At 36.7% G+C, this 72089-nt stretch overlaps 1 protein-coding gene across 2 annotated transcripts; it reads left to right on the top strand.

Annotated features, from left to right (window-relative positions):
* Nucleotides 1-31421: 31421 nt before the first annotated feature.
* Nucleotides 31422-56017, top strand: LOC308632609 (leucine-rich repeat protein SHOC-2-like; the record flags this gene model as incomplete). Of its 2 annotated transcripts, XM_081264855.1 has the most annotated exons (8): nt 31422-32124; nt 35447-35584; nt 43071-43201; nt 49320-49508; nt 52498-52620; nt 53998-54135; nt 54444-54561; nt 55809-56017. In XM_081264855.1, the coding sequence occupies 8 exons, from the start codon at nt 31422-31424 to the stop codon at nt 56015-56017; spliced, it is 1749 nt and encodes a 582-aa protein (XP_081120981.1). The 2 variants fall into 2 exon arrangements, with proteins under 2 accessions (XP_081120981.1, XP_081120982.1); XM_081264856.1 differs by lacking the exon at nt 35447-35584.
* Between the last annotated feature and the right edge of the window lie 16072 nt (nt 56018-72089).

Below are 72089 nucleotides of genomic sequence, written 5' to 3'. Positions count from 1 at the left end.
TATGGGTCATTTAAATAAAATGGTCTTACATATGAAAAAAAAAAAAACCTGAATTTTGGACTGATTACAGTTAGTCTCCAGTGTCTGCCAAAATAAATCCTCCTATGGAGCAGTTAATTTCTAAGTTTCCTCTGGGAAATAAAGTGGGAAATATATCAGCTGAAATTTTGGAAATTCTGTTCTCTCCATTCATGATATCTTCAATCATGGCCCGAAGCCCATGTGCATAGCTTTGTTCTGGCAACCTGGCATTTCCCAAGATTGTATGCTAATGATTGCTGTGATTATCAGGAGAGAATCCCAAATCCAAGTGTGATTTTGTTTCTTTGCATAAGGTTTGCTGGTATATAGGTGATTGAATTGCTTTTTCTTCCTGAAATTTCTGAGAAGCAGAAACTCAAATTCAGAATGCTGGAACTGACCTTTAGCTTTATATTCATATCTCAGAATATATCCTATATTTTCATCTTCTTGTTCACATTCCTGATGCTAACTTTATTACTCCACAGTATAATAAACAGTTTCTCCTATTATATTTCAGACACAATATTGTGTAACTATTTTTCTCCAACACTAGATGGCACTGTTTATGGGATTTTTTTCTCTGTTGTATTTTATATGAGAGGGAAAAAAAAAGAGAAGATCACTTGGCTCTTTTTGTAAAACAATGCTCATTTCTGCCCCTATTTGTCTTCCATAGATACAGATACCTTATTGGAAAGTCTTTGAGTGGGGATTCCCCATTGTAGACTTGACAGGATGATGTGTCCTCATGTCACTTTCATACCTTCTCTTGTCTCAGGGGTTTCTGAGGTATCCACAGCTCTCATGTCTATATATTTTGGAGTGTCTAGCTAATTTGAGTCTCAGTGTCCTCTGTTGACAAGAGAAAATGGTCTGAAATATGGTGTGAGGGTTAACAGGAGAGTAGTTAGATGCCCTGCAGTTAAAGTAATCTCCTGGTACAACTTTCATTTGAAGAAATTTTTATTTCTTCTTCTTTTTTTTACTACTGACAATTCTGCTACATAAAAATTGGTATACATTTGTTTCTTTAACTTCCTCATTCTAATACCTTGAAATTACACCCAGAATCAATTTAACTATGTTAATTGTGTTTTAAATGGTTCAGAGTTTTCACTATTTTCAAAAATGACTTTTTTAAACTTACATTCTCACCAACAGTGTACAAGGGCTTTCTTTTTCCCATATCTGTAGTTTCTTGAGTCTTGGTTATTATTAAATTATTGACAAAATCTGTTCTCTCTCTTTTTGGGGGAAGGCTATTGGGAAATAAACTCATGGACACTCAAACACTGAGCCACATCCCAAGGTCTATTTTGTATTTTCTTTAGAGACATGGTCTCACTTAGTTGCTTAGTTCCTCACTGTTGCAGAGGCTGGGTTGGAATTCTCAATTCTCCTGCCTTAGCCTTCTGAACTGCTGGGATTATAGGCATGCACCACCATGCCTGGTGATAAAAGCTATTCTAACAGTGGTGCTTTGTATACAATTGTCCACTGTTTGACTTGTGCATCAAATCCCTGATGAAAGATTGTAGAGTTCAGTCTGTCATGTAGCCAAAGAGAGTGTGGTGTTGCAAACCTTTGGGGGGATTAATAGGCAAGTGTTGTTTTTAACACCTTCTCTGCACTATTGCTTGGGATTTTAGCAGCCCATTGAGAAACTTGTACAGCTATGAGAAATGATTGGATTGTGATCTAGGGGAGATTTGCACACGTTCAGTAAGCTTTACTCCCAGCCCTAGAGGATTTAAAATGGCTTTATATTTGGGGTCCTTCAGCCTAAGCCTCTCACCTTTCTTTTGCCAGTGTTTTGTTTTATGTGAGACAATTAGTTTCTTTCATTGAACGGAAGCTATTATTATTCAGTGATGAAAATTTTTCCTTCTGGAAATAATTGTCAGTCTTGTGATTTTTACAGGGGAAAACCCAAGATTGGAGCTCTTTGTTTGCTGAACACTCATAAAGGCAGAAGCCAAGTTCTTTTAGATTTAACTTCTCTCTCCTGATCCCAGGAGTTAAAGCCCATGGAGGTCCTTGCTGAACATAGACAACTCTCACTTTTTCTCTGATATTACCACTTATGAATGTGTAGATGCTTTCACAGTACAATGTAAATTAAAATAGAAAGCACAGAAAACTGTTTAGTTAGGGTGTCATATATATGGTCCCAATCTTGCTCTTCTCAGGGTGACACTGGCTGTTGATGTTTGTTTCAATTATGCAGCATACTGTCTAAGGCTGGACTGAGGCCTAAGTCTACCCTAGCTTTTTTAAATCATCAAGTGGCAGATATGTCCCCAGTTGTGCACAGATATAAATCTCTCAACAAATAAACACACACACACACACAAAAACCCGATGAAAGTAGATTAAGAACAAACATCTGCTTTACCAAATCTATCTCCCAACAAACCGATTAGCCAAGAAGCGAAGAAAGCACCGAGAGGAGGAGTGACTGGTGGTGGTGGCAGCTGCTAAGGCAGATTTGTTGGAGCGGTGGGTTTATGACAGGAGTACTCCTGGTTGGAGGGGAAGGCTCAAGCTTATGCTTTTCCCTCTTTCCGCTTTCCTCTTTCTACCTCCTCCCACCCACCCCCCACAAGTACTGAAGGACAGAGGGTGACTAAGGAGAGGAGAGAAAATATCTTTGGCTGGTGATATCAGAAAGCTGTTTGAATTCCCAGGGAGGAGGGAGGCAAGAGAGGGAGAGAGACAGTAAAGCTCAGTCTCCGGTGTGTGCGCTGGCGCCGCGCTCCATCTTCCCTGGGCACGCGCTAGAGAGGTGCCAGTCCCCGAGCTCGCGCCCGCAAGACGGCCCCCTGCGTGCGCGTGGGCACGGCGCACCCACTGCCAACACTCGCGCTGTGCGCAGGACAGCTGGCCTGAGGCTCCTCGTGTGCCCCGCGGTTGGGGAGCCTTCCCGGACCTCTCTCTCCAGAGGGCGGGTGTGTGCAAGAGCAAGTGAGGAGAGCAGCTGGGGGGGAGAAGAGGGAGGGCCCTAAGGGCGGGCGGGAGAGAGAGGGGGCGGGTGGAGGGTGGGGGAGAGAGGGGGGTGGGCAGAGAGAGAGAGAGAGAGAGAGACAGAGAGAGAGAGAAGTCGCCGGAGGGTGGGGGGAGAGGAGGGGTGGGCGGGCGGGAGAGAGAGAGGGGCGGGTGGAGGGTGGGGGAGAGAGGGGGGTGGGCAGAGAGAGAGAGAGACAGAGAGACAGAGAGAGAGAGAAGCCGCCGGAGGGTGGGGGGAGAGGAGGGGTGGGCGGGCGGGAGAGAGAGAGGGGCGGGTGGAGGGTGGGGGAGAGAGGGGGGGGTGGGCGGGCAGAGAGAGAGAGGGGGGGTGGGCGGGCAGAGAGGGAGGGGGGGGTGGGCGGGCAGGGAGGGGGGGGTGGGCGGGCAGAGGGAGGGGGGGGTGGGCGGGCAGAGAGAGAAGCGGGCAGAGGGTGGGGGGAGAGGGGGGCGGGTGGAGGGTGGGGGAGAGAGAGGGGTGGGGGGCAGAGAGAGAGAGGGAGAGAGGGAGGGGCGGGCAGAGAGAGAGAGAGAGAAGCGGGCGGAGGGTGGGGGAGAGGGGGGGTGGGCGGGCGGGAGGGGGGAGGGGGGGGGAGGGGGGAGGGGGGAGGGGGGGGAGGGGGGAGGGGGGGAGGGGGGAGGGAGGGGGGAGGGGGGAGGGGGGAGGGGAGGGGGGAGGGGGGAGGGAGGGGGGAGGGAGGGGGAGGGGGGAGGGAGGGGGGAGGGGGGAGGGAGGGGGGAGGGGGGAGGGAGGGGGGAGGGAGGGGGAGGGGGGAGGGAGGCGGGAGGGGGGAGGGAGGGGGAGGGGGGAGGGAGGGGGGAGGGGGGAGGGAGGGGGGAGGGAGGGGGGAGGGGGGGCGGGAGGGGGGAGGGGGGGCGGGCGGGCGGGAGAGAGAGAGGGGCGCACAAAGAGAGAGGGGTGGGTGGGAGAGGGAGCGTGCGGGAGGGGTGCGCCCTGGAGGTCACCACTACTCAAACCCAGGCACGTGCCCAAAGCGGTAGTTTCTGTGTCTGTGAGGGTTTTGCGTCCTTGGTTCCTACCACTGGTGCTGGCGGCGACAGACTGTAAGAGAAACTCTGTGAGGCAGGGTGGGGTTTGGTGGGGGGCGTATGGCGAAGCGGAAGGCGACACTGGACTTGACCATCTTTCTCTTGGTGTCTTTCAGCATGTACCTTGCGCAGCGGGAGAGCTGTCATTTCAGCATCAGGGTTCAGAATTGATCCAGTCCACAGCAGAGGGGGGCATATCTCAGCTTCCATTGCTGTGGGTCTCCGCCTGGAACCCTAGTAGTTTTTCTCAGCAAGTATGCAATTAACATCTTATTTGTTTAGGTTCGGTGCAGGCTTTGTAGGGACTGTGGTGAAGCGACCTAGGTTGGGAATCTTGCATTGATTTTTGCATAGCAATAGGATCATGGTTGTGACGTCAAAACTTTTGTTTTGTGGTCTTAATGTATCTTTTTCTTTTTCAAGTTTCCCTAGTAACAAGCTTGAGGAACAAGTGGGAAGAAACCCGGGAAAACCAAGAGAAGGATCTGATTCTCCATGTAAGAGGGAAGGAAAAGGTAAATTTCCAAGCCCCCCCCCATATTTTATTATTTATTTATTTAGCCTCCTAAACTGTAGGCTCTTGAAGTATTTGCTGAACTAGCTTCAAATATATGGGCTGCAAAAATATCATTGGACTCCTTACTATGTCTCTACTTGTAGACTCAGTTGGTGGTTTGCAAAACAAATGCTAAAACAGTGCAGTGATGTGTGGGAGGAGACCATGAAGGGTAATTCATTTCAAGTGTGGAGTCTTCCTAAGGGTGAGTTGCTTGAGCCACAGATAAAGTTGAATAAAGCAATTTCCCATCATTTTGTCTCCTCACTCTTCTGCATTTTTATTCCTCTTTTATTCTTCTCCCCTGGGGCCATTATGTAGCCAAGAACAAGATATTTTATTAAATTGTTAGAGTAAAAACAGCTGAGTGAAAACAACAGAGTGGTTTGAAATATTAAAATTGGCCCTTTACTTCTTAATACATATTAATAGAATGACCCTCTTCAAGGCTTTCTCTTCTAGGATAAGTGTTTAAAGAAAAACCCGGTAAGGGAAACGTTAATCATTCCCCAGTTGGCTTTAAGAGTATTTGCAGGAACAAATCACCAGTGAGAGAAACTTGGGTGGCATTTTTGTTTTGTGTCATTTTTGGTTCATTAAAACAATTTTTATTTATTGAAACAAATGTGCAAAGAAAATATTGTTTATATGCTCAAGGCAAAATCCAAACTCTGTAAAACAAACACATTTTTCTTCAAAAACAAAGAACATTCAGCAATACAAAGAAGAAACACATTTTATTTATTTCAACTTCCAGAGATTGGAATCATGGTATCTCCAAAACATTTTGGTCAGTTCTGTTATTTTATCCAGAGAAAAATACAGACTAATGATAGATGTGTAATAAAAATTGAGAGAAAATGCTTTGCACAGTTTGTACTTTAAAAAAAAGGAAAGAAAAGTAAGGTTTAAATATGCTTCTATTTTACATTTAGTGTTTTCTCACATTATCCTTTAACATAGTGATTTTGATGTTTCTTATAAATTCTTAAATGTCAAAACTCAGTGATGTAAGAATAACATCCAAAGGGAATTTTAAAAGGCTTAATTCTAAATGCTAAAGAGCACTCATTCTCTGGATCATTTCTATTCAAGTAGAGTGCAGGGCTGGGTCAGAAAAGAAAGCTACCCTTAAGTGCTTCAGCCTTTACACTGTTTCCTGTAACCTTCATAAATCACAGATTCCTGAGCTAGCCTGATGATGAGCCTGCTGAGGTATATTTATAGCAGATGATTTGTAGATGATAAATATGCCAAGCAAGACATCATCTCTAGTAACCCCAGGCTCCACTGAGTTCCTCAGGGGTTCATAATTAAGACTCATAAAATAACCCTGGATGTGGAGAATCTGTTCTCTTAACCCTGACAATAGTACAGTCCAAAGGCAAACCAAGGAGTAATCACTTTGTTTCATGTTTGCACTATGTTCCACATGAAAGCTTTGCCTACATATTGACTCAACAACCAAAGAGAATAGCAGTTTGCATACCCTAGACTCTGTCTTTTCCTTCCTATTGACATAAGTCCCTTTATGCTTTAAAGTATTTTAAAAACACCATTTCAAATTATAAGCTGCTTAACCTCTTAAGTCCCAGTGCATGTCCATGACATCTGTATGTGTACAAACACATATTTCACACACACATATAATGCACATATATCCTTCTATTGGAATACATACATATATAAATATACATGCATGTTTTCCAGTTGAAACACATTTTTGAGGATGTTTCACTACATTGCTTTGTGTATCTCTGCTAACCAAATGAATTTTATCCCCAAATTGCCAAATTAATGGTCTAAACTAATTTTGTTTCCTTTTTGACTTTCAACAGAACCATTGAGAAATCAGTTTAACACATCAAAATATGGACTGACATTGCATTTTAAATTAGCCCAAGTATTCCATCAAATTTATCTCTCCTATTTAATATCCATTTGGCTAAGATTTCTTTAGAAAAATGACATTTCTAAGTGTATTTTCATATATTTTCCTCTTTTTTGTTAATTCTTCTATATTTGAGAATAACATTATTCTCCAAGATTCTTGCTTAAAATTCAGTGTCACCTGCAAAATTCTTCTACTCAAAAATATGTTTCTCACACTGGTTTACTCAGTTTTAGAAAGTTTTTTCTTCCTTTGTTCCTCCCATATCTTGGACACATTGAAATTTTCTAAATTGTTAGTTTCAATAAGGCTTTAGAAAGGAGAAATAGGTTTGTAGATTATTCCTTGTTCAAAATCTTCTGATATATCTGTCTTTATTGTCTCCAATATGCACAGAAATGGCTTCTGGAAATAATTTATATAATTAAAAAGAGAATTACCATTCAACACATTAAGTTTCCTACCTTGTCCCCCAAGAGTCTTAAGGTGCATAGTTTAATAAAGGTATTGTGAAGAATTGGGGGGAAAGAAAGTTTTAAGTTTGTTGTTGAAAGAGGTTTTCCCAAGATTTTGGCCATGGAACAATCCCTACCCCATTTTTCCATGATATTTGTTAAATTTCTGCAAAATTTGTGTTCTTTGGAAAAATACCTTGGGGACTATTGACCTAACCCCATTTCTGAATTTCACTGGTGCAGAAACAGACACCTGAGAGAGGCTGAAGTTCTTAGAGAATGTTAGAGGGGAAGTTGAAACTAGAACCCCATCTCCTGACAAATATTTGCCCTAATTGGTCATTTGTACCCTAAGATGGATCCTAGGATGCCAGGCATCATGAGTAGTGCTGTGAACCTCTTACTCCCTTATGAGTTCTTCTTGGGTTCATTTGCTAAAACAGAGTTTTTTGGATGTTCTTTTAAAAATGGTTATCTATATCCTATTCTTATATAATAAATCTTAGGATATCCGCCCAACACAGCATGGCTATGACACTGGTACTTAGTAAATATGCTAAATGAGCATGGAAGTGAAAGCTCCTAGAAGGGCTTTAAGAGGAGGTTGATCACAGGAAGGAAGAAGGAAAGGGTCAAGAAATGAAATCAAGTAAGAAGGAAAAACATGAAAAAAAAGAGGGTTGGGGGCTGGGGATGTGGCTCAAGCGGTAGCGCACTCGCCTAGCGTGCCTGCGGCCCGGGTTCGATCCTCAGCACCACATACAAACGAAGATGTTGTGTCCGCCGAGAACTAAGAAAAAATAAATAAATGTAAAAATTCTCTCTCTCTCTCTCTCTCTTAAAAAAAAAAGAAAAAAAAGAGGGTTGGGGGAAAAAAAGAGCCTCTCGATGGAAATGAGACTGAGAGAAGAAAGGATGGTTGTAGATGATGAAAAAAAAATCATAAAACTGAGTGGGAAGCTGTGATCTTAACATGTAAACATGACCCATGAGGCTAATTCAGACGCCCTTGTCTAAATGATGGGGAAGACTACCAGCTGCTGAGAACCTTTATGAGCTCGTACCAAGATGTATTCATTGCTTGGGTGCATTAAGTTGATGAGGCAATTTCTTAGGCACCACAACAGTAATGAGTGAGACAAATCTTGTCCTCATCAAGATTACATTCCTGTTAGGGGGAAGAGTTCAGACAGGGACTCATATAAAGTAACGCTAGGTAAAATTCGATCAGGGCCTCTGGTACCGGGAGAAATCAGGGAACAGGAAAACAGACCATGGAAATTATGAGGCAAAATAAAGACTAAGTGGGTGCCGCATGAGGCATGGATAGGATTGCACCAGGTAGAGATGGAGTAGGACAGACGCATTTCCAGGTGATACGATGAAGAAATGGGGAAGCATATGTAGCTGTGTTTGATGGCAGTGGGTTGGAGTCAAGGTGCGTATGTACTGGAAAGAGCATAGAGACATGGCCAGAAAGCCTTCACCCACACTGGGGTTCTTGAAAGTGTAGCTGAGGTTCTGACACTCCAGAAATTGATGAGGAACTAGCGAAGGGTGTTTTATTTTGTGCAGAGAAATAGTAGTACTAGAGGTGATACGTAGGCATAGTGAAGTTTGAAGACAGGAGAAAGAGCCAGCTGGTAGGGGAGGAGGCAGTTAGTTTCGGAGAGACCAACACACCACTCAAATATTGCTATTCAGACAGCTTGTGAGGAAAAGTCGCAGAGACCAGCCACAGGAGACTGTTTCAATAGAAAAACCGCCTGCATGGTTGAGAACCACAGCCTTGAAATTCCGTATGTGTGCATTTGAATTCCAGCCACCTGCCTAGTTTGCAAAGGGACTTCAAAGCTTGTTTTAGTCTCTTTATCTGTGAAATGGGAACTATTTCTATATCAAACGGTTGCGGATATTCACAAAGAGACAGTTCTTAGCACGGGAACTTCACACAGCCAAGGAGTGAGCATGGGCCATTGAGAGAAGGAACTGGAGAGTGGGGGTTATGGCCCTGAGACGGTCTGGAACCAAGCAGGGCCCTCAGGAAGCCCAAAGCCCTGGCTTCAGCCCAGTCTGGTGCAGGCCTTCTGGAGAGAATGGGTGAGCTGGGGCCAGGCGGCCTGGTCCTAGCTCCCATCCCAGGTTCGGCCAGGTTTCATCCAGGCAAGTGTCCCAACAACTCGGAGCTGCCGGACTCCCAGGGCCTCCACTGCCAGGAGCCCCAGGCGCCGGTGCCCCGCTGTGCCCCGCCCCCCAATTCCCAGGAGCCCTCTAGCTCGCAGCTATGATTGGCCAGAGGACCTCTAGGTCGGGGCCAATCAGCGCCGCTCTGTGCACGGCTTTGACTGGGTAGAAGAATACAAAAGCTGTGAGAGGGGCCCGGGTGGCCCCAAGCGGCAGCCGAGGCTGAGGACCAGGGACCTGGGTGAGTGGCGGCCAGGCTGAAGGGTCAGTGCGGTGGGCCCGGCTGGTAGGCTCAGGAAGACCCTGCCCGCTCCCCCAGCCCCGGGCCCTCCTCGGAGGCCACAGCACCTGGGGAGGGGGCGGGCCTGCAGGCCCTGGCGGGGTCCTGGCCTGGCGGTGGACCGGGAGCTGGGCCCCTCCGAACCCGCCGGCCGGGGCGAGTGGCGGTGGGATCGGGGTTAGTCGTGCTGGGCCCGGCTGGCAGGCCCGGGAAGACCGTGCCCTCTGACCCCGGCCTGGCGCCTCCGAGGACCCCGCGCGTGGGGAGGGGAAAGGGGCGTGTCCTGGCGGCAGGGTGCGCCACCGGATCCAAACCCGCCCTGTGCTGCCGGGGGCTGGCGGTTCCCCTTCCCCCAGACCCCTGCCCAGGCGCTGGTGGGCGCGGGCGCTTTGTCGGGGAGGCAGATCCTATTTGAATCCAGAGTTGATATTTGCAGCAGAGTTTTAATCTTGGAGAAGGATCGAAGTGTGTTTCCGCGAGGCCGAAATTCTGGGAGGACGGTCGACACCGTCCCCACCTTTCTGCTTCCCCCGGAGAAGCCCAGGCACCTCCCGGAGCCGCGGGGCTGGGGTCCTGGGGAGTCCGGGACGCGCGGCTGCAGGGCAGCAGGTGCTGGGGGAGTCAGACACGCGCCCGCCGCCCAGCCCCGCTCTGATGGTGCTGTGTCCCTCCCCTGGAGAAGGGTCTCCATACATTAAATATCATCTCGAAGAAACAGGACGGCAGGGTTCTTGCTGTGCTGCCCGTGTCAGTTCGCTGTAGGAGGCACGAGCTTAGCGCTCTGCAGTCCCATCTCCCCCAGGCCCTTGGGCCACCCGGCTGCAGGAGCAGCATCCATAGGATCTACAGGTGATTAGAAATGCAGCTCGGTGTGCGTCAGGATGGTCAGGATGAAACGTTGCCACCTGTTTTTAACTTTAAACTGTTACTGTTGTTTTCCAGAAATTTAGTGTTTTTGTTAAAGGGGTACTATTTGGGATGCCGCCCTATACATTTTAAAAAAGTGACCACAGCAGATATGTTCTAAATTGAACTATTATTATGCATGCCTTTAATGTCACTTCATTATAGGTTAATTTAATTCCTAAGAGTCTCAGTAGGTGTCTTTTAATATACTTTGTTCTTATGTAGTAGTAAATGTCAAGGGAAAATAGGAATTCAAAAATAAGTGCTACTTGGATAATTTCTCTAACACAATCTTTTGCGTTACACTCCTAGAGTGTTTCTGGGTAATTTTATGTTGCTGATAAGGATGACTGGAGCCAGGGAATGCAAAAAAGTAATTTTCTATTTTAAAAAAGAAGTAATTTTCTATTTAAAAAAAATGACTTCCAAAATGGCAGAGTAATTTATCCGATAAATTTCAGGAAGAACATTGGAGAAAAAAATATTCAATTTCAGCCTTAATGTTTTCCATCTCTGGTTTCCTCATTGAAAATTAACTTTTATTGATTAGTATGAAAGAACTAGGGTTTAGGGTTTTTTCCCCTACACATTTTCTTAATTTGAAGCTGAGAATATTTTAAGATTGTTAAATAGAAAAAAAAAATCTACTTTGAAGAGTGGAAATGTGGGATTTTTTATCCTTTCTTTTTTCTTTTTACTTTTTTTTATTTAAAAATGTTTCAATCTTTATCCTTTCAACTACTTTGCTGTACCAAATATGTGGCTGAATTCTTGATTTCTTCATAAGGTTATCATTGTCTAAAGATACTACTTTTTGTGATTATTTAATAAAAACAAATTTTGTAAGTTATAGATAATAAGCAAAACCTGATAATTTTATTTGTCTAACTCAATGCCTGATAATTTTATTTGTCTAACTCAATGCCTGATAATTTTATTTGTCTAACTCAATAAAATAATTTTATTGTTCAATAAGCAGTACTTAAAATTTTGATTTAACAATAGAAGTCTATGCTTTAATAAGCTTCTCTCTATTAACCCTAAAAAGAATTTTCATATAGAATATTATAAAATGTTTTACTTCATTTATTAGGTCTGAATTCTAACCTTGGTTATTCCATTGAGCAGCTGTCTCTCCTTGGCCTGATAACCTACCTTCTCTCAATCTGTTTAATTGTGTGCAAAGCATAATAAACTACCTCAAAATTGTCCTGGGAGGTGCATAAAATGAAGAATGTAAAATGATTTTGAAATATAAATGCTTTATGAGCTTGGGTTATAATCATTTTCTTTCTAAGGTTCTGTAGGAAAAACTCTCATAGATTATATTTGCATCAAGAGTGAAACACTTTAAAATATAACTTTAGTTTAAAAAAACTCAACATATATTATATGACAAATGTAACACATTATCCCTTTCCTATAATATACTGAAATTAAACAATGTGTGGCATTCTTAGACATGGAAAGGGCTAAATGTTTTGGTTTACAAATTATTTTTATTCATATGTGTTTGAATCACTGTACATGCATTTTTTAAAAATAGTTTTAGTTGTTGCCGGACACAATACCTTTATTTATTTTTCTTCGGTGCTGAATAGGGAACCCAGTGCCTCACATGCGCTAGGTAAGCACTCTGAGCTACGACCACAGCCCTCTTATGCATATTATAAGATTCATTTTTCCCCTAAATCCAGAGTTGGTTGGAATCATAATGCAAAGTGATTATATAGAATCACCTATGCCAGTTTATTCTGAATAGACTTAGATAATGATATTTCTGTTTTCTTAATTTCTGAATCTATATGATAGCATCTTACACTAAGGATTACCATATGTTTATAACTTTAGCATACTCTGTATTTGTGTTGGTTTCATAACTTCATAGCCTCTTATTTTGAGAAAAGAGCTATGGACTTAAGAAGTATTGAGGAATTCAAAAGTCAGCTCATCTTTGTGTTCCTAAAGGCATCATATATCATTTTATCCTAAAATGACATCTAACAGCAAGTCATTGTATATGAAAAAAAATTTTTTCTGAAGTTAGTTTTTCAATAATTTTGCATTTTATTTTGAAAGATAAGCACACTGCAACTGTAATCAATGTAAATTACTGGAAGAACTTATATCCAGAATTTATGACCTAAACAGTATACAACACTTATGTACTTTAAACTACTTTATAACAAAATAATCCAGAGATTCTGAAATCTTACTTCACTTTTGACATCTGGCAATATATTTTAAAATACATTCCCAAGAAACAAAATTTTAAAGTCTTTCTTTAAAATAATGAGTAGTTCTTATAAGTAATTGGTAGAGAGCTTGCCCATATTTATATGTGTGTGTGTATGTAAACATCAGATTTGGGGGCTTGGTATCCTTAAAAGATTTGGGATATGTGCATGTCTTTAACTTGAAATATCTACATACAGAAAATGTATGTTTTAATTCCAAGTTTAAAGGGTGCCACATACTGAAATCTTGTGGTATTTCATATAGTTAAACTTGTCAATAAAATTTGAATCAAATGTTAATTAATTTATTCCTGTTTTGTTGGAATATAAATTGAACTCTTAAAAATAGAACTGAGCCTGTCACAGTGGTGTATGCCTGTAATCCCAGTGGCTCAGGAAGCTTAGGCAGGAGGACCACAAGCTCAAAACCAGCCTCAGGCAAAGAAAGGCACTAAGCAACTCAGTGAGGCCATGCCTCTAAAAAAACAATACAAAATATGGCTGAAGATGTGGTTCAGTGGTTGAGTACCCCTGAATTCAATCATCAGTGATCCCCCAAAATAGAATTATGTAATTTTTTTACCATGTTCTTAAATATGATGGATTTAAATTAGTTTTATCAGTTTAGGCAATGTTAAAATTTTGTGTTCTAAAAAATAGATTCTAAAAGAAGTCTTCTATGTGGTAATTTGTTTAATCAGTGCAAATGAAATGAAAAAACAGTATAAAAATGAATGTAGAAAATGAGCAGATACTGAGTGTAAATACAATAGGTGAGTAGAGATTTATGACAAGTGCAGGCCATTCGATAGTAAAACCCTACAGTCATGATCATGATTACTCAGTACTTCTATTTACACACACAAACACACACACACACACACACGCGTGTGTGTGTGTGTTTGTATCTATGGAAAATAGATAAAAATGGTACTGGTTTCCCAGGAATAAAACTAAGCAGAGTTTATTTCAAAATGGAAGAGATATATTTTTTTTTTTACAATATCTGCTGAACATTGCAGTAGAGGTATGTATTGACAAAATATTAGTACTTAAACCACCTTTTTATCATTTATTGCCTCAGTAACAGCATTTTCTTCATCATTAGAAAATAGAAAGGCACTGAATTTATCAGGACGTTTAAGAGCAAAAAGGAAATTAAAAAAATAAGTATTTTAAGCATCCACTGGCCTACCAGGTGATATCCCAAGTTTAATTAGGGTGACTCTCATGAAATTACCATTTCTAACTGTTAATATAGCAGTTACAAACTGGAAATGTCTCAATCTAATAATTGACAACTGAATCAGATTACATTTCCCATTATCAAGAAAGGTAAACTAAAACACTGATTTTAATGAACAAGGTTTCCTAAAATATGCTATCTCATGTTTAGATCACAACATCTATGTTAATATCAACATCATAAAATCATTATACATTTGGGAGCAAAAATAATTAAGCAATTAAAAATATTAAAATGAAGAATCTTGAAAAAAGGAGATAAATTCATGTTTCCAGAAAGTCTACTGTTTATTAAGCATTGCACTCTACACTGTGTCATTTACCCACAAGACTAGCAGGTAATTATTTTACCATTCATACAAATAAGTAAACTAAGTTTCAGAGTGTTTAAATGATTTGCCAAACATGTTGAAGTACAGTTACCCTGTTAGGGTTAGGAAATATAAGTAACTCAAAAGAGTGAAACACATTTGGCCAACAGATGATCAGATGTGATTAATGAGCTCAACTGTTGAGGGTCCACTGCCTTCAAGATAAGGCTTACTTTCAAGTCCATCATCTAAAAACTCTAATAATCTCCCCAAATTTGACACATATTATTACACTTTCCATATTCAAGAAACTTTCCAGCCTAAGGACAATATAACCTAAAAGAGAGCAACAAATTTGGAGTTTTTTATGGTCTCCCTATTAATATTATCCTTGCTCTTTCAGTTATCCAAATCTTTTAGGATATACCTCAATCCGACCCCCTCCATGAAGACTTTTTGTAACAACTCTAGAGTAACAACTACACTAAGATCATATACTGTTCATTTAACACATCTTGGAAATAAGTTTCTTTTTGAAGCAGCCTTGCTTTTCCAAATGGCCATTTCCAAATGACTGTGATTACTGTGTACCAACACCTGGCAAATCATCCTTCATTCTGGCAACTCAGAAGTTCATGGAAATCACATGGAGACATTTGATTTTTGCTCTGAAAACTTTTTAAATCAGAAAAGCTATTTTATCACTATGTTGTTTTTATTCATCAATGGTTATCTCAAGTCAGAGCTCAAAAAGTTTTTTTTCTTATGCAGTAGTAGGGACTGAACCCAGAACCACATGAATGTGAGGCAAGTACTCTGCCATTGAGCTACATCCACCACCCATTTTATTTTATTTCATTTTGAGAGTGGGTCCCATTCAGTTTCGAGGCTGGCCCTGAAATTACAGTCCTCTTACCCTGGCCTCCCATAGTAGCTGGGATTACAGATGTGCACCACTATTTCAAGATCTTAAATGTTTTTAAATATGCCTACTTATAACTACCATGCATCAGATCTATGTGCATGGGCTATAATATATTTTAAGTTGAAGAAACAAATGTTAAATCAAGCTCTAAAAAGGTTAACACTTAAAATTCCTGACATAAAGTATAAAAGTTAATAACAAACATCATTGTAACTTAAAAAAAGCATGACAGGTATGGAGGCATATGCCTGTAATTCCAGTGCCTTGGGAGGCTGAGACAGGAGGATCATGAATGAGTTCAACACTAGCCCTACTGTATTATTTTGATTGTATCAATTTGTGATCATGAAGCCTTGTATTAGAAAATATTAAGAATGATACTAGAGAATATAGTCAAGCACTATTATTAGATTGGTTTTTAGTTCTTTAGTATGTCTTACTGTTGATTCCTTTTTTAACTCAATCTGAAAATTTAACTTTGATGTTTTAGATTCTGCCACTCAAATAATTTTACTTTAAGACCCTTGATATAATAACAGTAGTTATACAATATATTTTTTCTGAATGACATTTTGTTTTCAAAGGAATATGCCAATTATTTTTCTCACTTAATGATACTTTTAAAATAAATATTTAAAATCCTTATGTTCTCTGATTTGGATATATTCATTTGACTCAGTTCCATTCTCCCTGTCATTTTGGATTTGCAAGAGCAGTATAGCAGTTGGGAGGAGATCAGTGTTTTTCCCCTTAATTTTTCCTAGACAATGACAAGTTTACTTTCTTAGTTCCAAATTAAAAATATATCTGACAGGGCTGGGGTTGTGGCTCAGTGGTAGAGTACTTGCCTACCATGAGCAAGGCACTGGGTTTGATTCCTTAGCACCACATAAAAAGTAAATAAATGAATAAAATAAAGATATTAAAAATGACATCATGTTTGATTCCTTAGCAGCACATAAAAAGTAAATAAATTAAGAAAATAAAGGTATTAAAAATGACATCATGTTTACAAACAAAGTACATCTGACATCATCACAGAATTTTTAATATTTGGTAGATTATTGGAAATTTTAATCTCAACTCTTTTTTTTTTTTTTAAGTCAAAGGCATTTATTCACAAAGTCAACCACTCAGTCTGGTAATTTTTTCCCCTAGGCTAAAATGAAAGACCACTTAGAAATTTCCAGATGATTCCAGAATCTTGTGGTTTGCTGACAGTTTCTGGATGATGATGATTATGTGATGGGTAAAATATCCATTAGAAAACACATTCCTAGGAATACATTGCCCCTCACTTGTCCAGCATTTATTGAGTACCATCTGCTTTACTTGTAGCAGAGAATTCCTTTAACTGTGGGAAAATAAGGCCAGAAACATCTTGATGTCTGCTTGGTGAACTCTGTGCCAACTATTTGGTGACAGGTGCAACTTTCCTCTCTGTGAGATGTCGTATAACTTTGTACAATGGGATTATAAAGTGTTGCACATATCAGGAGCTTACTGGGAACGGAATTGCCTTTTCCAGGGGCTAAGTTTGGTATCATGATATCTGGTTTTTAACTTGACTTCTTCTGCCAAAGTATATTCCATGTGGATTGAAGATTTCAGTGTGTAAAACTAAAAACATGGATACAAATACAATAGGGTCACTTTCTAGAATTCTGAGTTAGGATTGGACTTTGTAAACAGAAGTTCTCCTTAACCAGGGAAGATTTTTCCCTAGGGCACCATTGGGCAATGTCCAGGGACATTTTGGGGTGATAGTTTAGGGAAGGCTACTGGTATCTTGTAAGCTAAGGCAAAGGAGCCCCCACCACAGAGAATTTTTTTTTATTGGTTGTTCACAACATTACAAAGCTCTTGACATATCATATTTCATACATTAGATTGAAGTGGGTTATGAACCCCCAATTTTACCCCAAATGCAGATTGCAGAATCACGTCAGTTACACATCCACAATTTTACATAATGCCCTATTAGTAATTGTTGTATTCTGCTACCTTTCCTATCCCCTACTATCCCCCCCTCCCCTCCCATCTTCTCTCTCTACCCCATCTACTGTAATTCATTTCTCTCCTTGTTTATATTCCCATTCCCCTCACAACCTCTTATATGTAATTTTGTATAGCAATGAGGGTCTCCCTTCATTTCCATGCAATTTCCCTTTTCTCTCCCTTTCCCTCCCATCTCATGTCTCTGTTTAATGTTAATCTTTTCTTCCTGCTCTTCCTCCCTGCTCTGTTCATAGTTGCTCTCATTATATCAAAGAAGACATTTGGTATTTGTTTTTTAGGGATTGGCTAGCTTCACTAAGCATAATCTGCTCTAGTGCCATCCATTTCCCTGAAAATTCTATGATTTTGTCATTTTTTATTGCTGCATAGTACTCCATTGTGTATAGATGCCACATTTTTTTTTATCCATTCATCTATTGAAGGGCATCTAGGTTGGTTCCACAGTCTAGCTATTGTGAATTGTGCTGCTATGAACATCGATGTGGCAGTATCCCTGTAGCATGCTCTTTTAAGGTCTTCAGGGAATAGTCCGAGAAGGGCAATAGCAGGGTCAAATGGTGGTTCCATTCCCAGCTTTCCCAGGAATCTCCAAACTGCTTTCCAAATTGGCCACACCAATTTGCAGTCCCACCAGCAATGTACAAGTGTACCCTTTTCTCCACATCCTTGCCAGCACTTGTTGTTGTTTGACTTCATAGTGGCTGCCAATCTTACTGGAGTGAGATGGTATCTTAGGGTGGTTTTGATTTGCATTTCTCTGACTGCTAGAGATGGTGAGCATTTTTTCATGTACTTGTTGATTTATTGTATATCCTCCTCTGAGAAGTGTCTGTTCAGGTCCTTGGCCCATTTGTTGATTGGGTTATTTGTTATCTTATTGTCTAATTTTTTGAGTTCTTTGTATACTCTGGATATTAGGGCTCTATCTGAAGTGTGAGGAGTAAAAATTTGTTCCCAGGATGTAGGCTCCTTATTTACCTCTCTTATTGTTTCTTTTGCTGAGAAAAAACTTTTTAGTTTAATTAAGTCCCATTTGTTGATTCTTGTTATTAACTCTTGTGCTATAGGTGTCCTATTAAGGAATTTGGAGCCCGACCCCACAATATGTAGATCGGAGCCAACTTTTTCTTCTATCAGATGCAGAGTCTCTGATTTGATATCAAGCTCCTTGATCCATTTTGAGTTAACTTTTGTGCATGGCGAGAGAAAGGGATTCAGTTTCATTTTGTTGCATATGGATTTCCAGTTTTCCCAACACCATTTGTTGAAGATGCTATCCTTCCTCCATTGCATCCTTTTAGCCCCTTAATCAAATATAAGATAGTTGTAACTTTGTGGATTAGTCTCTGTGTCCTCTATTCTATACCATTGGTCCACCCGCCTGTTTTGGTACCAGTACCATGCTGTTTTTGTCACTATTGCTCTGTAATATAGTTTGAAATCTGGTATCGCTATACCGCCTGATTCACACTTCCTGTTTAGAATTGCTTTTGCTATTCTGGGTCTTTTATTTTTCCATATGAATTTCATGATTGCTTTATCTATTTCTACAAGAAATGCCGTTGGGATTTTGATTGGCATTGCATTAAACCTATAGAGAACTTTTGGTAATATCTCCATTTTGATGATGTTAGTGCTGCCTATCCATGAACAGGGTATATTTTTCCATCTTCTAAGATCTTCTTTTACTTCTCTCTTTAGGGTTCTGTAGTTTTCATTGTATAAATCTTTCACGCCTTTTGTTAGGTTGATTCCCAAGTATTTTATTTTTTTTTTGAGGATATTGTGAATGGAGTGTTTTTCCTCATTTCCGTTTCAGAAGTTTTGTCGCTGATATACAGAAATGCCTTTGATTTATGCGTGTTGATTTTATATCCGGCCACTTTGCTGAATTCATTTATTAGTTCTAGTAGTTTCTTTGTAGACCCTTTTGGGTCTTCTAGGTATAGAATCATGTCATCTGCAAATAGTGATAATTTAAGTTCTTCTTTTCCTATTTTTATGCCTTTGATTTCTTTCGTCTGTCTAATTGCTCTGGCCAGTGTTTTGAGAACTATATTGAATAGAAGTGGTGAGAGAGGGCATCCCTGTCTTGTTCCAGATTTTAGAGGGAATGCCTTCAATTTTTCTCCATTCAGAATGATGCTAGCCTGAGGCTTAGCATAGATAGCTTTTACAATGTCGAGGTAAGTTCCTGTTATCCCTAGTTTTTCTAATGTTTTGAACATAAAGGGATGCTGTACTTTGTCGAATGCTTTCTCTGCATCTATCGAGATGATCATATGGTTCTTATCTTTAAGTCTATTGATGTGGTGAATAACATTGATTGATTTCCGTATATTGAACCATCCTTGCATCCCAGGGATGAATCCTACTTGATCATGGTGCACAATTTTTTTGATGTGTTTTTGTATTCGATTCACCAGAATTTTATTGAGGATTTTTGCATCTAGGTTCATTAGAGATATTGGTCTGTAGTTTTCTTTCTTTGAGGTGTCTTTGTCTGGTTTCGGAATCAGGGTGATGTTGGCCTCATAGAATGAATTTGGAAGAGCTCCCTCTTTTTCTATTTCCTGAAATAACTTGAAAAGTATTGGTATTAATTCTTCTTTAAAGGTTTTGTAAAACTCCACTGTATACCCATCCGGTCCTGGGCTTTTCTTGGTTGGTAGTCTTTTGATGGCTTCTTCAATTTCATCCATTGATATTGGTCTGTTCAAATTGTGTGTATCCTCCTGACTCAGTCTGGGCAAATCATATGACTTAAGAAATTTATCGATGTCTTCACTATCTTCTATTTTATTGGAATATAGGTTTTCAAAATAATTTCTAATTGTCTTCTGTATTTCTGTAGCATCTGTTGTGATATTGCCTTTTTCATCCCGTATGTTAGTAATTTGAGTTCTCTCTCTTCTTCTCTTCGTTAGCATGGCTAAAGGTCTGTTGATCTTATTTATTTTTTCGAAGAACCAACTTTTAGTTTTGTTAATTTTTTCAATAGTTTCTTTTGTTTCAATTTCATTGATTTCCGCTCTGATTTTAATTATTTCTTGCCTTCTGCTACATTTGCTGCTGTTTTGCTCTTCCTTTTCTATGGCTTTGAGATGAAGTGTGAGCTCATTTATTTGTTGGTTTTTTCTTTTTTTGAGGAATAACCACCAGGTGATGAATTTTCCTCTTAAAACTGCTTTCATTGTGTCCCATAGATTCCGATATGTTGTGTCTGTATTTTCATTTATCTCTAAGAATTTTTTGATTTCCTCCTTTATGTCTTCTGTAACCCATTGATCATTCAGTAACATATTGTTCATTTTCCATGTGATGTAGGATTTTTCCTTCCTTCTTTTATCATTGATTTCCAGTTTCATTCCATTATGATCAGATAAAATGCAAGGTATTATCTCCACCCCTTTATATTTACTGAGGGTTGCCCTATGGCATAATATGTGGTCTATTTTTGAGAAGGATCCATGTGCTGCTGAGAAAAAAGTATATCCATTTGATGATGGTTGATATATTCTATATATGTCAGTTAAGTCTAGGTTATTGATTGTGATATTGAGTTCTATAGTTTCTTTATTCAACTTTTGTTTGGAGGATCTGTCCAATGGTGAGAGAGGTGTGTTGAAGTCACTCATAATTATTGTGTTGTGGTCTATTTGATTCTTGAACTTGAGGAGAATTTGTTTTATGAATGTCACAGCACCATTATTTGGTGCATAAATATTGATAATTGTTATGTCTTGTTGGTGAATGGTTCCTTTTAACAGTATATAATGTCCTTCTTTATCCCTTTTGATTAACTTAGTCTTGAAGTCGATTTTATTCGACATGAGGATGGCCACCCCTGCTTGCTTACGAGGACCGTGTGCGTGGTATATTTTTTCCCATCCTTTCACCTTCAGCCTGTGATGTCTTTTCCAATCAGATGTGTCTCCTGGAGGCAGCATATTGTTGGATTTGTTTTTTTAATCCATGATACCAGCCTATGTCGCTTTATTGGAGAGTTTAAGCCATTAACATTCAGAGTTACTATTGATATATGGTTTGTACTTCCATCCATGTTTGATTATTTATCCTTTTTTTAAAAAAATTAGTTTGTTTCTCCATGATTATCTTTCCCCTCGCCCTCTGTCTTTACCGAGGCACTTCCTACTGATGGTTTTGGTCATTGTTTTTCATTTCTTCCTCGTGTATAGTGTTTTGCTCAAAATGCTTTGCAATGCTGGTTTTCTGGCTGCAAATTCTTTTAACTTTTGTTTATCATGAAAGATTTTTATTTCGTTGTCATACCTGAAGCTTAATTTTGCTGGATACAGAATTCTTGGTTGGCATCCATTGTCTTTCAGTGTTTGAAATACATTGTTCCATGACCTTCTTGCTTTCAGTGTCTGTGATGAAAAATCCGTGGTTAACCGTATTGGTTTACCCCTAAATGTAATCTGTCTCCTTTCTCTTGTAGCTTTTAATATTTTCTCTTTGTTCTGTATATTGGATATCTTCATAACAATGTGTCTTGGCGTTGGTCTACTGTGATTTTGTGTGCTCGGTGTCCTGTATGCATCTTCAATTTGTATATCTGTTTCCTTTTTTATTTCTGGAAAGTTTTCTGTAATTATTTCATTCCCTTGGTTTGAATCTCTGTACCTTCTTCTATCCCGAAGACTCGTAAGTTTGGTTTTTTTATGTTATCCCATAACTCTTGGATGTTTTTCTCGTGATTTTTTACCAGCCTTTCTGAGTTGGCTAGACTCTTTTCAAGATGATATATTTTGTCTTCATTATCTGACGTTCTGGCTTCTACTTGCTCCACTCTGTTAGTGATACTCTCAATTGAGTTTTTAATTTGGTTTATCGTTTCCTTCATTTCTAGAATTATTGCTTGATTATTTTTTATAATCTCTATCTCCTGATAAAGATGCTTAACTTCTTCTTTTATCTGTTTATGTAATTCATTCTCAATGTGTTCTTTTGCTGCTTGAATTTGCTGTCTTGTCTCCTCTTTAAGGTTCCATTCCATCTGTCTAAGGTATTCCTTGAGTTCTTTATATGACCATTTTTCTGATGACTCTAGGTCCTCCTGAATATTTAGGCTGTCCTGCATTGTTTGTACTCCTTTTCTTCCTTGCTTTTTGAAGCTGCTCATGTTACTTCTTGTTCTGTTTGACTGATGAGTTACTGTTTACTCCTATAAATTTATTTGATGTTTGGAGGAAAGGTATTAGAAGGGAAGGGAAGAAGTCACTAAAGAGAATGAGCGTAAGCAGGTAGAATTCAAGGAAGGGGGAATAAGAAAAATGAAAAGAAATGAAAAGTCAAAAGAAGAAAAAAATAGGTAATAAAAAAAGAAAAAAAATTTTAAATAAATAATAAAAAAATTTAAATTAAAATTAGAAGAAAAAAAATTGTAAAAAAAAATTAAAAAAACAACAAGAAAAATGAAAATGAAAGAAAAACCCAAATCAAAAAAAAAAGAGAAAAGAAAAAAAGAGGAAAAAAAACTAATCAATGCAGTCTTAGAGTTTGATTAACTTCTCTTCCAGTAGGTGGTGCTGTGCCCCCCCAGGCCAAGTTTCTCCTGTCAATACGCGGGAACCAATCACTGTGCAGCAGCTCCTCCCAGACTGGGCGAGTCTCCAATCCTGAGTGCCTAGGGCCTCCTCTTGTGTCTAGTCACTTCACACTTTTCCTCTAGCCAGGCCCCTCTCACGGGTGCCGCTCACCACAATACTGGCTACACGCCAGGTCTGCTGCTCCCGGGAGCCCTGTTTTCATGAACGACTGGGCACACTCTCCCAGTTTGCCATTCCCTCAGACCCTAAGTTTGTAGAGCTTGGGGCTGAGAATCCTCAGCGAATTTTACTTGCCCTCCGGTAGCCACGCCCCCGGTAGCTGGTGCAAGAGACCTCAGCTGTCAGCACTGGTGGGAGCGGTAGTTCCGCGCCGCGGGTCCCGCGCCACCTCTGATTCCCTCCGTCTGGCTATCGCGCTCACGGGAGAGCTGGGAGGGGCCCTTAAGGTTTCCCCGATGTGTGGAGAGGGAAAGCTAGGGAATTACACACCTGTAGCCACAGGTTTCAATGAGGTTATCTCCTCATTGACTGATGACGTCAGTTCTCTGCCATGGTGTTATCTCTTGCAAATGGCGACAGTTCGTTTCCCTTTGCCGGGCGACCAGTGCAATGGGTGGGTCCTTACTGTCTCTCCCAAGCCCCGTTTCAAACCTGTGGCCACTACCTATGAAGGCTCGGTAGGCATTTACCTCCATAGGATGAGAAGGGCTGACCAGTTGTTTCAGCCGGATGGATTAGTGCTGAGTCACAGCTGTTTGTATGCGGGAAGCAGGTGAACGGGAGCTTGAATTCAGCCGATCCGGGCTCAGAGTGTGTTCTGAGAGGCCCAGACTGTTCGCCCCAGATCCACGTCAGCTCAGCATTGCTTAGTGATCCTGAGCAAACAGATTTAGGTTGTTTACGACTCCCTATGCCTGCACAGCTGAAGAGGTCAGAGACTTGGTCTCTCTGCGCCCGCCGCCATGTTGGAATCCTTAATCTCAACTCCTTATCATTCCAGTTACTGGTAACTTTATACTTTTTAAAATCTCAAAATTTTAATGGTTTTAAAAATATATATCAGTGTTCTAGTTTGTTTCATAAATGACCCGTGTTTTCTAGGAAATGGAACTGTGAATGCTTAAAATATTATGAGGTTAATAGATATTCCTGAGAAAATGTTTTGTTATCCTCATAAGTTTGAGAATTTTTGTGTATAATGTAATGATGACCCCATGAAAAATATAAAGAGCACAAATAATTTCTTCTGAAAAGGCAATCAACATTGATGTTAGAAACACATTTTATCCCAAATCTCTTTGACCATTGAAACTAGAGGATATTGAAATACATTTTGGGGAGATGTTGAGAATGTATTACAGAATATTTTCAGATTAACATATTGTTAGGATAATCATAAATATATGTTTGGAGACAATCATGGTTACCTAAGGCCATAGAGACCTAATATACTTTTAAATATTAAAATATCTCAGTGTGTAAATATACTCAGAACAATTAATAATGTTGGTGTCTTCTATTGGCGAGGGTATATTTCTATAAACCTAAGAATTTTATTAGAATTGATTTTCAACATTATGTATTAAACTTTTGTTTTTTTGGAACTACATTCTATTAAGACTTAGTAGAAATTTTGGTGTTTTAAGGAACCTATGAAATCATTTAATGTACCCTCAAGACTTACTTTTCTTATAAAACAATTGAAGCCCAGAAATATATTTTTTGCTCAAATCATATTGCAGTTCATCAAGGGATTGAGAACCAAAACTCCAGTTCCAGATCTTTTGTTGTCTTTTTTTTTCTTTTTACTGCATTTTCATTTATGTATTATTCTTTTGAGGACATTCCTTCTGAGATGGAAATTAGTTAAATGATATCTCCATTTAACAAGAGAATTGAGGGAAAGGGTTGTTTGTCCAATATGAGGTGAATCATATTTAATGAGAAACTAAGTAAGCCACTAGACACACAGTTCTCTCCTCAATAATCTAAATTATTTTTCTCTTCTCTTTATCTCTCATCCACCTTTGGTTGCCACCCAAATATAAATTACTAGTTTTAAAATAAGCATGTATCTTTACTGGTTATACTACTAAGCAAATTATCAGGGCTAGGTATTAAGACCAGGGAAATGGGCCAAGGATAGATGAATTCAATTCTTTTCTGAATTGAGCTGCATCATCACTTCCTAGTGGTTGGTTATGGAAATATTTATCTATATCATCTAATATTATTAGACAAGTACACTTAAATGACTAGAGTTAATATCTACATTTTGAATTTAAATGTATTTAAAAAACTATTTTGGCACACTTTTTGCATAGAGATATTTAGTACAATTGGACTTTATGAATTATGCATTTGATATAAGTGTATTATTGAAAGACATTTTTTTAAGTTCCAGAATGATCAGTAAATTATTAGTGCGGTTGTAAGATCAGGACTGAATTGAGGGGGAAAATAATTTCTAAAAAAAATAGATATTTGAGTTTTTTGTATTCAGTTGGCAATTTTTCCCTTAAACCATAGAATGTAATCCTACCTTTAGAAATCTTTTTCTGTCAAATATTTTTCTTGGTTCATATGTCGAATTCAAATTATTTACATGATTATTTATATTATTGTATTCTGAAATTCAAGAGGCATATATTATTATAGGTGATCATCTTATGACTGTCAAAAATATCTTCTTGGATAAGTCATTTAATTTCTTTAAGCCAGCATTTCCTTATCTATAAATGGGCCTTAATCTGCCTCAGAATTATTTTAGCAACTTAATGAACTGACTGATAAAAGCACTTAGCACAGTGCTTGGCATATACCAATTGCTCAATAATTATTTTTTTGCTGCTGCAAATACTGTTGTCAGATTCAAGTCATACTATTTGGCAAATCATTTTACTAGACCTTGGTTATCTGTTAAATGGGAATACTGCTACCTGGGATGCTTGTTTTTTTAATAATTGTTTTGGAAATCAAATGTAATAGTTGGTAAACTCTCCTGTCTGAGCTGAAGTAGCAAATTTTATACTATTAGAACCAAGTGGGGTTGGATGGGGGGTAAAAACATAGAGTGGATATCTGCTTTTAGGGAAAGAGTTTAAAGGCTCTAAAACAGATTTGCCTTTGCTGAGTTCTGCTAGACTGAGACACATGGGGATATACAGCTTCCTTCCAGGCCAGCCAGCCAAATACAGACTCCTTTGTTGATTGTCATTTAGAGATACATCATTCCTTGCAAATTGAAAATTATCAATCAAGATATTGATTTCATTGGTGTTATTGATATATAGTACCCATGAAATCCTAGAAGAGGAATCTGTGGCAGGGTATAGACTCTTTTAACGGAGTATCTATAGCCTTTTAGAATCTGGCCTCAAATTTTTTACCTTGTTCAGCTTTATGCCCTCACTCTGCCCCCTCCCCTGCCTCATCATCTCAACTCCCACATCTTTTCCTGGGAGAGATTAAGCAGGTAAGTTAGGTGTATATTTTTTTAGTTCTTCTGTGCTCTTATATAGATGTGCAACTCTCACATAAATTTATACTTTTTTATTTTAAAAAGATAAAAAATTACTCTTTATGAGGAAGACACATTTTTGGAATTTACATCCCAATACCAGCACATATGATAACAACAGTCTATAATTACAAAATCTCCTTCAAACTTCTGTAAATGCTTATAAAGTACACTACGTGTAACTTTGGAAGATATTACATATGATTTAGCATATACAGTATATGTAAATATAGTGATTTATATAGTTGTATAATTTTATAGAGATGGTTAGTGCATTATTTAGGTATTGCTTATGTATTATAAGAAATTTGTTAACATTCAAATTTACAGATTCTTGCTTCTTGTCACCTTTTGTTCCTGTGGGTTTTAGCAGTTATTAGTTAATTATGTTTTTCTGTTGCCTTTTCTGTGACCATTTTAGAGACCATTACCTCCACTCTGTCTGGTCTCTTGAGTAATTGGCAAAGAAGGGGGTGTTGAAATCCTCGATTATAGATGAAGATCTATGAATTTTCTTTTTAGTTTTATCATGGTCATCTTGAGACTTATGAAATAATTATTTAAAATTTGAAACAGTGACAGGATAAGGCTTGTTAAACTATGGACCAGTGGCCAAACGTAGGTTGAGGCCTGGTTTGCTATAAAAGTTTGTTGAAACTCATCGACTCCTGTTTGTTGTGTGTTGTCTTCTTCTGCTCTCATACTGAAATAACAGAATTCACGTTCCGGCCACACAGACTTAATTTGGTCTGCAAAGCCTATGTCCCTCTACAGAAAAAGTTTTTGACCTCAAAGTTTCATGTATTGAAGGCCTGGGCCCCACCTTATGGCCCATTTGGGAGGCTTTGGAACCTTTTATGAGGTAGAATTTAGTGGAAGGAATTTAGGTCTTCAGAGGCATACCCTTAATGGGAATATTGAGACTCTGGGATGTCTTTCCCATTTTGCTTCTTGGCAAGCATGTTGAGAGCAGTCTTGCTCCTCGTGTATTCCCTGCCATGATGTACTGCCTCACAATAGGCCCAAAGGTCACAGGGCCAAGCAACCATAGCCCCAAACCTCTGTAATATGAACCAAAATAATCCTTACTTCCTTAAAGTTGTTTATCTGATATTTTGTCACAGTGACAGAAAGCTTCCTGACAGAACCCTGACTTAGAAGATACTGGAAGTCTAAATTAATCAGCATCCATATGCAATCAAGATATGGATACTTATCTTTGTAATTGAGCATGTTATAAGGCAAAGGATACACATGGAATTTAAAATCCAGCATCCTTTTTAAAAAATTTTTCCACTTATTAGATGTGTCATTGTTCTTGTTTATACATAGGGAATAGAGTCGCTTTTCAACTTAGAAATTCAAAATTGTTTTCATAGTTTGTAACTTTTTTTTTGCTCATGAAAGTTACCTCAACCTAAACCTTTGCACGGGGGGGCGGGGGGGGGGGGGGAATCAGTGCCATTTTCTGGTTTGATGCCATTTTGGATTAATAGTAAAATGGATTTAGGAGAGTTAACTTGGTTATAAGAATGGGATTTGTTTAACATCTTCCTTAGGATCTGGTTGTGAGACTTTGAAATAAGATAGATCAAAACCTCATATAAAGTGCTCTCTTTACAGTAGTTATTAGATGGTTGGAAATAAGAGTCACCAGGAGTGGTGAGTATCTCAGTATAAAAACACATTGCTGGCATCAGTTTAATTATTGATACAATTTTAGGATTTCTTCCTCAACTGGATTTGAAGCATTTGAGACTGAGTACTATGTATACTACTGCATGAATGAGTACAAAATTCTCAATTTTTGTAAATGTAGCTGTCCCTCCAAACATTATACAATTAAAGTAATTACATAAAGCCCAGACTCTTGAATATCATATTTTCAAGCAACATCAAAGATTGCTCTGAGTACATTTTCCCTTAAAAAGTTTGGCAGTTTCAATTGATTCAGAAATAGATTGAGAATTTACTATTGGACTGTCAAGTCAGTTCGCCTGAACAAAATGTATTTTACTACATGTGAATTTTTTAGTTAATAGTCCAGCCTGGTTATTTAATTAAAGAATAAAAGCATGATGAACTATGAGTAAACTGTGTAGTAGCAAATCTCATGAGGTACAGGAGCTGCAGGATGGGTATGTGACTTGGCTCAGATCCATCACGGCTAGAGTAAAATCATTGAAATAGCTCAAGTATTGGTAGTCTGAATTTCAAATATAGTGGATGATGTTAATAAACTAAGGGAACTCCTTTAGACTTCAGGAGGACCCTAAAATTATTAGTAATGTTTTTTTTTCATTAATGTACTTATTTCACGAACTGTCCTTGGCCTTCAACCTTCATTGTTTTAGAATGATACTTGAGAATACATTTACTGGTTTTCAGATCCCACATTTGGTCAGATCAAATGTTTCCCAAACTTGATAAGCTTTTATGCAGACACTTTATTTTAGGTTTTAGATTTCCTGGACTCTCTTCCATAAAGGTTCTGATTGAGTAGTTTGAGATGGAGCCTCAGCTTTTGCACTTTTAAATATTATTTATTTTTACACAGGGACATTGGAGTTTTCCTTCTAAATTGTGTGTGTGTATCTAAATAAAAACTGAATTTTCAGAAACTTAGTATGATGGCCTTTGTTTCAATGCTTTTTGTTTGTTTGATTTTAGTACCAGAAATTGGACCCAGGGGTGCTTATCCAATGAGCCACCTCCCTGGCTTTTTTAGATTATTATTATTATTTTATTTTGAGATGGGATCTTGCAAAGTTGCTTAAGGCCTCACTAAATTTCTGAGGCTGGCTTTTAACTTGTGATGCTCCTACCTTAGCCTCTGGGGAACTACTAGAATCTATAGGCATGTGACTCCATGCTTGGCTCATGATGACATTTTAAGTACATGTAAGCAATACTGTATCCCTGAAATGATGCATATTTTCCATTATTAATTGTATTGTTTAAGTAAAAGCACTTCATTGGTTTGAAGGGGCCATAGTGGTGAATGGCATGAGTCAGAGCTTTCCTGGTATGCTAGCAAATAATAGCACATTTATTTAATTGTATTTACCAGTGTAAGTTCATACTTTGCAGGTTCAAATTATAGATCCTTCATTCCCTAGCCCACTGCTTTTATCATTGCAAGTCTCCTGTTTGATCAAATTCCTACCTTTTCACTATCATATGCAGAGTAAGCCCATTCATTCTTATTTTAGGCAAAATGTCCCCTTTCTTGATGTACCACCCACCTCTCCTTGTTTGAACTCTACTCCATTAATAATGGGCGAGTTAGCCTAAGTTAATCTCAACTGTTTTCACTGATAATGATTGTCCCAAATGTTCTATAGCTTGTGTCACTCATATGAGGAATTAATATACTACACTACCTAGTTACTTAGTTATCTTGGGTGTTCTGACAGTCTAACCTGTAAACTTGTGTGGGTGAGGGGCCATAGCCTACAATTTTTCCTGTTCCTGGGATCAAAGCCAGAGTCCTTATTCATACCAAGCAATGTGTATCATCAGTTAAAGCTAACAAGAGTTAAAAACAAGAATTGTATATTTTAAATTTAAAAGTTTGGGAGAACTGATGCCTTCCACAAAAGTTTTCCATACCATTTCTTCACCAGTGAACTTTTTATACTTTTCCTGTGCTATTAATCTTTCACTTTTCCAAGAATATAGATATCATTAGAGATTGCTGTGTCATGGATTCTCAAGGGTGATCCCTCTGATTAACCTGTATGAGAATCAAATAGAGTGCTTACAAAGTGCACAGTTTAATACTGTTTTCCCTTATTTTAAATTTTTTTTCCATCTGTATAATTTTGTTCCTTTTGTTATTTTGCCACACTGCTGGTCCATTCTTTTATCAACTTTATAACCCTTCCTGTTTTCTAAAGCTATAATTAGTTTCAGGTAGAGCAGTTTTAGGGTGCTGGTTAGGAATATAGCCTGTAGATATATGCTGATTTAAAATGTTGGCTGTTTTTCACTTCCACGATAACAAAGCTAATTATCTAAAAGTACTTCTGTGTTTCAGTGTCCCTTTGTAGAAAATGTGGATAATAGTTCATCTCATAGTGCTGTTATATATATCCACGTAAAATATATAAATATTTGTAAATTCTTCAGTGTTTGCATTAGCACTTAATAAATGTTAGCTGCTGTTGTGATTTCTCTCACTTTAACTTCCATAAAGTTTTACAACAGAGTGATTTGTAATCATATACCTCTATCAGATTCCAAATTCCTTGATGGGAGGGCCTGCCTTATTTTTTAAGTTTTCAATTCATTAAATTTCAGTAAATACTGTATCAAGTAATAGGAAGATGGCAAAATCCTGTAACCAGTGTAGCCAAAGAGGGATAAGAAAAAAAGACTCACATACAGACAGATGTTTTTGAAGGTAAAGCTGGAGTTGGTGCAGTGCTGTTCTCTGAAGAAGAAGATGATCTAATGAGTTATGCCACTATTCTTCATTTATATATGCCTCATTTTCAGGTTAAAGCCTCTAGAAGCATTATTCTTTGTACTCAGATGTTTATAGGACTAGCAACATCATGCACTATTCCACAATCCACAGTTGCAGTGTGGAACATTAGGAGCTTTGTGTAACTCTCAAAGTTTATTGTCTGAACTTACTGTTAGGTGGGCAGGTTCAGGAGAGGCGGAACTGGTGGAACACTGTGGTATTCTAGCAAGAGATTTCCTCTATTCCCAGGAGCTGTGTGTCTGATTTGAGGCTGATAAAACTCTAGCACAGAGTCTCCTCATGGAGGGCATTACAACAGCAGGTAGGCATTCTGCACCTCTGCAAAGAAACATTCTTGTCTACCAGGTGTGCCCCAGCCATGAGGTCATGTAAGACACTAGTCCCAGGCAGTGTTCTCCCATTCTCTGTGACCACTCTTCACAGCAAAGTTCACAGAAAGACTGTTTTTCTGAGACTGTTTACTTCATATTAATTATAACATCAGGTAATTTAATACTCTCTATTATATTTCAGGAATTCTAATGAATCATTGATTGACCAGCACCATTTTACCAGTTTGAATGAGTTTTCAGAAATGGACAGTGTACTTTTGGATCCAACATGTGACAGATGGGTGTAACTCCATGCTAATTACCTTTTCAAGCCAACACTTGTTTGATTGTGTAAGATGTTTCTCGGTTCAATGTTGAATTTTATTGCTAGAAAATAAAGTAAAAGTTAATGTATTTTTTTTTTCAAGCTTGAGTCACAATGAGTGGTAATTTAGGGAAAGAAAAAAACTCTAAAGAGAAAGATCTGAATGTGCCATCAGTCAAAGAAAGAGAAAAGACGTCAAAGGCCTCTGGAGATTCGGGGACAGAAAGCCATGAAAAAGAACCTAAAACCAAAGGGAAAGATGCCAAAGATGGAAAAGGGGTCTCCAGTGCTGCCCAACCAGGGGTGGCTTTTTTAGTTGACAATACGATCAAGCGGCCAAGTCCTGCACTTGGGACTGGGAAAAAATCCAGTAATGCAGAAGTAACTAAAGAGCTCAACAAATGCCTGGAAGAGAATGCAGTGCGTTTGGACTTATCCAAGAGGTCTATGCACATGTTGCCATCATCAATCCAACACTTGACTCAATTAACCGAACTGTATTTATACAGTAACAAACTGCAGTCCCTCCCAGCAGAGGTGGGCTGTCTAGTAAATCTCATGACACTGGCTCTAAGTGAAAATTCACTTACCAGTTTGCCTGACTCTCTTGATAACATGAAGAAGCTGCAGTTGCTTGATTTACGGCATAATAAACTGAAAGAAATTCCTTTAGTGGTGTATAGGTTAGATTCTCTCACCACTCTCTACCTTCGCTTTAATCGCATAACTACTGTGGAAAAGGACATAAAAAACCTGTCAAAACTCAGAACGCTTAGCATTCGGGAGAACAAAATCAAACAACTACCTGCTGAAATTGGTAAGAACATTTGGGTTATTACTATTGATTTTACTGTTTGTTATGATTAATAATTCTGTTGAGTGCTTTTCCATATCAGAAAATTCCTAATATTTGTTTCTAAGTAATTAGACCTTTATTACAAACACAGTCAGCTCTGATTTTGATTGGAAAAAATTTGAATTTGAAAGATGTTTGCTTAGTTGTTAAGTTGTCATCTGTTTTCAAAGCCCAATATATTTATACTAGATATATTAAGGCTCTACGTGCCCATTCTCTAACTTTCCTTTTTTATCTGAAGGCTTTAAATTCACATCACTTTCTACTTAGTGTATTTCTAAAGATCTTCATATTATACCTTTGTGAAACTGAATGCCATAGGAAAATAGAAAAATTTTTTTTTAAATTTTGGTAGTACCTACATTTTTATTTAAAACTCTAATATTACTATACTAGAGTGAATCTCATCATCATGTATGTCCACAAGACATTAATTGAAAAAAAAAAAACAACTAATGTACTTAAATAGCAGAAAGATCAGTAAAGGAAAGGGAAGAGGATCTGAGGGGGGTGGATAAGGGCAATTATTTTATACTGAATTTGAGCAAATCATACTCCATGCATTTATAATTGCATCAAAACAAATCCTAATGTATCACTAATATGATGCAATTAAAAAATAGAAAAAAATCGAACATAGTAGCTGTGCAGGGTGCCACATACCTATAATCCCAGCTCCTTGGGTGGCTGTGGCATGGAAGGTGGCTTGAGCCCAAGATTTCCAGATATGCCTGGGCAACATATTGTATCAAAAATGAAATCAAAACACCAAACAAAAAAAAATCCAGAGCAGAAAAGTAGAAGAGAGATCTGTCGTAAACCAACACTTAGCATTTCTATACCACTCATTCTTGTCTTTTATAGTAAGCTGAATAGTAAGAAAATAAAGGAAATGTTTTAAGAGAATGGTAGTAGGAAAAAAGTAATGAATATATATGTGTAATGTCAGTAAAAAAGAAATGAATTATCTTTATTTTTAATTATGGGAAAACTTCTGAACTATTTTGAATATAGAAATTTATTGGCATCAATTTTGTGAAATTAAAGTTACAGTTTTGTGGGTTTTTGTAAGAGTTTTAAAAAATCAAAATACAAAGTATATTTTTATTTTTAAAGGGAAGCTTTTATTTTGTAAAAGGTTTATTCAAAATACACAAAGATGAATTAAATATATTCTTGATTCAGTATAGATCTTGTTAGTGATAAAGGAAATTTTCTGATTTTAGGCTCTGGAGCTTTTCAGGGAGATGATGTCCTGTGTTTTAAAATGCAGTTAAACTTTTAGATAACATGTTTTGTTAGATTTAAGTCTAGACACTTAAATATTAATTTTAACTTCAGATTACTCAAGACTATCTGTTATAGACTTTCTCAAGTAATACATGGTATGTATGAAGTAAAAGTATAGTTTGCTCAAGAGGTATTAAAATATTCCCAGGAATTTCTATGTGGAAATGATTTATTAATATGGTCCCATAGAAATGAGATTGTAGAATGACTGCTGTTAGTATCATATTGTCAAAATTTGACCTGCATTTATGGCTTATTGTTGGATAGAAGTATAGACTTGGAAAAACAAACACTGAATATTTTGTTATTGTTCCGAGGAATTGAACTCAGGGACACATGGCCAGTGAGATACACCCACCCCACATTTTGAATTTAATTTAGACACAAGTTCTCACTGAATTGCATTATGCCACACCCTTGCTGATCCTGGCTTTGAACTCATTGTTCTCTGGTCTCAGCCTCCTTGATACTGGTATTACAGGCATGTGCCATCATGCTCAGCCAACTGCTGAATTTTTGTATGGAAATGTGAGATATTATTGCTTTTCTTTGTTATTGTTGTTTTGTGTTTGTGATATACTCAGTCCTAAAAAATTTGACTTAAATTCACAAGTCACTCTATAAGGGTTTCTTTCTATAGCATTGCTATCAAATTACCTAGACATTAATATACTATTGTTGAATGAGGAATTATTTAACAGGATTTTAAATTTAACTTCAGTTTGTTCTTGAGAGTATACATGCAGCATTTTTACTGAAAATTGAACATACTTTAAAATTTTTTAAAAATATTTATTTTTTAAGTGTAGATGGACACAACACAATACCTTTATTTTTATGTGGTGCTGAGGATAGAACCTGGACCTAGCCCGTGCTAGGCGATAGCTCTACTGCTGAGCCACAATCCCAGCCCCTGAACCTAACTTTTTAAATTGGCATATTTTATGTCATTAAATGATTCATATTTGCAGCTACCTAACTTTTGTCTTTTATTCCTAAATTTCTAATTCTAAAAAAAACATGGAATTGAAACAACTTAAGGTATTATGTCTTTGAAAAGATGATGACAGATCTTAAGTTTTATTCTGAAGTGAAGAGTAGAAGTATCCAAAATTTCCTTAATTATCTTTATTCTTTCAATTAATATAATGCTTTTTACTAAGCACCAAACAGACACAGTGAAGATGAGGAAGTACTTATGCTCTAAGGATTGCTATGTCTTAGGATTATTCTGTTCATTTATTATTTTGTAATGTTTTTTATATTCCAGATGATTTTCCTTGCTTTGAAGTTTGCTTTGTCTGAAATTATAGCCATACCAGCTTTGTCTTCATTGTCTATTGTTTTAAATTTCTATTAAATTGAGAAGTTATTTTTATTTATTAAAAAATGTATTTATGTAACATCAGATTATATGCCTGTATTAAGCATGTATAATAAGCATGTGTATTTTGAGGTGTAAGGCATGTCTCCATCTGAACTCAATATGTATTTGATAATTGTGCTAAATTTGTCAGCTTTTTAAATCTGGACTGTGTCATCCAGCATTTGTGGTTAAATTTGCTACTTGAATATATGACATGGAGCCCTGGATGTAGCTAGTGGTAAAATATGTTCTTAGTAGGTGTGAGACCCTGAGTTCAATCATTAGGACAAAAGAAGGAAACCCCACATGACACAGATTAGTAAATTAATCTTTTACAAGCAATATTTTCATGTTATTAGATGTCATTTTGAAATAATAGATTCAAATTTTGAGTTCAATTTTAATATTTTTCAGAAAGAATGTAAATATGTTGGGGAAAACCAGGTTTTTAACTTACAATTCAAGTATATTCTTTGATTTTTCCATTTTCAAAAAAAGTTGTCTATGTAATGATATTATATTTCTAGTTATGTTTCAAAATCATAAAAATTACTCCCTTGCATCCTAGTATCACCTGAGATATTATTTAATAATGCTTATTAAATCACTATGTTGGTCAATTTACAGGTGAATTATGTAACCTCATTATGCTGGATGTAGCTCATAATCAACTTGAACACCTTCCAAAGGAGATTGGAAACTGCATACAAATAACCAACCTTGACTTGCAGCACAATGAACTGCTAGACCTCCCAGATACTATAGGTATGAAAGGAGAAAGAAGATATTGATGATTATTTATAGCAACCTAGATATTTAAAGGGTTATTTTTGATCCATTTTGGTAACACAAATTAAAGAAATTATCAAAGTACTATATAAGTAATCAGAATTTTAAGACAGGGTTTGAAAACTTTTCCTATTTCAGGAAAATAAAATTAAATTTTAGGAAATTAACCCAGTCGGTTTAAAAGAATGTTAAGTTTCATATATATACTCTATTATTTATAGCTTATTATAAAATGATGGATTTTTGGTATTGTTATTTCAGCATATTACATGGAGGAGGTCCATTTTTGCTAAAGTAGGCATTATTAAAAAATAAAGCCTTTGCTGTTTAGTTTTCTGAACATGGCCAGTATAGTTTAAAGGTTGCTCATTTGTAGTGTTGAGGGAGTAGTAAGAAAAGACATGTGTTAAAGACTTCATACATCGCACTGCAAAAAGTTTGAGCTTACCAAGATAATGTTCTATATTTATGTAGATTTTTTTCCAAAAGCCCAAACATTTCTACAAACACAAAAGGTAATTTTAAAAACATAATGCTTTTTAGTTATTAGTGTAATATAAGAATACTATAGTGCTTATTTGGCAAAATATTCATATAATTTCATTAAAAATATTTCAGAAATGCTATTGTATTTTTTGAGATGTAGGTTTGTCTTATCTTTCTCTAGAAAGATTTTTGATTGCCTGTGGCAGGTACCTAATGGAATCACTATAATCAATCCATATTCATAGCTGGATATTTTTGTGGTCCATTAGGTAATACAAAGTTTGTTACAGATTATTTAGAGGACTGTTTTATCTCTAATTCACCTATATTATTGGTTGTAGTCATGATTGGTCCCACTCTGCTCAGGCCCTAGATTTGACTCTTGCCAGAATGACAGTCTTGGAGCTGCAGGTTAGGAAAGTGCTCTCAAACTCTTCAACCTTTTGTTTATTTATGGTCTATTATTTAGTTCTTTTTTTTATTTTGGAAGATGGTTTTTAGAGTTTTTTAAGGGTATGGTTTGAATTAACTCCCAAGGAAATTGTTAAAGAATTTTAAAATCCAGTTATTTGGCTCAACTCTATACACAAAAGCTTACTGAGACTTAGTTATAGTTACTGTCCATTGAACACATGCTTTCCTGAATTCTTGTCATGGGTCTTTATATCATATTCTTATTTGAAGTGGTAATGGGTTAAAAGTATTTTCTAAATGTTTTTTTCTGAAAGGCAAAATCATCTGTAACACACAATGAATTGTTCTTATAGCCATAGTGAATATTTTATATAAATTTTCTATATGAGATTTACATTCATGGTTCAATATAGTAGGAAACAAGAACAACTATTTCCTAATTTTCTTTCTTTAAAATCTATTGAAGGGGCTGGAGTTTTGGCTTAGTAGTAGAATGTTCATCTAGCATGTGTGAGGCACTGGGTTTGATCCTCAGCACCACATAAAACTAAATAAATAAAATAAAGGTATTGTGTCCAACTACAACTTAAAATTAAAAAAATAAAATCAACTGAAATGGCAATGATGAACAAAGAGAAATGATCCTGGAAGAAAAAAGCATAGAAAATATGTATTGTATATAAAGCATAATCAGACTAACTAAAAAAGGAAACATGAATAAAATACAAGTCTTCCCAAATCAAACTCAATAGAAAATGCTATATACTATAGTGAACACAAACACCAAAAATAGTGATCTATAGGATAAAGTATAATTTCCCTCCATATCTAGAACAAAAAGAAGGGGATGTATGTAAATCCTGTGAAAAATTATATTATGAGAAATAAAGCTAGAAGTACTAGATAGAGCTGTAACCCCAATCCCTTTTTTATTTTGAGGTGGGGTTTGAATAAATCAGTGAGGCTCACCAAGAACTTGTGAATTTCTTGTCTCAGCCTCTGGAGTCAGTTGGGTTACAAGCATTCTATTCTGTACCTGCCCATGACTGCCATGAGATCAAGTCTCAGTGTAGTTTTGTATTGCATTCCCTAGTTTTAAAAGGTGTTCAACATTTTTTTTTCATGCACTTTGTTAGCCATTTGTACTTCTTCTTTTGAGAAGTATCTATTTACCTACTTATTAGTGGGGTTATTTGGGGTTATTTTGTTAAGTTTTCGGAGTTCTTATTTTATCTATTAACACTATTTCAGGAGAAGAGCAGTGATTCTCTCTCAGGTGTGTTCTTTCTCTCATTACATTCCTAATTGTTGCCTTTGCTGATCAGAAGCTTTTTAATTTGATGTTGTCCCATTTATTAACTCTTTGCACTATTTCCTAAGGCTGTTGGGTTCTATTGAGAAAGTTATTGACTATTCTAAAAGCTGGAGTGTTGACCCTGTGTTTTCTTCTAGGAGTTGCAGTTTCTGGTCTAATTCTTAGGTTTTTGATTCATTTTGAGTTGCTTTTTGGCAGGATGAGACATAAGAGTCTAGTTTCATTCTTCCCACCACCAAGTGTTAAAAAGGTTATTTTTTTTCTCTAATATATGTTTTAGCACCTTATTGAAGTATCAGATGACTGTGGGTTTGTCTCTGTGTCTTCTATTCTGTACCATTGATCTATGTTTCTTTTTATGCCACTACTATGCAGTTTTTTTATTATTTTTTTTATTGTTGGTTGTTCAAAACATTACATAGTTCTTGACATATCATATTTCACACTTTGATTCAAGTGGATTATGAACTCCCATTTTTACCCCGTATACAGATTGCAGAATCACATCAGTGATTTACATATTGATTTACATATTGCCACACTAGTGTCTGTTGTATTCTGCTGCCTTTCCTATCCTCTACTATCCCCCCTCCCCTCCCCTCCCCTCCCCTCTTCTCTCTCTACCCCCTCTACTGTAATTCATTTCTCCCCCTTGAATTATTTTTCCCTTTCCCCTCACTTCCTCTTGTATGTAATTTTGTATAACCCTGAGGGTCTCTTTCCATTTCCATGCAATTTCCCTTCTCTCTCGCTTTCCCTCCCACCTCTCATCCCTGTTTAATGTTAATCTTCTTCTCATGCTCTTCGTCCCTACTCTGTTCTTACTCTCCTTATATCAAAGAAGACATTTGGCATTTGTTTTTTAGGGATTGGCTGGCTTCACTTAGCATAATCTGCTCTAGTGCCATCCATTTCCCTCCAAATTCTATAATTTTGTCACTTTTTATTGCTGCATAGTACTCCATTGTGTATAGATGCCACATTTTTTTTATCCATTCATCTATTGAAGGGCATCTAGGTTGGTTCCACAGTCTTGCTATTGTGAATTGTGCTGCTATGAACATCGATGTAGCAGTGTCCCTGTAGCATGCTCTTTTTAGGTCTTTAGGGAATAGACCGAGAAGGGGAATAGCTGGGTCAAATGGTGGTTCCATTCCCAGCTTTCCAAGAAATCTCCATACTGCTTTCCAAATTGGTTGCACCAATTTGCGGTCCCACCAACAATGAACAAGTGTACCCTTTTCCCCACATCCTCGCCAGCACTTGTTGTTGTTTGACTTCCTAATGGCTGCCAATCTTACTGGAGTGAGATGGTATCTTAGGGTGGTTTTGATTTGCATTTCTCTGACTGCTAGAGATGTTGAGTATTTTTTCATGTACTTGTTGATTGATTGTATGTCCTCCTCTGAGAAGTGTCTGTTCAGGTCCTTGGCCCATTTGTTGATTGGGTTATTTGTTGTCTTATTATCTAATTTTTTGAGTTCTTTGTATACTCTGGATATTAGGGCTCTATCTGAAGTGTGAGGAGTAGATTTGTTCCCAGGATGTAGGCTCCCTATTTACCTCTCTTATTGTTTCTTTTGCTGAGAAAAAACTTTTTAGTTTTGTTGATTCTAGTTATTAACTCTTGTGCTATGGGTGTCCTATTGAGTAATTTGGAGCCCGACCCCACAGTATGTAGATCGGAGCCAACTTTTTCTTCTATCAGACACTGTGTCTCTGATTTGATATTAAGCTCCTTGATCCATTTTGAGTTAACTTTTGTGCATGGTGAGAGAAAGGGATTCAGTTTCATTTTGATGCATGTGGATTTCCAGTTTTCCCAGCACCATTTGTTGAAGATGCTATCCTTCCTCCATTGCATGCTTTTAGCCCCTTTATCAAATATAAGATAGTTGTAGTTTTGTGGATTGGTTTCTGTGTCCTCTATTCTGTACCATTGGTCCACCCACCTGTTTTGGTACCAGTACCATGCTGTTTTTGTTACTATTGCTCTGTAGTATAGTTTGAAATCTGGTATCGGTATACCGCCTGATTCACACTTCCTGCTTAGCATTGTTTTTGCTATTCTGGGTCTTTTATTTTTCCATATGAATTTCATGATTGCTTTATCTATTTCTACAAGAAATGCCGTTGGGATTTTGATTGGCATTGTATTAAACCTATAGAGAACTTTTGGTAATATCGCCATTTTGATGATGTTAGTTCTGCCTATCCATGAACAGGGTATATTTTTCCATCTTCTAAGATCTTCTTCTATTTCTCTCTTTAGGGTTCTGTAGTTTTTTTGATACTGTCGTTCTGTAGTACAATTTGAAGTCATTTTTTGTGATGCCTAAAGCATTGCTTTGTTGGCTAAGCATTGCTTTGTTGGTCTTCTATTCTTCCAAATGAATTTTAGGAATTTTTTTTCTAGTTCTGTGAGTAATGTTATTGGTATTTTGTTGGGCGTTGTATTGAACCTATATTCTGCTTGTTGGAGTAGGATCATTTTAATAATATTTTGTCTATCCATGAACATGGGAGGTCTTTCCATCTTCTGGGGTCTTCAGTTTCTTCAATATTCTAAAATTTTCATTGTAGAGGTTAGATTTATTCCTAGGTTGGTCAGTTGGTGGTTTTTTGTTGTTTTTTGTTTTAAAGTCTATTGTGAGTGAGATTGTTTTATGATTTTTTTCTCTGTGAATTCATTGTTGGTATATAGGAAAGCCATTGATTTTTGTATGTTGGATTTGTGTCCTGCTAATTCGTCAAATTTGTTTGTTAGCTCTAGCAATCTTTTGGTGGAATTTTAGGATTTTCTAATTATTGATACTGTATAATTCTTGGAATATTGTGGATGCTATACACCATTGGTACTTGAGCTTATCAAACAAATTCTAGCCTCAGGGTCTTTATATTTATTGTATCTCTGCTTAGGCCTCCTTTCTCCTAAACATTGATATTATTTTCTTATTCATAGAGTTCATCAAATGGATACATTGGGCTTGGTCAGCAAACGACCCTATCCATTCTAACATTTTAACTATATTTTCTTGTTTTGTATTTTTGAGCATGTATTTGTATACTTATTGACTGGTAATCCGTGGGTGATGCAATCAGAGCGCTAAAAGAAAGGTTCTGGCCCACAGAGAGAGTGTAGATGGGGCCAGATGGTAAAATCTCCCAGAAAGTAGGACGAGGGTCCTTTGAGTTCACTTCCTTTGACACAAAGTAACTTCCTTATGTATCCTTCTGTGTCTTGGTTTCCTTAATCATTCTATGTTTCATTTTTTATTAGAAGTGATTCTTCTGATTTTAATTTATATTATGCATATGAAAACATTTATCTTCATTATAAATATCTTGTAATTCAGATGACATATCAAAAACACATGGTTTCATGTATAACGTTTTCTTCAAGGTCAGGTAATATTTTAAAGATCAATAAAATCTAAGAATAATATTGCCATTATTTTATATGATTTGCTAGTGGTCAGCAAATATAGTACCATTCCTATTTTGAGTAAAGGAAGTTAATAAGTACTATGTTTTCAAAATTTTATGAATCACAGTTATTTCTCATTTACAGTGTTTATTAAAATAATTTTTCTCTTTTTTTTCATCATTCATATCTCCTGTATCATGTAGCAGAAGCCTGAGTTTTGGTGAAAATTTGAACATTTGGTGAAAATTTGAACATTTGAATCGTGATCAGTTATACATATCAGCAGTCTTAATTGACTTTTGAGATTCTCTTGGAGAAGAATGATATACCTGTAACAGTATTCACAAACTTAACAGAAATGTATCTTTTGATTCTGTTCCTTTCCCCTTTCTGCTAGCTTAGCACTTCAAAAGTGTAACTTATTATGAAAATCATAAATACCCAACTGCTGTCTTGAAGTAAATATTTTGCCTGTATTACTAACCACTAACTTCCCTGGAGCTTTGAAAAGTCACCCAAGCCCTCCATTCCCTTCTCCCCTTCAAAATGGATGCAGTTTACCAGAGTGTCATCAAAAAGATTCTAGTGGATTTCCTTAGTTAATTAAGAAGATACATTAAAGACAAAACACACTTAATATTTCCTAAATGGTAATTTTTAATCTTGATTTTTGTATACTATTTTATTCCTGTTGGAATATTACTTAATTGGAACCAGAATACTTTTGGGCTCAGTTTACCAACTCTGTTGAAGGAAAGTGATGTGCATGAGCCTAACAATAGTTATACTAGGAAGAACTGAGATGATTGCTGCTTTTCTGCATTATAGTTGACTAGATTTATAGTATAGACTCATGAGATTTTTTTATTACTGCCAGTGACTAATTTTTATAAATGTAGAAAGTAAAACTGTACCAATTAATCATTTTCATGTAACTTTCTTCAGCAAGAGGGAAAGAAATCAATGAATCAGTGAAAGAAGGTTATGAAGCATAATGACTGTCCTCTTAAGTTCCAACGCTTAATTTATGCCATCAACTTAATGTATGCTATCATCCATTTATGCAAGCATTATAAACATCAAAAAGAAAGTTTATCATACAACAATTTTAAAAAATGATCAAACCAAAAAGAAAGAAATGGGCAGATACTAGAAGGTTCTGAAAATTGAAAGCCCACAAGTATTTGTCACTAAAGACATAAGTGTGACCTAGAGACCAGACAATCATTTCTATGTCTTCTAACATTGAAAAGGAAAATTTAAAAGTAAAGGCAACATCTGACATTTTAACCTACACTATGTAATAATGTCACAGCAACAGTTATATCAAAGAAACTTTTTTTATTATATATGTTATTTGGTAAGTTTAATTTGATTTGAATCTTGTATGATAGTAGATGTCATTATATCCCTCTTTGTAGCTCATGTGTATTCTCGTACTGACAATAAAACTAGAAAATGCCTGGAAAATAAAATGCTATTTTTAATGTACTCATTAGTGGCTAATATGTTCTTAAGCAGGATTTGCTTAGATTTCATTAATGTATATGTATTTTTGTATGGTGCTCAGAAAGTTATTGATCTTGGAGCACTTTAGATTTTCACACTAGAGAAGCCCAGTCTGTGTAACTTCTTGTCACAAGTTGGTTCTAAAGATTAAGTTGTTAAAAGATGACAATAATTTTCAATAGGACACTTAACAAAGTATAGCTGCATATTTGATTATTTTTCTTATACAAGTTCCTTGGTTCTAGAAGATAAGAATCTTGTAATCCAGTGGATAGCCTGTGACAGTAAAGAGGTTCATTTTATATTTCCAGGCAACCTGTCTCATTTATATCGTCTTGGTCTGAGATACAATAGACTGTCAGCAATACCCAGATCACTAGCAAACTGCAGTGCACTTGAAGACTTAAATTTGGAGAACAATAACATTTCTGCTTTACCAGAGGTAAGAATTGTATGAGAGAAAACATGACTGGATTGAAATAAGCCTTCAAGATAATTTAGGGAAAACTAACCAATCTTATAGCTGGGGACATAATTTGGTGACTGAAATTGTTTAAATAACAAGCATCCTATATAGCTACCACTAAAATAGAATTCAAAAGAGGAAAGAAAGGATACAGGGAAGCTTTTTTAATATAAATAAGGTAAAAATCAGAAGGAAAATTAGTGTGCTATAGTTCCCTTAGCACTGTGTAAATCATTCTTATGTCATTTTGGGCAATGGCAGTAAAAATATTAAGAAAAAGCTGTATGGCTGGTTTTAAATCTCATCTATCCTGCTCAGTTCCTTATAAAAATGTACTGTAGAAAGATGATAAATGGCAAGAACTACCTTGATAGAACATACTACTTGTTATTAAAATTAATGTTAGCTGCAACTCTAATGTGACACAAATTATTACCCTTATCAATGCAGTAATATTAAAAGTATTTAGTATATTAGAGTCACCAAAATCTTTCATTTTTAAACATTACTTTTTAATTTTTGAAAAAAATTTAAATTAGTTTTCCATGACAGTAGAATGCATTTGTGCACTTTTATATACATAGGTAGGTATAATTTATCATTTTACTGATTTTTCCATGTGACTGACACAGTACTTTCATTTTTATTTATTTATTTTATGTGGTGCTGAGGATTGAACCCAGTGCCTCACATGTGCCAGGCAAGTGCTCTACCCCTGAGCTACAGCCAAAGTCCTCATTTTACATGTTATAGAATCACATCCGTGATACAGACATATATGTGCATAAGGCAATAATGTCGGTGTCATCCTTCCTATCTCCCTAACCCCTCCCCTCCCCTCTCTTTACTCCCATCTACCTAATCTAAGGTAAACTAAAGTACTTTTTCTAGTTCCCCCTCCTTATTTTGAATTACCATCAGCATATCAGAGAAAACATTTGGCCTTTGGTGTTTGGGGATTGGCTTATTTTGCTTATCATGATGTTCTAAAGCTCCATTCATTTATTGGAAAATGCCATAATTTAATTTTTTATTTAGGGCTGAGTAGTATTCCATTGTACATTTGATTTAGCCATTCATCTATTGAAAGACACCTAGATTGGTTCCACAGTTTAGCTATTGTGAATTGAACTGCTATAAACATTGACATGGCTATGTCACTGTAGTATGCTAATATTAAATCCTTTTTAGTATAAACCAAAGAGTTTGATAGCTGGGTCAAATGGTGGTTCTATTTCAAGTTTTCTTAGGAATCTCCATCTGCTTTCCATAGTAGTTGCACCAATTTACAGTCCCTCCAGCAATGTGTGAGTGTTCATTTTTCACTATCTCTTTGCCATATCTTCTTGCCTTTATTCTTGATCATTGTCAATCTGACTGGAGTGAAATGAAATCTTAAAGTAGTTTTGATTTGCCTTTCTATAATTGTTAGAGATGTTGAACATTTTGTCATATATTTTTGGTTGTATTTCTTTTGAGAAGTATCTGTTCAGTACCTTAGACCTTTTATTTATTGGGTTATTTTTGTGTGTGTAAGTTTTTTGACATTAATGATTTATTGTACATGCATGCAGTAAAGATATTCTCCCAATCGCTAGGGTCTCTCTTTGTATTATTAATTGTTTCTTTTGCTGAGAAGACATGTTTTCGTTTGAGTCTATCTCATTTATTGATTCTTGGTTTTACTTCTTGCACTTTAGGGGTCTTGTTAAGGAAGTCAGATCCTTGGTCAACTTGGTGAAGACTAGGGCCTTCTTTTTCTTCTAGTAAGATGAGGGTCTCTATTCTAATGCCTAAGTTTTTGATCCACTTTGATTTGAGTTTTGTACAGAGGGGGAGAGAGAGGTTTAATTTCATTTTGTACAGAGGGAGACAGGTTTAATTTCATTTTGTTACATAAATGTTACTTTTAACTTGGCTTGTTTGTATATATTAAATCATTTTTTATTTATTTTGTGTTGGTAGTAATTGGGTATAATATAACACTCTTTTAAACTGTGTTTCTCAACAATAAAAGGGAATTTTACTCATAAATGTTTGCTTATGTTTATTCAAGCATAATATTCTAAGAAAAGAATGTAATGTTGACTTAAGAATTGATAGAACTTTCGCAAATTTTTTTTCTTCCCTAATGATTAAAAATGTAGATACACAAACACACACACCACACACCCACACACACACACACACACACACACAGAGTAAATTTGTGTATCTGAATTTTCATGAAACAGCTTGGCCAGGGTTGAAAGGTGAATTTCAACCAGGCAAAGTGGTGTTTGTTTTTAACTACTGCCAAGACTGAGGCAGGAAGATTGCATGCCTAAGGCCAGCATGGGCAATTTAATGATACCTTATCTCAAAATTTAAAAAAATAAGAAGGGCTGAGATTTTAGCTCAGTGGTAAGTGTGCCCCTGGGTTCAATCTGTAGTATCGGTGGGTGGAGAGGAAATGAGTTTCCCACAATTGCAGTTTCTAGACTGCATCAGTTCATTAAGACTACTAGGACAGTATCTTACCTATGACAAAAGAGTACTTCTGCTGGCAGCAGGTTGAATGGGATAAGGAGTAAATCCACAGATACAAGATACAGTTCTGAGAACCAGAATATCTGGATTTTTGTCTTTGATCATAGTAATTTACACATGATCAAAATGTATGAGGTTCTTTTGTTTAATGTCACCCCTCGTGCTAATGAATGACTTGTATCCATAAGAGGGTAAGTAATTGGCACATTGACTAGTTCTTTTTGAGATTATATTTGGACATGGTTTGTGAGCTTAATTAAGAGTGACTGGTTTTAATATATATCCATATACATAAGTATAAAGACTGGGACTATATCAAAATTCAAAAAGTGGAAATTCAATTTAAATGTGTATATATTGCCCCATTTTTATTGTCAGTGAGGGGAAGCTTATATGTGTGTGTGTGTGCGTGCGCACGCGCGCGCGCGTGCACACGCGCACACATTGCCCCATTACAATTATACGCTGTACTTGGGTGACTTTTGACAAACTCATACATGCATGGAACTCAATTTTAGTTCAGGCTCCTCCCCTTTACTTCCCATGCCCCTTCCCCCATTTTCCTTCCTGTTTGTTAGTGATTTTCTTTTGCTCATGTACTTGTTCACTTTTGAGTGGTTCTTTCTACTTATACATAAAATTGAAATAGCTTATGTTATGTTTATATATGTATATAGCATGACTTTAAAATTGCTTTGCATACCCCTATCCCTTCCTTCCATTCACCCTCTCAATCTCCTTCTAGTCTACTGATCTTTCCTTTATTTTATGAAACTAATCTTCTCTTCCTTCATTTCCTTATTTTGCTTTAGCTTCCTCATATGAGAGAGAAAACATTAGACCCTTTAATTTTTGAGACTGGCATATTTCACTTAGCAAGATTAAATACACATAAGGAAATGGAACTATAACTTTAAGCACATAGGCTCAAGACATGAAGCTAGGAGCTCTACATGTATTATTTTATATTCAGTATCTTCCTAGGATTTGTTGGGAATATTCTTATTGAAATAGATAGGGGGAAAAGACAGATGGTTTTATTTTAGTCAGATTTGTTACCATAAACATTTTTTTTTGAAAATATGGGAGAGATATTATCTAATCAGTTTACCAAAGTTGGCAAAATTGATGAGTAGAAGACCTAAGATAGGAATCCAGATATATGTGACTGTAAAGGAAAGATAAACACCTGTGTTTCACAGTGTGATCTAAGTAATGCATGGAAGAGGGTTGGGGCTGTAGCTCAGTGGAAGAGCACTTGCCTCCTATCATGTGTGAGGCATTGGGTTCAATCCTAAGTACTATATAAAAATAAAATAAATAAAATAAAGGCATTCTATCCATCTACAACTACAAATTTTTTTAAAAAAAAATATGTTGAAGAGAAGTCTTCTTGTGCTCTTAGTGTAATAAAATATCAATATTTTGTCATAGAAGAATATCAGTTCAGCAGTTTGTCAGTTTTAAGAATAACATTTTTGCAATGAGTCTCAATAAAACTTGTTTGTGATAAAGCAGATAAAAGACATTTTTCTTGAATTGTCATATAAGGTTTTCTTAAGCACTGTTCTTGTGCTCACATTTTGTCTGTGTGCAAAAATAGATGCTAAGGATAGATTTTTAATGTTTAGTGTGAAAATCAAATATTTATTAAATAGATAATTCACTTTCAATTCTATAGTTATTTTCTTCCTTCCTTTTATATTGCCATAACTGACATCTCAGGTACCAAGCCTTCATGGAGGACCAACAGCTGCATTTTGAATGGTATTTTAAACCCACATACTCTCAGTGGGCTTTGTTTCTTTTTGCTTATATTTTTATTTAATCTAGATTGTTTTTTTCCTGTTCTGAATTCTGATTTCTTTTTTGATCTTTCAAAATTTCATTGCAGTCTATTTTCTGCATTTCTAAGTATTCTAGTATTTCTTCTTTACTTTGGAATTAAATAGGGGTTCTAAAATTCTAGCAGTTATTATATGTTAGGTAAGGTAAAACTGTTGCCTTACTACAACCCATAAAGTAAGGCATTATCATTTCAAAAGTGAATAAACCAAGTATTAATACAACAGTTTACCCAAACAGGAATAGTGGTGCACATGTGCAATCCCAGCTACTCGGAAGGCTGAAGTAGGATCACAAGTTCAAGGCTAGCCTGGGCAACTTAGTGAAACTCTAAGATAATTTCAAAGAAAAATGCCACGGATATAGTTCATAGGTGGAGGAACCCTGTGTTCAATCCCCAGTAACAGTAAATAAAGAAAGAGAAAAAAGAAGAAAGAAAAATAGTTTGCTCCAAATCACAAGCTATTAAATGATAAGGCAAGACTGATTCAAAACTATTTGAATAACCAATAACAAACAGTATTTCTTAAATATTGGTATGCAAATCAACAGAGAAGTTTGTTGTAATGCATATTAATTCTGTGGGAGTCAGCCTAGAATCTCCATTTCTAATACACTTCCAGGGGCTACTAATGTTGCTCTTCCTTGATCCAGCCTAAATAATGAGCACCTATTCTGTGTAATTTATTATTGATGATATACCAATTGTGCATTATTTTCTAAGTGCTTGCTATCTGTGCTTTATATCTCTAAAAATGTTTAATGTTCTTAAAGGCAGAGATTTCTTTATATTTACACACTTAGCAGTTTCTTTATATAGTGGGAAACTAAAGTAGGAACATATGAGTTTATGTGTTTAGTAAGTACTTGCTTAATAGGTACTTGTATTCCTTCAAATTTTACCATATAAAAAGGAATGTGTTATAGTACATCAAGAAGTATAATCAGCTTCTGAATTTAGTATTCCTAAAGAACCATTAAATTATTGAATAATGATTTATACTGTGACAGGAATTATGTTAATTTTTTACTATTTATTTTTATTTATTTTTACATGCTGCTGAGGATCAAACTCAAGGTCTTACGTGTGCAAGGCAAGTATTCTACTGAGCTAAAACTCTAGCTTACTCTTAATATTAATGTTAATCTTTTTTTTTAAAACATATTTATTTTTTAGTTTTCGGCGGACACAACATCTTTGTATGTGGTGCTGAGGATCGAACCCGGGCCGCATGCACGCCAGGCGAGAGCCCTACCCCTTGAGCCACATCCCCAGCCCCTAATGTTAATCTTAATACTAATTTAGATAATTATATAACTAAAACCTATATAGGGTTTGTTACAGTAAGTGGCATAGCACTCTCAAACTAGCTACCTTGAGATACTTCTCAGTCATAATGTGTACTTTATATTATAGAGTGATTTAAATAAACTAAAGCCAAACAATTCAAAAAAAGGGGAAAAATTCCTGATTTCTTGTGAAATCTGAAAAATCTGAGTGCACTGACTTCACAATTTCCATGAGGCAAGACAACAGCTTGCTGGAATTGAGTGTTAACTATCTGGAGGAAGTGTCACAGAACCAGCCTAACCTGTTTCTGTAGATCCTTTCCTGCAAGGCCTTGAGGCATTTGTGTTTAGAATTTGCTGTTCTATTCAAATGAAGTTTTTTTCAGTTCTAATTTATATTTATGCTTGTTTTTTTTTTTTTTTTAAACAGAGCCTTCTATGCAGTCTTGTGAAACTGAACAGTTTGAACTTGGCTAGAAATTACTTCCAGTCATATCCAGTGGGTGGTCCAGCTCAGTTTTTCACCATCTGTTCCCTCAACATGGAACACAATCAAATCAATAAAATCCCATATGGAATTTTCTCTAGAGCAAAAGCATTAAGAAAACTAAATATGAAGGTAAACTTTTTGTATCAGGAGTAATGGAGGAATTACTAATGCATTGATATTCTATTGTCTCTAATGATGTGGGTTATGTGTCATTTTACTTTGTTGACGAAGTCTACTTAGGGAATACACACACACACACACACACACACACACACAGAGTGGGGGGAGATATTTAGTTGTCAGTGGGCCTTTATTTTATATATTTATATGTGGTGCTGATAATCAATCTCAGTGACTCACATATGCTAGGCAAGCACTCTACAACTGAGCCACAACCCCAGCCCCTTGGGGGCAGTGTTTATCAGATAAAAAGTATTTTAGAATTGTGTATAATACCCTAGGAATTTGTCCTTAAGAATTAATCATGAGGGCTGGGGATGTGGCTCAAGCTGTAGCGCGCTCTCCTGGCATGCGTGCGGCCCGGGTTCGATCCTCAGCACCACATACGAAGCAAAGATGTTGTGTCTGACGATAACTAAAAAATAAATGTTAAAATTCTCTCTCTCTCTCTCTCTCTCTCTCTCTCTCTCTCTCTCTCTCTCTCTCTCTCTCTCTCTCTCCCCCTCTCTCACTCTCTTTAAAAAAAAAAGAATTAATCATGAGGTTTTATTAAAGTATATTTGTAGGTATATTTATTGCAGAACAGTTTTAAAGGTACTAAATTATTATTACTCTTAGGGATTTAAATTTTTAAAGTGGAATACTGCAGAGCCACCAAAATTGATGCTCAGATATAGAAGAATATTAAATACCAGTTACAATATTCTTAGTTTATTAAGAATTAGGGAGTCATAGCATATAAAAAAATTCTTTGCATACATACAGTTTAAAGCTGTTTGGAATATGATTAAATACAGTAAATACTTAGGTATTTATGTGTACATATATCGTCAGTGTTTTCTAAAATGTATCTCTTTGAAGACCACCCATAAGTAATTCTGATCTGCAGTTCTTTTTATTTCTTATCTCTATACTATCAGTGAAAGGATCTCACGTTTGTAACAGTTTATTGTGAAAGAGGTGAAGACATGGTGATTTATCTAGCCCAGTGATTTAATGTTTAGTAAACTTTCTACACAGAGAAAACAGTCATACAGCTGTGTCATGGCCATACAGCTGTGTCATGGCTGAGGCAGGAACTCAGCTTCCTAGGTTTTTTAAATCTAGGTAGAGGGTTCTTCATATTATATCATTCAATATCTTTTTGTCTTTGATGAACCAGTCACACAATTGTTGTTCTTTATAATTTAAATTTACAATTTCTTGACTCTGTCTATACTTTGTCATAAATATAGTATGTATCTTTTATGGTAATTTGGAAGAACATAATTACTGAAGTAGTATAAATTCAAAATCCTATTACAAACAAAATCTTTAATATAGTTACATAATTAATATATGCAGTAACAGTAACGTAGTGGTAAATAACATTAATTCTGTGTTTTCATTTTGTAATAATAGATTTAGAACATAGTGGTCCCAATATTAATTAGTTTTTATATTTGATTATACACTTTTATGAATTTGACATTATTACAGTATGTTAGCTTGGAAAGGATTGTTGTTTTTAGTAAAACAACAAAACACTTTATAGCACTTTTCCTAAATTTCTATTCAAAATTGATAAAGGTTACACAAAACTTTCTCTTGAAAAAAATCAAAATGAAGCTTGTTGTATTCTTCCTCATATAAGCACCTATAGTAAGTATTTCTTAATAAAAATACTTTATCATACTGTACCTATTGGTAGTCTGGGCATGGATAGATAATATTAAATATTTTTAATAAATAATAAATTTCAATTTAGAAAATATAAACTGGATTTTTAAATATATATTCACTGATTGGGATTTCTTATATTGATGATTTTGTGTAAAAATACACAAGGATCCATGAATGCTGCAGAAAAAATTAGAAATATACACTAACAAAAGAACATAAAAGATGGGACTGAGTTTGTGGCCCAATGTTAGAGTGCTTGCCTAATGTGGGAGGCACTGGGTTTGGTTCTCAGCACCACATATAAACAAATTAAATAACAAAGGTCCATTAACAACTAAAATATTTATTAAAAAATGTAAAAGAAATCCACGACCAATTGGTTAACATATTGGCACATTGATACCCAACTGAGACAAAGGTGATATCACCCTCTTCCATTACCATTGTAATAGTTTATTTAGGATTGAATTTGATGGGCATGGTAGCACACACCTATAATTCTAGCAGGTTAGGGGGCTGATATAGGAAGATTGACCAACTTACTGAGGCCCTAAGCAATGCAGTGAGACCTGTCTCTAAAATTAAAAAAAAAAAAATAGCTGGGGATGTGGATTAGTAGTTAAGTTCCCCTGGATTCAATCCAAAATATAAAAAAGTGAACATGTAAAAGCAGGAAAAAGGTAATTTCAAATGCTTAATTAATATCATAGCACTCCATCATGTTTTTATTATTTGGTGATGAATGTATTATGTCTTCCTCTTTTGTGAGGCTGTGTGTGTGCTAGGGATCACACCCAGGGGCTTGTGCATGGGAGGCAAGCAATCTACCAACTGAGTTATATCCCCATCCCTTCCCTCTTTTTTTTCTGCTCAGCATCTCTTCCATTCCTGAGCTCACCTGGGTATCTTCTTTCATGGTGTTCATATCTCAATTTGAATAGTCACATTTTCTCCAATGGTTTCTAAACATTATTGTGAAATAAAACATCAAATTTATGACTACTATCTTTGAACTTTGAAGTGGTTTCTTATTGTAGTACTTTTATATTTCCATTACTCATATTCACATAGGAAATAAACTTCCTTTTTAACTTCAAAGCAAAAGCTCGGTACTATGCAACAATCTTGGAAAATTGATGCTTTAGTTGCTGGTTGTAAATCCCTGATTTAGATATCAAGAAGGGGAATAAGGTTTAAGATTTTTTTCCAAAAGACTGTACAGATGGAGCTTTGTTTTAATGGTTCCACATGAAATGCTGCATTTTGTCTTTGCCAGGACAATCAGTTAACATTACTTCCATTGGACTTTGGAACTTGGACCATCATGATAGAATTGAATTTAGCCAATAATCAGTTAAGAATGATCCCTGAGGATTTATCTGGTCTTGTTTCTCTTCAGGTGAGTGTATTAGTGAGCATTTTAAATTTCTCAGTCTCTTTCTCAATTATCTACTTATATAAAATAAGTGATTTCTCTTTGAAGATCTTAATTAAAAGTGATGATAATAAGAACTCTTTTAAACATATGACCTTGTTAGGATGATGCAGGATTGGATCAATTAGTCTAGACTCAATACTTCTGAATACTAATCATTAATATTTAATACTACTGAATATGAGTTAGTCTAGGTTCAATATTACCATTTCCCATTAAAAGGTGGTAGGTTTGAATGTTCTAATATAACTTTGAAGGAAGGGGTATTAAAATTTAGCATCTTTAGGCCATTTTTCTGAATTCTTTTTAAAACCATATCTTGTTTACCATAATAATTATGGATAACTGAGACAGGCATTTAGAACGTTTTACTGTATGATGTTGACCTGATTTCCATCCTAAATCACTCACCTGCTATTTGTTGGAAATCTAGCATGTTTTCAGGTCTGTATGTTTATTCCAGTTGTTTCCGGCATCTAACTCTTCTCATCCTCTTTTTTCTTTAAAAATTCATCCACATGAATAAAGATCCATCTTATTTTCACCTTCTTAGTCAGGGATAATCACTTTTACCTGAGTCCCTAAAGTTTTCATCTTTTTGATGAGTAAAGCTTGCCAATAGTACTTCAACTTTTAAAAAATTTTACTATATCATGTTTTTTTAAATCTTGTTTATTTAATTTGGTAAGATGAGATAGTATTGTGTGATTGAAAGCATGGGTGAAATAAGAAGATATAAAATTAGCTAGAAGTCTCTGAACCCTTTCTTCTTAGTGCTTGTTTCAAAACCCCATTGCATTACTGACTCCTACTCCTCTGGTAGTTTATAATTTATTAGAAAACAAGGACATCTTCCTCCCTCCCCCAATTTTATTTTTTTAGAATGCCTGAAATGTAGTAAATACCACAAATTATAAATACTGTGGATTGTCAGTTGTGACCTTCCTTAAGTGATTGTTTACAACAGGTGGTTTCATAGACATTTGCAACTTTTCAGTATCAGATAGATTAAGTAACAATATGATATTCATGAAAAATTTAATGTTTTTAATTTTTTTATTATTTAGTTATAGTCAAATTTTTAGTTTAATTTTGACATTAAAAATTATTTCCAATAACTCTACTGGGTTTGAAAGTTTTTAGAGTGGTAAATTAAGTATTTTATGTAATTTAATCAAATGTTACCTATCCTAATACTTACTATTTGGAAAATTATCATTGCTTATAAATTTTTAAGCCACACAGTTGTCATATATATGTCTGATATAAAAATGAAATACATATATATATATATATAATTTCATATCATGTTTTATCAAACTGTCAATTATTTCTCTGTAGGTTCTAATATTATCAAACAATCTTCTAAAGAAGCTTCCCCAAGGTCTTGGAAACCTTAAGAAGTTAAGAGAGTTGGATATAGAGGAGAACAAATTAGAATCCTTGCCAAATGAAATTGGTTATCTTCAAGATTTACAGGTAAATCACGTCAGGGGCTTTATAAGTCTATGATTGGAGTTTTTGGAATTCATCTTTCTAACTCTTCACCATTTTTTAATTCTTGGACCAGGTAGATTTTTTCTATTATAGGATTAGGGCTGAGTTTTAAGTTCACATAATCTCCTTTTATATTTCTAGCAAATGATAATTTTTGAAAGAAGATCCTGTAACTTACTAAGTCTCATCTGATTTAATTTCCCTGTTATTTTATTTTTGTGGAAGTATTATTTTAAATTTATATAGTTGTAGGAAATGTGTATATAACTTTTTAATTTTTTTTTTTTTAGAATTTAGTCTTGACAAACAACCAATTGACCATTCTTCCCAAAAGCATTGGTTACCTTACCAGTCTCACACATCTAAGCCTTGGAGATAACCTGCTTAATCATCTTCCTAAGGAAATTGGTAAGAACCCTATGTATTATTAACTCTACTAGTAATTACCTGTTGTAATTTCACACAGTATTTCAGATAAATCTGTTTTTGTAAGCTGAGGTTATATTAGCCTTGTGAGTTTTTTTATAGAGTACAGATACTTAATGTTAGTGGGTGCTTTGATTGTTTCCCCATGGAGTATTGTGATTAATATTGTATTTTTGAATATAGTATGGTATATTTATATTTCCAATAAGGTGTGTTTTATGAAATCTTAATTTAAAAGAATTATTTTCTGTTTTTGCTAAATTTGAAAAATCACACAGACTTGAAACAAATTATTATTATTGGGATTTAGGCTCAATAATAATATTTGATTAATATTAATATTTGGGTGCATTTTAGAATTTTGCCAAATCTTTTTATATCCATTATCTCATATAATTATGACCACCTTTAATTTTATAAGTGAAGGTTGTAATACTATTTTACACAGAGTTAGTTAAGGTCACATAGTAAATAACTGTGAGTTCTTAAGTTAATAATTCTATGTATACTGTTCTTCAATCTATAATATGCTTAAAACAATATTGGATTAATAATTAAGAATATTTTGGGGGAGCTGGGATTGTGGCTCAGTGGCAGAGCACTTGCCTAGCATGTGTCAGGCACTGGGTTTGATCCTCAGAACCACATATAAATATATAAAAAAACAAAGGTTCAACAACAACAAAAACAATGGTTTTGGAGATTGTTAGCAATTTAAAATCTGAATCTCTCACTTTTTAGTTTTATGTCTTTGAATAATCTACACAAACTCTTGCTGGAAAACTTGAACTTCTTATGTGTAAAATAAGCATAATCATGTAAAGAAACTTTTTGTAAGACTACATGAATTTATTTTCGTTTACCTACCAAATATGTGGTAACTTTCTTCATGAAAGATCTATATCAAACACACACACACACACACACCAACACACATATGAATGCCAAACTGTCTCAAAAAGATCTCTAGAGTTGGAGCATTTTCTAAAAACCAAGCATAAAAGAAGAGGTTCTGAATAAATTGTTATGGAGTGTGATCTGGTCATCAGGGTTTTAGAAAATCTCCCCAGATAAGTTGTATATGTAGTGAAGTTTGAGATTGATGGTTCTGAGTGTTTTAACATGGAGAGAAGAGTGGGAAATATGTATTATATATTAATTCCCACTTGCACCTTTGTATAGTAACTAATGGGTTTTTTTTGAATTATTGATTTTAAAAAATAAAACAGGTACACTGGAAAACCTTGAAGAACTGTATTTGAATGACAACCCTAACCTACATAGCCTTCCTTTTGAGCTGGCTCTCTGCAGCAAGCTTACAATCATGAGTATTGAGAACTGTCCACTCAGTCACCTTCCACCTCAGATTGTTGCTAGGGGACCTTCTTTCATCATTCAGTTCTTAAAAATGCGGGGTACATATAATGCCGTGGTCTGATAAAGCTCTGCTGGTCCCACACACTGTTCAAATCATTTGCCATTAATGTGTCATATCAATATCTGTATATATTTATGTAGATATTGATACACATGGCAGATTTATAAAGATTCCATTATGTGTTTCTGCAAATAGAGGAATTATAGCCATTTAGATCTTTATAAGTCTTTTGTAGAAAAGACTTATAATTTTTCTTTGCTGAAATTGATTGATATTTTTCTGTTTTGTATTCTGATGTGTCAGTTTGCTTAAAAAATTGCCAAAAAAATATGAAGTTATTAAATTTAAGTAACAGAATAGTTATATATGATTCTCTTAGAAAAAAATAATGGGTAAACTATTTTTTGTGAATTATTAATACATTTTCCTATAACTAATTGTTATATCAGGTAGAATTTTTCTTTAACTTCTTTTGCAATTTGAGATTTAATTTTTTATATATTGTTTACAGTGCTGAAATAGCAATAGGACTCATGTGCATGTATACAAACTATTGAAGAATATAGTCTCTGATGCTTAGTAAATGAGAGGGTCAGAGAATTGTAAAACTGTTGATCTCAATGTTGCTCATTGTTAATCTGTAGCAGTAAAACAGAAATAGTGATATCAAATAGCCCTCCTTTGTGTGAAGTTAGTACTTTTTAAATCCCAGATTTTTATTTCATGCATAAAGAAGAGGGAGATATTAAATAATTTATGGACTTCAAGAATGCTCATGAAAACATTAGATGATAGAAAGTGCCAGAGGTGGGGCTGGGGATGTGGCTCAAGCTGTAGCACACTCGCCTGGTAGGCGTGGGGCACTGGGTTCAATCCTCAGCACCACATAAAAATAAATAATAAAGATGTTGTGTCCACCGAAAAATAAAAAATAAATATTAAAAAATCCTCTCTCTCTCTCTCTCTCTCAAAAAAATTAAGTTCCAGAGGTGAAAAATACACCAGATGTTAATTTGTTACATATATTAAAAGGTGCTCTAAAATTAATATTGCACATTTTTTATTTATCTTATAGAATGTATCATTTAAAAAAGTAAATTCTTCTGTGTCCATTAATCTTGTTCTTCTGTGACAATTTTTGTTCTGATCTTTTGTTTTACATCTAAGTTATTTCTAAGCCATTAGACCTGTCTCAGCAAAGTCATGATATATGGTTACTCTTATATTAGATGAAACAATTTATCATAATATAAAGGAAATGGAATTAATTCCTAATATCTACCAATATTAAATATAATGAATAACACTTGAGCAAAGGTCTCCTTCTGCCTGCACCACAAGAAAGATAGCATACTAAATATATTAAATAAACCTTTATCGTGATTTAATTTTATTGACTTGGTTAGCTTCACAAATCATTCAGACAGTTGGAAAAAGAATGACAATCTAATTTGTGAGAATTTGAATATGTTAGAGTATTTATATTAAAGTGGGTACCATGAATGTTGATTAGAAAATATGAGAATGTTTTATAAAGTAGATATCAGCACTGTTATTAAATAAAATGCCTTCTGGTAACACTAAGGCTCAGGAAACATTTCTGGGTTTATTCTTAACTTTGAAAATAACATTAAAAAAGGGTCATTTTAGCTTTAATTTTATAAATTGGAATTGGTTTTATGACCTTAAATATTTCCTTTTTGTATACACTTGGTAAATATTCCACTGACATTTATACATTGTAGATATAAACTGCCTTGAGTGTAAATACTTATCTGTGATCAAGACTTTAGTTAGATAGTAGTTTACTTCAGACTGGGACCATTCTCAAGTTTGGTGGGAAAAAGTATCCACAGTTTCAGTAGTTGGGACTGAGCAGTCATGTGACAGGTTCTGTAGTTTTTGCATTATATACAAACATGATATATTGGGGAAAATGTTCATTCTTAGATTTGTATATTATGATAGTATGTAAGTAGATATTAGTAAAATTCCTTGTTCTAACAAAATCAGTGTGTAACATCAAATTTCTGACTGAGGGAAGGAGTGAGTCTTGAGAACCAAGCCAACACCACACACACACACACACACACACACACACACACACACAGTCTTACACAATGGTGCTGTTTTCACAAGAGTAGAGACTCAGTCTTTGTGCAAATTAAAAACTCTGGTAGCTGTTTGAATAAGCCTATCTACAAATTCAGCGTAAGGTTCATTAGCTCCCTGTATTACCTTAGATAATTGACCTTGTAAATCTCCATGTCCTTGTAAAGTCTTCCATGCCCTAACTGCATCTGCAGAAATTTGTGCATATATAGCAGGATCATATTCAATTTGTTGTGGTTGACCCTCATAAGGTCCTTTTCCTAACAACATATCTAGATTTCTTTGAGGGTAACCGGCTGCTGCATTTCGCCTAGCTGTCCCCGTGCAAAATTCCTCATTGCTAACCTTCCATAACAAATATTGTCCTCCATTTAGCACAGATTTACACATGCTAGCCCAATCTGCTGGCGCCATGTCCAAGTTGGTAATGGATTCGACCACGTTTACAGTGAAGGGTGCTTGAGGACCATAGGTTGTTACAGCCTCCTTTAACTGCTTCACTGTTTTGAAATCTAAAGCATGGTGAATTTGCTGCCCTCCTGCCTGCTCAAGTACAGGGCATGCTAATCTTTGAGGTCCTGTCTCAGGATCCCATCTATCAACTATGGGGGTTGAGGGCCACTCAGCTGTCTCTATAGGTGGAGCTGTTGGTTGAATTATGCCCTCTGGTGATAGAACGTTGTTAGTAGCAGCCTCCTGTTGTAGCTTTTTCCCTCCTGATGGCCCTTCTTCCTTTAATTTTTTTTCTTCTGTCTGACTAGCTCAAGAGACCTTCTCTTTTGCTTGATCTAACATGTTTTCTACCATAGTTTGAACCTCTAACAATTTACTTAACACTCTTTCAGTTTGTTTTTTACTAATTTCTAATCTACTATAAAGATAATGCAACCCAACAAAATAACACAATACAAAACCGAAACAGAATGAAACAAAAATGGAACAAAAAATCGTTGTATGAATTTTCCTATTTTCTTGACATGTGCACTTGTGGTCTATTTCTATCTCTTCCTCAGGGGCGAAAAACTTCAAATCTTGAGCCAACCATTTTTCCCAGTTTGCCTGAGGAAGTTCTGGGGATAGGCAGCTTGGAACAAAAACAAAACAAATCAAAACAAGAACACATTGTTTTTTGAAATGGTCACCCATTCTCTTGCCTTCCCTCAGGGTTGAGCAATTTCACTTACCTCCGAGCTTCAGGCGTTCCCCGTACAGGCCACCGAATGCCACAGTCTGGCTGGACACAACCTTTATTTCTGAACTCCACCAGCATGCTCCACACACACTCCCCAGGAATTCTCCCGAACGTCCAGGAATCAGCAACCGGAAATATCCCTCCTCCGGCACTTCCCCACCCAATGGGAACTCTGGGAATCCCCGCGAGAGCTCAACTGGAACTCAACAGGAACTCTGTGAGAACTCGCTGGCGTCACCTCTCAACCAGTACTTCTGTCAAAAATGCCATGTGTCATCCCGACTGAGCTGTGGCCCTCAAAAGTGTTGCTTATTTATTTGTTTTGTCTTTATTGTTATTATGAGGACCTTAAGTTCCATGACCTGCAGAATAGTGTTTGGCCTAGAACTACTCACTTCTTGGATGAGCACCTAAACATGAGTTGAATGCTTGCTTGAGAAAGTGAGCAAATGACATCAAAGTGGTGCCTTGATTTCAGGGAAGGTGGATGATTTATTGAAGAGCAGAACTTACCTATGGAAACAAATATATCCACTAGCCATAACAATGTGCCAACAATTATGGCTCCAGGTGTGCTGGTCAGAACCTGCGGGGAGAAGGGACAGGTGAGAATGGGTTTCACCACAAATCCTCCAAACACTGAAGGTCACATAGATTTGAACTTGAAAACAAAAAACATAGCACTGAGAATGTCATTCTTAACCCTCTTTCAAAACTTTCTACATGAAATTGTATAGCCTGGGCAGGGGGCACAATTGCTATTTTAACAACTACTGAATCTTCTGGTAATTTGATGATGTAAATGCAGCAATTTTGCATGATTTTGTTTCCTTAAAAGAAAAAAGAACAAAATCTCATATCCCTACAGGGAATAGAAGGCAGAGGTGAAGCAGGCAAAGGGGAGGCCAGGCCACTTGATTTTCTTAGCCACCTGTTCTTAAATCCCATTTTTTTAAAATAAACACCCCAGTCAGGTTGTATTTTGATGATTGCAACTCCACATTCACGAGGTGGCAAGACTGCTCTAAGCTTATATGTTTATTTCTTATATGTTTATTTTATTTTATATGTTTATTTACGTGGCCTGAGGAAGGCTCCTAATCCAGAGTCCTCCTCCTGATTGTTCTGCAATTGGGGGTTCAGAGCCTCACCTGCAGTCACCTGATTCTGTGTGTACCAGTCTTCTTGCATTATTTCATGTGGCAAAGTCAATTTAAGGGTTAATAATAACTTCCCAATATACAATGAAAGTATTTCACCTTAAATTTTTGGCAGTGGGCTGGCATTTTATCATTTAGTCATTTCACATCATTACACTGCAATATGGAATGTAATGACATGACACACATAAATGACACACACTTGGTCTCTCCTGTATGAAAAAAAATAAAGTAATAGAAAACAATTATATCTTAAAGGTTGCCCGTTGTACTTCCACAACTTGAGGTTAGGACGCTGATCAAATGCAAGGTGTAGAAAAGGATATTTTCCCCTACAGATGTCCTGTGTGGGACCCAGTATGGTAAGTGGATTGTCTCCATCCACAAGAGGACATTCCTGATGTCATGAATGTCCTCTCTTTCCAGGGATCCATGAGATTGAGTGAGGAGGGAGATTGTGGCAGACAATTTCTTCTTTTTTTTAAACATAATTTTCTGCTGTCATATGTTAAAAATATCAAGCCTCTGCCTAATTATTGTTCAAGTTCCACATTTGGCACTAATGGAAGTTCTGTGCAATGATCCTCACTCACCAATTCTAGTCTTGGGAAAGCATCTCCCTACTGAAAACCAGGTCTTTTTTCCTGTAAAATCTTAAATGCACTTTGGATTCAGCAGGCTGACAATAGAGCTGACAGCTCTTTAGCATGACCTTGTTTTGTTCTCAGAATTTATCCCCTGAATGAAAAAAAGAAATTAATAATTAGTATGAAAAAAATAATTTACTCGTTTGAGAATAAACAAACAAATCAAAAGCAAAATTATCAGAAAATCGTAAAGGACAAAAATATAAAAGCTAAATAGCACAGGTAGAAATATACTTCATGTAAACTTGACTAATTTCTAATTTCCAACTGGTCAAATGTTGACAATTTCATCTGGTTCAATATAATTTGAAATAAATTATAGAAATAGCATCTGGTGAATTTTTTTCCATTGTAGGGTGCCTTGCTCAATTTTCCAATGGCAGTACCATTCAAAGGGGCTGTGGATAGTGCCTGAGTTTTTGCCTAATAAATAGGAAGGGCAAGAAAGAGAGACAGAGAAAAGCATGGGCAGAGATGCCAAACCTCTTGCCTGGAGAAGGAATCAGCTTCTATATCTCAACCAAGTGTGTGGTCAGGTAAGATGGGATCAAAGTCAATGCATAAATGAGTTTCCAAGAGTCCATTCTTTGGATCTGAGTAAGGCGACAACCGGAACAGTGAGCACTAAAAGCTTAACACAGACAATCCAATAATTGAACTTCACAGAATTGATTTTTACAGCTGCTGTTGTGTTGCTTTGTCATGTCTCCAATGACCCCTAAGCAAGGAAATAATATTCCAAATATTCAGCAGGAGTCACCCAGGTAATAATCAGGTTACTAAGTCACACCCTGCCCACATGGTGAGAGAGCATGGGGTCCTTTAATAAACATGAGTTTCATCACTGCTTCCAGAATGAGCTCTCTTGCAGACCAGGGCAATGAGCCGGGGATTTTAGAATGAACAGGCCTATATAATAATGGATGTAAAAACATCTAGGCAGCACAATCTTGCAATCAGTTACTCAGATCTTTTGGTATCTGTTACCTGAGAAGTCATCAAGTTGGGTGTCCACCAGGGTAGTCTTGTCAATCTCAAGAAAAGAGAAAGCATGAACAATCAAATAGAATGTCACCCTGTGTCTCTGCTTTCAGAAGGAGTTCCCAGTGATACCTTAGAGCCAAAAGCCAGGGTCCTACAGACTGAAATTTCAGTGTCAGGAGGTTAAAAAATCCCCAATGCAGAAGTGACCTCCCTCAGTCTATTTGCATCTAAGCAGCCCAAAGAAGTCAGGAGGTCTGAATGCAAGGACCCTTCACATCCACCTGCCTTGGGCCCCACCCTCAGCATGAGTGACACTGCCTGAGTCCTCTTCAACTGCTAACAGAATGAGGAGAATCTGCCACCACAACAGGTCCAGCCCATAAGACAGACTCACTGAAAGAATGACTGCTGTAGCCTTTCCTCTCCCCCACCTCAAATTTCCTGAGCACGTGGGTCTCTTCTAGAAACCAGTCAAGTCAATTATTTTTGACTAGAGGGAGAGGCAACAAAACCTCTGCTGTGAGTAGGGGCAGTGTTCAGATGGATTGCACCAGTGATGGTGTGCCCCACCACTAAATATTCAAAATATTTGGAAAGGTGAGATGGACACAAGCCTCATCTGACAAGAGAAAAGGTTGGGAGCAACATGCTATGGCTGTTTTCAGCTGTCTGCAGAGCACCAATTCACAGGAGTTTGAGCTTCCAAAAGACCTAAAATACTGATGATGGTTCTGGTCTCCTGAACAATAAATCAAAACTTATTAGGACTAAAATGTTTTGTGTCTGTGGCTTTCAAAATTGTCATTTGGAGATTCTTTGAAAGTGTATCCATACTTGGGCCCATTGCATGCCAATCTCCAGCATGGGGGCCCAGACCTCTGTATTTTGTGGCACAGGGCAGATTGAGAAGTTCTGCTCTTGTAATGTAATTCCAACACTTCAGGTTCATTATCACTTCCTTCTTTGCTCAGACCCCTTGCCCCATTGGTCTCTTTTTGGTTCCTGGAATATTTCAGGCTCATCTCAAAATCATGGCTTTTGCTCTTCCTGGTTCTCTGCGTCCAGAGTCTTTTTTCTGACTGCAATTGGCTCATTAGCCAATATGTTCCAGTTTTGTTTCTTTTATTTTAGCAAGAGAATTGCATAGAGATAATATGCTGTAAGCGGAGGTTCAGTCATTACCATGTATGCATTATACAGTAATAGGAAATGTTCTGCCCCTCTTAGCTTGATGACAACTTGTGCAAGAGCCCTAGACTTCTTCCCGTAGTAGCCACCTCCTTGATTTATAATCCAATGGTGGTGGAAGAGATTAGCTGTGTAATTTAAATAACTAGCTTTCACTAATGAACTGGGGCCAGGGAGAAAGCACTTTACATTGAAAATGCTCCATTTCACATTCTGTGAGTCCCACATACTTTGTCTCTTAATGTTTACATTATATATATGGGAAATGGTTTTCTGCCAGAAAACTGAGTGATCAAAGAGTCTTTGCAGATACAGTTTATTCTACAAGTGGCTACAAATCAGACTGCCGCTCTCTGGTTAACAAGAATAGGGATACCAGAGATAGCCAGAAAAAATACAGGATGCCAGCTAAAACTGGATATCAGAAAAACAGCAAATAATGCAATATTTGTGGCATAGTTATAGTAAATACTTTTGTTTCTTATCAAACATTTAAATATAACTGGGCGGGCTGGGGATGTGGCTCAAGAGGTTGCGCGCTCGTCTGGCATGCGTGCGGCCCAGGTTCGATCCTCAGCACCACATACCAACAAAGATGTTGTGTCCGCCGAGAACTAAAAAAAATAAATATTAAAAATTCTCTCTCTCTCTCTCCTCTCTTACTCTCTCTTTAAAAAAAAAAAAAGAAAGAAAAAAATAAATATAACTGGGCATCTGGAATCCTAAGCTAAGAGGAAGGTGGAAAAGGTGGGCATTCTTAACCCAGGGAGGGCCTTTGTGTACACTCTGAAAAGCTTGGTGTAACCTTGCAGTAAAGTGTCTGGCCTCTCTGATTCTCACTGGAGCAGTTTAACTCAGAAGATTGCTACAGGCTTCACTGAGTTTGGAAATAAATTGTTGGTCACTTTTTTCCCACATGGATATGCAAGTTTTAAATGATGTTTTCTTCATATTAACCCCAAAACATTTTTCTACTGTTATATTTTTTATAAAGAAAATATTCAATGGTTCAAACCTGAGAATTCTTAGAACCACCTACCATCACCACAACAAATACCAAATCTCTCCCTGGATCTCCACAGATGTGGTTTTACAAACACAGACCATGAATATACACATGTCACTGAAGACAGCTGCACAGGCAAGTACTTGCAGATGCGAATCCAGAGTAGCACCATTGGAAATAACCAAAAGGCTGCAAGACAACCCTGAGGGCCATGGTAGAGACAGTCTAGTGGATGAATAGATAATTAAGTTGCTGTCTATACCTGGGATGGAGTTTCTTCCCCCACAAAAAAGAAGAAAATACTGATACACGCTACAATGTGCATGAACTTGAAAACTGCTGAGGGAAAGAAGCAAGACACAAAAAGTAAAAAGTTGTGTGGTTTTCTTTGCACAAGACATATCCAAATAAGTCCATCTATAGAAATTTGGAATAGATGAGTGGTGGTCAGGAAGCTGGCTGGGAGGAGTAGGTGGGGAGGTGACTGCTAAAGAGAACAGCTTCTCTTTGGGTGAGGAATGTTCTGGAAGTAGACAAAGGTGGTAATGGCATAGCAGGGTCAGTGTATAAATGCCACTGAACTCTTCACTTAAAAATGGCTCATTTTATATTCTGTGAATGTCAACTCTATAAAAATCAACCAACCAATCAATTGTTGATCTTTATTTGACCATTGGATCCATTAGTCTATCTTGATCTGGTTTTGAACTCTGTACAAGCTGCATACACACAGTTGACAGCTGCTTGTCAACTGGAAGCATCTCAAGGTAAGATACTACCTCAAGCAGCACGGGTGGAGTATCTGGAAGTTCTAGGGAGCAATGCAATTAGAACATAGCCCCAGTCCCTGTCTCCGAGGGACAGCTCCTTGCAGACTGTTCACAGCTAGTGCTTATTTGTATTAAATTCTCTCTCCCTTCTTTCTCAATTAGGATGGAAGAGTGCATTTAATTATATTGAAAACCACTTGTGTCAGCCCCTGCCTGCAAAACAAATAGGGTTACCAGATACAGCCAGCAAAAATACACGATGTATTTTTGGCCTAGGAGGTGATGAGTCCTGAAGGGTTCACAAGGTACTTCAATGGAGTGGCTCGATGTGCACTTGTGAAAGACCACAAGGACCCTCAGTGGCAGTGTGACACAGGAAATTCCTTAAATCTTGGGAACCAGTTTTCTTATCTCTAATACAAGGATATGGGTTGAAAATCCCTTATTTCAAATGCTTGGGACCAGTTGTTTCTGATTTCCAGTATTTTAGAATTTTGGATCTTTTGTTATCTGTTACCTGAGAAGTAATCAACCTGCGGTGTGTTGGGAATTAAATCTGAGTCTAAACAAGAAATTTATTTAAGTTTGTCATGTACCTCCTCTGCACAGCTGGAAGGTAAGCATTTACATACTTAAAATAATTTTGTGCATGAGACAAAGTTTTATAGTATTAGATTCTCTACTGTGACAGTATCAATGCTCAAAAGTTTTGAAGTTTGGAGCCTTTTGAATTTCATATATTTGGATTAAGGCTCCTTAGTTTGTGATTACACTTACCTCCAAGGGTCATTAGGGGATTGAGTCGGTTCTTTTAAAGCATCGAGAACAGTATTAAAGATTGGCAAAACTGAGCACTAGTGGCATTGAAGAACCACTGGATCTTTTCCATGTTTCTCTCTGTTGGGAATGTACACACCAGAGTGTCTCTACCATGGAAATTTGTGCAGCAGCTTTTTGTTATTTTTGTTTTGTTTTGTTTTTTGGTTCTGGGGATTGAACTGAGGGGTTCTCTTACCATTGATCTATATTCCCAGCCCTATTTATTCATTTATGTTTTATATTTTGAGACATGTTTTCACTAAGTTGTTGATACTTTTCTTGACCTTGTGGTCCTCCTGCCTCGTGGTCCTCCTAAATCACTGGAATTACAGGTGTGTACCACTGCACCCTGCTTAGCAGTTCCTTAGAGTTAAAATCTGTCTACCTTACCAGTTAGTACTTTCATTCTCAAATCTTTAACTCTAAGAAATAAAAATCTGTGTTTATAAAAAGACTTCTATAAGAGTGTTCACAATAGCTTTATTCCTACTAGAAGAAAATCAATGGAAAGAACCTAAGTGCCTGTCACCACTAGCATGGATACACTGTTCACAGAATGGAATAATACTCAGCAATAAAGAACGAATCACCAATACACACATAGATTTCTCAAACTCTATGCTTCATGCAACAGTGCAGCCCCTGAAGCACACAAGCTGCATGAGACCATTTTTATTAACTTCAAGACAGGTAAACTAATCAATGGAGATAGAAATCAGATTCCCAGGTGCCTCTGGCAGGCAGAACATGAGGAAACATTCTAGGGTGGTGGCTGTGTCCAATAGTGCTTGGAACAGTTTTCCTGTAAAATTCCAGAGAGCGAATGTTTTAGACTTTGAGGGCAGCATTGGTTTTTCTTCAATATTCTTTATGGCTTCATTTAAAATAACCCTGTAAGAAAAGCCTTCTTATCCCACAGACTACACAGAAATACTCCCCAGCTCCATGTAGGCACAGTTAGCAGTCACCAGCTTCTGCTCTGCTCCACCATCCAGCATCAGGTACCTGGACACACACACCTTTGTCAGAACTCATTGAACAGTGTTCTTAGGACCCATGACTTTTACATGATATTTTTTAGTAAAATGTGGGATAGTTCTAAATAAACATTAGCTAGATAATGTTATTTTGATTTGACATGAATAATATACCTATTTATTTTTAATTATAACAAAGAAATTATCATTCTTCCACATTGTAAAACAAATTCAATCAATATGTTTTCAGTTTCCATTATAATTACCTCATTTCCCTCCCACTATCTACATGATATCCTCAGTTCTTTTCCACAAGAGAAATCTGATTTATTAGGGCAGTATCTCCAACTCGGGAACACTCCTGTCTAAAGAAAACATTCTTAGACCTCTAGGAAGCCATGAGCCATGTCAGAGGAAATGCTCATCTTCAGTGGGCCAAGCTTACCTGAGGGCTGTGTAAGAACCTGGCCTCTTTGCACAAGGCCCTCATGCCTTTGGTTAGTGAGCCTGAGACCTTTCTTGGGAATTGGAATTCCTGCTTATGTTAACACTGATGGGAGAATGTTCTTGGAGGAAAATGCACTTAAGATCAAGCCAGACAACAATCAGAAACAATTCCAAAGGCTAAGACACTGCTTTGAGTAAATGTCCATACCTACCTCTTCTTATGTTCACACCAGCCTCACTTTCCACTTAAGCCCAGGAGCCCTGTCTAGGAAACCAGCACTTCACAACTGCACAGCAAACCAGGGTGAGGCAGTACCAGGAGAAGGGTCCATGTGGAGGGGAGAAGTTCTCATCTCTCTACAGCTATGGGAGCCCTCCCTGTGATGGAGATAGGAAATAAAATGCACTCTGATGATTAAAGCACAGAAGCCACTGGAGCATGCCTATACACACCCAGGTTTCCTTAAAATTTCCATCTGAATCTTGAAGTGGAGAGACTGGGGTGAGTAGACTTTTCACAGCTAGTGCTTATTTGCATTAAATTCTCTCTCCCTCCTTTCTCAATTGGGATGGAAGAGTGCATTTAATTATATTGGAAAACACTTCTATCAGTTTGTATGCTTACTGTTGCCACATACTATCTGGAAAGCAGGGACGTAACAGAGAGGGACTGGCTACTGTTCTTGGTAGGGGGGCTACAATCCTACTGGGCACCTCCACCCCATTGTGGTAACAGGCATGATACCTGGCTTGAGCTAAATGCTGATTCTGACCCTGACTCAACCATCACCTGGGGAACAGATACTGGGTTTTGTGCACATTTAACAATCTAACTACTGAAGCTAGTTGAGTAACCTAGCCAAGATCCCACCACAAACAGAAAGCAGCTGTATTAGAATGCAGCTCCACCCAGTCTTCTTTACTGTGTTCCCAAACACAGTTGAAAATATCAGGAATGGTAAGCAAAGCAGGACACCCAGGTTAACCTCCAATATGAATGAGGACCAGAATGGAAAAATTACAAATGAAATAAGACTTTAGCTGAAACTCAAAACCAGGAGCAATTTCTGAGTATAAAATGATGGGAGAGGATGGCACTTCATACGGAAATCTCAAGTTATCTGGGATGGATTCCTGGAATTGTCAATTCAAAACAATTTGACTTGGGGGGGGGGGCTGGGGTTGTGGCTCAGTGGTAGAATGCTCACCTAGCATGTGCGAGGCCCTGGGTTCCATCCTCAGCACCACATAAAAATAAATAAATAAATGTATTGTGTCCAACTACAACTTAAAAAAAAAAAACACATTGATTTCTCACAAGAAGACTTCATTCCAAATAAAACAGTTTCAATATATTTGCTCTCAATCATTTTCTTTTCACAGATACCCTGATCTGTTAAAATTGATTGGAACATGATGAATATTTCAAAAAATCTCTCCTCCCAACAGAGGGAACAGCAATCAGTTATAGAATTTGGGCCACTACTCCTATTAGTGGTACTGTGTAGCAAGCTAGAAATTTGCCTAGTAAATAGAGTTAGGTACCATGACTCAAGCCACTGTATATTTTATTTTTTAATTATTTATTCTAATTTGTTATATATGACAGCAGAATGCATTTCAACTCATAGTAAACATATAGAGCACGATTATTTATGTCTCTAGTTGTACACAAAGTAGAATCACACCATTCGTGTCTACACACATGTACTTGAGGAAATGATGTCCATCTCATTCCATCATCTTTCCTAACCTCCTGCCTCCTCTCTTCTCCTCTCTCCCCATGTGCTATCTAAAATTTCTCCATTCCTCCCACACTCCTCTCTCAATCCCCATTATGGATTAGTATCCTCATATCATAGAAAACATTTCATCTTTGGCTTTTTGGGATTGACTTACTTCATTTAGCATTATATTCTCCAACTCCATCCATTTACTTGCAAATGTCATCATATTATTCTCTTTAAATGCTGAGTAATATTCTATTGTGTGTACGTATGTGTGTGGGTGTGTATATATATATAAAATACCCTGCATTATTATAGTATGCTATTTTTAAGTCCTTTGGGTATAAACTGAGGAGTGGGATAGCTGGGTCAAATGGTGGTTTCATTCCAAGTTTTCCAAGGAACCTCCATACTGCTTTCCATATTGGTTGCACCAATTTGCAGTCCCACCAGCAATGTATGAGTTTATCTTTCTCCCCACATCCTGGCCAACACTTATTGTTGCTTGTCTTCTTAATAGCAGTAATTCTGACTGGAGATAGCAGCCATTCTGACAGTAGATGAATGGATAATGAAACTGTGTATATATACACAATGGAATATTACTCAGTATTAAAATAGAATAACATCATGTAATTTGTAGGTAAAAGAATGGAGTTGAAGAATATAATGCTAAATGAAGTAAGACAATCCCAAAAAATCAAATGTCAAATGTTTTCTATGTTATGAGGATGCTGATCCATAATTGGGATTGGGAGAGAAGCATGGGAGGAATGGAGGAACTTTAGATAGGGTAATGGGAAAGGAGTGGGGAGAGGGGGCAGAGGGTTATGAAAGACAGTGGAATGAGATGGATATCATTGTCCAAAGTGCATGTAAGAAGACATGAATTGTGTGACTCTACTTTGTGTACAACCAGAGACATAAAAATTGTGCTCTATATGTGTACTATGAATTAAAATTTATTCTACTATCATTCATAAAAAATTATAGTAAATAAATAAATTTTAAAAAAAGAAAAAAAGGATATGTGAAAAGTAATTAACTAAATAGTAGACATGTTAAATATAAGATAAACTGATCTCCAATATTTTTAAATCTGGACATTACCAGAGGTAGAAAATAACTGATAATCAAATGACAGAAGTTTTAAAACTAAATAAAATGCCTTCCCTGTTCAATCAATAAATGTGTTAGAATAAAAAATAATTCTACAAAATCTGTTTATTGATCATTCTTTCCAAGTGTTTTTATAAGTGGTGATGCTCTCATTCAAGTAATTCAATAATTCAGAGGTAAGATGATTAGATCATGAGAGTTGGAACCTCATTGTGGATCAATGCATTTGATGAATGAAGAATTTAAAAGGACTCCTGGGTTGGGTGCAACTATAGGCAAGTGGGGTGTGGCTAGAAGAGGTGGTTCACTGAACACTTGGGGAATACATCTTGTGCCCCTGGCTCCTAGCTCTCCTTCCCTCTGCTTCCTGGCTGCTATAATCTTAGCAGTATTCCTTCATAACACCCTTCTGCCATAATATTCTACCTCACCTCTGGCCCAGAGCAATGGAATCAACCAACCAGGACTGAACCAATCAATCTGTGAGCCAAATAAACCTTGCCTCCTATAAGTTGTTCTCACCAGGTGTTTTGATCACAGTGATGAAAAGCTACCACAGTGTGCCTTGAACCACCAGATGGCTATGGCTACTTTCACGCCCAGGCACAACTTGAAATGTATATAGACATGGCTCAGGATCCCTGATTCTGGGCAAGTGAAGAGCAAAGTTATCTTCAGTTAAAAACCATGGCGCTCCAATCAGGTAGACCTCACTTTAATTTATACATTCTCTACTAAACTGTAAAGTTGGGATGAACATCAGCCACCTCACAGAGCTTCGGGAAATGTTTACTGGATAAGCAGTGTAGACCATGAGCATTTGTTTGCATATAGTAATGACTCTATAAATATGAACCCTCCCCATCCTTGTTATTATGGTTTACTGATCATGGCCAAGGCATATAATTCCATACTCCAAATATTAATTTTAAAACAGTTTAGAAAAGTTTAAAAAAGTTTAGAAAAGGCAATATTTCTCCAGATGCTCTGCTGAAGAAAGCATTTATTTCTTTACAAGTGAGCTCAGGGTCCCTGGATTCTCTTAACCTCACACTACAGATAACTTGGGTGTTCCAGAAAGCTTCTGATATCCCACCACGTTTTAAATTTTTTTTAAGGACAGCTCATTTTCCCTCATCTTCAAGTCAGTTTTCAAATGAAGCGGAAGAATGTCATGCATGCCAATTATCTCATTGTGAAACTGATACTCACTTATCGCATCCGTGTTTTTGACACAAATAGCCATTAAGTGCTGAATTTTCAGTACGAAGGTTACACTGATGGCAAACTGCCAGATACCAAATGCTAAATGCTAAAGAGGTTTTAGCCTAAGAGAATTACACACGCATCTTTAGTGGAGGGAAAACCATTTCTGGTCAATTAAAAAAAAAAAGCCTGTCCTCAGTGTTGGCCATTGGCCCTACATAATCTTTAACCTGTGTGTTAGAATCAGTGATCTCATGGAAGACATGAAAGGGGTACAGCAAAGAATTATTTACTTTCTTCTATGGCTCATATATTCCATTCAGTCTTGGTTTGTTTTCAAATTGATAAAAATGTGAATAAAAGAGTATCAATGGGTCTTTAGCTTCTGAACAACCTTTTCTCTTCTATCTGAACTTGCAGCTAAATTTCCCTTAACAACAAATGGGAACATAGGCAGGTAAACAGCATTTTCACTTGAACAGTTAGGCATATGGAGATCCTAATGTGTACACCAAAGCACTGCATTCTTTTGTTAAGGTGGAAGAATATTAGACTTTTTCCTAGAAAGGGCAAGACAGTATCTACTTTAGATATTTGGGCTGTGTGGAGGCTCTGTTGCAACTACTCAGCTTGGTGGCCATAGCATACAGGAGCCACAAATAACAGTAGGCATCACTGAGTTCCAATAAAACTTTATTTACAAAAAGAGACAGCTGACTGTACTTGGTTCAAAGGCCCTAGCTTTCTAAATCCCATTTGAGGTAATATCCCAAGTAAC

Source organism: Spermophilus citellus (assembly GCF_964194105.1).
Source record: "Spermophilus citellus genome assembly, chromosome: 13".
Classification (NCBI taxonomy): domain Eukaryota; kingdom Metazoa; phylum Chordata; class Mammalia; order Rodentia; family Sciuridae; genus Spermophilus; species Spermophilus citellus.
This window is presented reverse-complemented; position numbering and strand designations above follow the sequence as displayed.